Source organism: Humulus lupulus, chromosome 6, assembly GCF_963169125.1.
Source record: "Humulus lupulus chromosome 6, drHumLupu1.1, whole genome shotgun sequence".
Classification (NCBI taxonomy): Eukaryota; Viridiplantae; Streptophyta; class Magnoliopsida; order Rosales; family Cannabaceae; genus Humulus; species Humulus lupulus.
The window spans coordinates 56,006,258-56,078,346 of record NC_084798.1 but is presented as its reverse complement, the minus strand read 5'-3'; the positions used below and the strand labels follow the sequence as shown (position 1 = coordinate 56,078,346).

At 35.4% G+C, this 72,089-nt stretch overlaps 1 protein-coding gene across 1 annotated transcript; it reads right to left on the bottom strand.

The window, feature by feature from the left end:
* Positions 1-16,781: 16,781 nt before the first annotated feature.
* Positions 16,782-63,093, bottom strand: LOC133785121 (uncharacterized). Its single transcript, XM_062224376.1, has 5 exons — positions 62,424-63,093; positions 62,143-62,339; positions 18,279-18,365; positions 17,742-17,834; positions 16,782-16,931 (listed from the first exon to the last, which is right to left on the bottom strand). The coding sequence occupies exons 1-5, from the start codon at positions 63,091-63,093 to the stop codon at positions 16,782-16,784; spliced, it is 1,197 nt and encodes a 398-aa protein (XP_062080360.1).
* Between the last annotated feature and the right edge of the window lie 8,996 nt (positions 63,094-72,089).

Genomic DNA, 72,089 nt, shown 5'->3' with positions numbered 1-72,089 from the left:
GAAGTCAAAAGATAAGTTTAATCACTGGTTTTCTGATAGTTTTAGATTCTCTCTAAACACAAGTCATTTTCTAAGCCTCTTTGTTATTTTCTCTTCTTCTCTCTATATCTATATCATGTGTTGAGAATTGCCCACACTAGTCTAGGTGATTCTAAGGATACATTGGAAGACTATGAAGAAAATAGAAGATCGGTTGAGTTTCTTGATAATACTCTGCGACAGAGGGATACAAGAGTTAGAGAAACTGAAGGAAGGACTCTTTCATTTCGTTGCATATACTGTATGTATTCTATTCATTGTTTCTCTTTGAATTCAATTTTAGAAACATCTTTTAGGCTATCTCGAATTAATTTGTTTAATGTTAGATATACATGAAAATAAATAAAGATCATGTATAAGTTTCCCAACAACTGGCCTCAGAGCCTTTGGTAATGTTTATTTTCATGCATGAACATATTAAAAATTAGATTATTTGATGTGTTTGAATAATTGGATGATTTTTATGTTTTTATGAAGCATAATGATTTTATGTGAATTATAGCAATTTTTAGGTTATTTTGTTGTGTTTTCTATTATATTAATTTTTATATAAGCTTTATTTTGTATAAAACATGTTAAAAATTAATTAGAAAATGGTTTTAGTTTGAAAAATTGCACAAAAAAAATTTCAAAAAAATTTGCACTGGCTTCCGCGCGCGCGCACCCATGCGCACACGCGCGCCACCCACGCGCGCCCACGTGCACCAGCCACGATGAACAATACCCACGGGTACTATTCATCCATTTTTTTTTAAAATTAAAGAAAAATAAAATTTGTGAAAATAAATTATTTATAATCAAAATCAAAAATATTTTTTTGTTTTATCATTTTTTTTTTTTAAAATAAGATATTTTTGTTAGTTGAGATTTAAATAATAAGATATTTTCTACAAAGATTCAAGTTCAAATTTAAAAATAGACTAACAACTTTATTTTAAATCTTTTAATATATTAAAATATTAGAATTATGATATCACATATTTTCATTTAAATTCTTGATTTTTTTTTATTAAATCTCTATTTGAAAATATAAATATCATTTTATTCTATAGTTTTTAATATTTAAATTATTTGAAATTTGAATATTGTAAGTTAGATATTTTTATGGATATTTGAATTTGATTAACTATTTTGAGATATTTTAGGGTTGTTATAACTATTTATATATATAAATATAAATATATTTTAAATTGTTAAAATATTAGCTAATAGTTGTAACACCACAAGATATTTTGGAAAATAGTTAAGATATTGATTTTAAAATTTAAAATTGGTTAAATTTTGAAAAATATCAATTTTTTTTCAACCAATTAATAAAATATTTTTTTAATAAATGGGATTTAAATAAGCTTTGGTTCATTGTTGATAAATCATATTTAAATTAAATTAATAATTTTTTTCTTCAAATTAACCTAAAACCAAGTTGATTGTTGATAAATGAAATTTAAATTAACTACTGTGAATTGTTGATAAATTTTATGTAAATTGACTTATTTTTGTACAAATTTAATTAATTTGAATTTTTTGATATATTCTAGATAATTAATTGTGGTATTTTTGCAAATGAAATAAATTGTGGTATTTTTGCATAAATTCATAGAATTGCTCATATAGTAACATTATTAGGCCCATCAAATTATAACATGTTTGTTTGCACTATATGTGGTATTTTTGCAATTGGGCTTAGATGCATATAGTGGCCCATATGTTTGTTAGATATATGGTATTTTGCCAAATAAAATATTCATAAAATGATAGGTTTTATTTGGGCCCATTATAAAATGTAAAGTTTAAATTCCTCTCTTGTGGGTGATTCCACTTATGAAAGTCCATTTGTTTTGCATGACTATAGTGGGCCTAATCAATTAATAATAATTAATAAAATGAAGGTTTAAATTCATGTCTTTTGGACCTTGTATGGAAGATTGGGGGACTTTGTAGTGGGAACGACATACTGGACCCAGCCCTCCTCCATACAAGCCCAATTGTTAAGGCCCATTTACCTGAGTTGGACTTAATTGTATAGGTTCATTATATAAGTTAAACCTAAATATGGATTAGTGGCAAATTAATTCTAAATTAATTGAATTTTTTTCAATGTGACACTTTAGAATTAATAGGAAATTATAGGACTTTGGTTTTAAAAATTTAATCTTTCAATCTTTTGGAGAACAAGAGTCATTAATTTTCTAAAAATAAATAATAAAAAGACTATTTTTAATTTTTTAATGAGCTTATTTTAAGAATTGTATTCAATCTCCACCGTTCGTTTAACATAGTCAATAGCTTAATGGGGCCTTGAGGCGCTTTGATTCGTCCCCCTACGGAAGGTGTTCATTAATTATTTTGACAAGGTTAGATTTCGAAAGATAGATAATTATAGGTCAAATTCTACTAGACTCACCCCTACGGTGACTACTAGGACTAAATCTATGATTATTGAAACCGTGGGTCTAGCTCATAAAATAAGAGATTTTGTTTTCTTATTTTGATCGAATAGTAGGTTGTTAATAGTGATGTCCATTATTAAATGAGTTTACAACTCTATTTAACTAGTGTTATTTTTTGAATCTCGCCAACCGGGACAAGGATATCATAGATTAGTTAAAAACCTAAAGAAATAGAGATATGAATGATTTTGGTATTTTTTCTCATATCTTACATATTTTTGGTATATGTTGTGTTATTTCTTGAAATATGTGTGAATAGAAGTTTTATTGAGAAAATGTGATTTATATTATATTTTATTGGTAATTTGTAGTTTTAAGTTAAGAAGTGTCTGTGTCTACTCCCATCCTTTCTCAACTTTCGATGGAGAAACTCACTGGAGAAAACTTCTATAATTGGAAGCAGAATATCAACATAGAGTTGATAGGTGACAACTCCGAGTTCGTCATGATCGAGGAATCCCCAGAACGAGCATTGTGTCTGCACGTTTGTGATGGCACCGTCAATGCTCGTGATAGCACCGTAAATTCTTGGATAACACCGTCTCCACACGTACGTGATGGCACCGTGAATTATCGGATGGCACCGTGTCTGCACGTTCGTGATCAACTCAACTATGGTTTGATACAGCTCATGATCGAGCTTCAGACTTTTGAGCCTATCATGGGTGGACCTAGTAAAGGAGGAGAAAATAAGACTACTGATGTTGCTGCTGATCCAGCTAAGGCTGAAGCTAACCCAACTTCGTCTTAGAAAGCGGGAAACAAGAGGAAATGTGGACAAAACAACAACCCCAAGCCTGCAGAGGCTGCAAAGATGAGTGCAGAACCATATGCACAGATTCCAAAGGGGAAGAATAAGAAAAGCAAGAAAGGTAAAGATAAGTGTTTTCACTGCAAAGAGAAGGGGCATTGGAAACGAGATTGCCCCAAGTTTCTAGCAGCTAAAAACAAAGGTAATGATTATAGTTCATTTATCTTGGAAACATGTGTTTTAGAGAATGATAAATCTGTTTGGATTATTGATTCTGGATCTACTAACCATGTTTGTAATTCTTTACAAGTTCTTGAATCGTGGGAGGAAGTGAACGAAGGTGGCTTAAAGCTTAGAGTTGGGAACAGAGCATTCGTTGTGGTCCAAGCTAGAGGAATAGCTCGTTTGAAGTTCATAAATAATTTTTTAATTTTAAATGATGTATTTTTTATTCCGGATTTTAGTAGAAATTTAATTTCGGTTTCCATGTTGCAATTAGAAAGATTTGTTATGACTTTCACAAGTTTGAATATATCTATTTCTTTCATAAATCACAATTGTGTATTGCATGTTTGGAAAACAAGCTTTATATTCTGCGACCTAACGAACCCCTCACTCTTAACAATGATTTATTCAAAGTAGCTAAACCTAGGACCAATAAACGTCAAAAGACTGATAACGATAATATGACGTATTTATGGCACTTGAGACTAGGTCACATTGTCTATGATAAGATTCAAAGACTTACAAAGGACGGACCTTTGAGGGAACTCACCTTAGGTGAATTACCTGTCTGTGAACCTTGTCTAGAAGGCAAACTGACCAAGCGTCCATTCTCTACAAAGGGTGATAGGGCCAAAGAACCACTTGGTCTTGTGCATTCAGATGTTTGTAGACCTTTGAATGTACAAGCTAGGGGTGGTTTTGAGTATTTTGTTACTTTCATTGACGAGTACTCTAGATACTCATGTCTTTACCTAATGCATAGGAAATCAGAAACATTTTCAAAGTTTCAGGAATTCCTAGCAATGCCTCAAAACCAATTAGGTAAAACGTTAAAGATCTTGCGATCTGATAGAGGTGGAGAATATTTGAATATGTAGTTCCAAGATCAATTAACTGAACTTGGTATTTTATAACAACTCACTGCCCCAGGTACTCCGCAACAAAATGGTGTAGCGGACGCTGGAACAGAACTTTATTGGAAATGGTTAGATGCATGCTTAGTTACTCAACTCTACCAACTTCATTCTAGGGACATGCAGTTGAAACCGCGAATGACATTCTCAATGTCGCACTGTCTAAATTTATCCTCAAAATACCTTTAGAACGTTGGAATGGTCGTGAACCTAGTTTACACTACTATAGAATCTGGGGGTGTCCCGCTCACGTCCTGAGGAAAAATGAGGGAAAGCTAGAACCGCGAACTGAAGTTTGCATGTTTGTTGGCTATCCTAAAGGTGCTCGGGGTGGACTTTTCTATAGTCATTCAGAAAAGAAAGTGTTTACTTCTAAAAATGCTACTTTTCAAGAAAATGACTGTCTAGAACTTTAAACCTCGCAGCAAAGTAGTTTTAGAGGAGATGGTTAAAGAATTGACTCCAACCAATTTTCCATCGTCATCAACGCGAGTTGATGATGAAATTCCCACTCTTCATGTCCAATCAATGCAAGTCGATTTAAATGAAGATAGTACCACTGTTCCTGCGCAAAATGTCACAGAGACTTGTCGTAGTGGGAGGGTTTCTAGGAACCCAGTTCGCAATGGTTTGGATGGTGAAACCAATATGGTTGTTGGTGACACTAGTGATGATGATCCGTTGTCTTTCAAATAGAAAATGGCTAGCCCTGAAAAGGAACTATGGCTCGAAGCCATGAAACAGGAAATAGAGTCCATGTACTCAAATTCCGTCTGGGATCTTGTGGAAGCACCTAGTGACTTTAGGGCCATTGGGTGCAAGTGGATCTACAAGAAGAAACAAGGTGTTGATGGAAATATCGACACTTATAAAGCTCGATTAGTGGCAAAGGGTTATACCCAAAGAGAAGGCGTGGACTATGAGGAAACTTTTAGTCCGGTAGCCATGCTCAAATCCATTCGCGTCCTCCTATCCACAGTAGCCACTCTCGACTATGAGATCTGGAAAATGGACATCAAGACATCTTTTCTTAATGAAAAGCTTGACGAAGTCATTGATATGGATCAGCCAGAAGAATTTAAAGTAGCTGGACAAGAAGGAAAAGTTTGCAAGTTGAATAGGTCCACTACAAGAAAAAATGCTTATAATAACACCAAAAATGTGTTATCAAAACATACGATAACACTTTCTGATGTGTTAAGACCGACTATGTTATCGTAGGTTAGGGTACTTTACATAACACTTTATCAGTGTTATACAGATGTGTTATTGTACTGTCAACGATAACACAATTTCTGTGTTATTTTAATATATAGATAAGTGTTGAATTATGTTATTTATAGTCGATTATATAACACTTTTTTTGTGTTATACTACACTTTAGTATAACACTTTTTTTGTGTTATACTACACTTTAGTATAACACTTTTTTTGTGTTATACTATACTTTAGTATAACATTTTTTTTTGTTATACTACACTTTAGTATAACACATTATTTGTGTTATATAATGAAGTTTGCATAACATAATTCTTTGCATAAAAAGTGTTATTGTAATATATATTATAACTCAATTTTCGTATTATTGTTATATTTAGATATATTTAAATTCTCATTATATATTTTATTTATATAACACTAGTTTATTCTATTACATTTTAATTTTTTTATATAATTAAAATTATCTTTATAATGTATACTAGCATCATCAAATGAACTTGATTTTCAAATAACAAAAAGTAAGAACATTCTACATTGAATTAACAATCCACAATTTAGTTTAAAACATTCAACACTGTCATCAACAACAAAATATTCTTTAAGTATTTAAGGACTCTAAAAGTTACTACTTTCAACACAAAGAAATAAACAAAGTTACTACTTCCAAGGAGTCTTAAGTATCCTTTTATACTTCGCTTGTCATATCTGCAAAATAAATAAAGAAATATTTTATTGTTATTATCTAGCATCACAAATTGCTTCAAGAAAAATGCTATGGAAATTATATCCAAGAAAGGACACCACATACAAAATAATGGATTCACAACTACACCAAAGCAAACAAAGAAACCAAACACTAAATTATAAGACATTAGTTATTTTTTGAGTATGGAAATGTACCTCTTGGAATAACTTTTTTAGAAGGCCATGCAACTGTGGAACCAACTGATTCTTGTATTGTAAGCATCGCATGATTAGGACGAAATAAGTAAGATTCTGGTACAATAGCAACATCAACCCATACTCGCATAAAGTCTGGTCCAAGAGGCTTTCCATGTACAGTTATCTTTGGATCACTAGAATCCCAACGACCTTCAGTAACAATTGCATCTGCCCAGTCAAGCAAGTAGCAAGCATTCTTCCCTTATGTAAAGTTATGTCTTTTTTCTAGTGCATTACTCTACCAAATTTATTTTAAAGACAATATATTATTTTTTGTAATTGTTCTTCTAAAATGAAAATTTAAAACAATAACAACTTTTATAATTTACCTTAGGGGACTAAATATTGTTTGACTGCGGTACATTGTGAGACTGTCCTTCGCTTGGTGTCACTTTACCACCAACCTAAATATAAAACCAAGATAAGTTTCATTGGAAGAAAAGTAAACTAAGATTTATAACTGCAAGATAGAAATACCACCAAGTGTTCTTTAAGTAGATTCATCATTTCAGTCATTTGAGCTTCATATTATGTTGCTCTTCTTCTAACTTGGAGATCTTGCTATTACACATATTAACAACAGTTAGCTTTGACCTTGTTACGCCTCTTCCTTGTCCGATTAAACGACCAGATTTTGGGTTACCAAACAATTTTGTCAAGGCATCATCATCAGCGTTGTCTGTAGTTCCAGATTTTGGGTCTTCAAGGAGAATCTCATTCAATGAACCCTGCATATAAATTAGTATAACTAATGTATGCATTATGGAAAATAAGTAAAAATTCACAAAAATTAAATGACTAATACTCACAAAAATATCAGATGTCGTAGGGTTTACAGGTTCACCATTCTTCTTGGTATGGGCTCTCCGAAAAGCATCGATTCTAGATATTTTACCATCCTCATTTTCTTTCTTCTACACAATACATCAATAGAGATTATAAAATAGAGACTACAATAATGGAAGAAAAAATACAAACAGTATAAAACTTAATTATTACCATATCATCGATTGTTCGAGCATATCCTCTTCGACTTAAGGTGTGTGGAAGAGCTTTCTTTCTTCTCTCTTGGTATTTGGCCCTTATATCCTATTTAATAAATAAGTAAAAGAGGCATAACTATATTTAATTTAACACCAACATAGATAAAAGAGGCAGCAACATCACTTCTTACATCATATTCCTTACCAAATGTTCTTTACTAATTTTTTTGGCAACAAATGCTCTCCATTCTACATCACTTTTTATGCAATCCGGCTTTAAGGCTAATCGTTCACTCTCTTTTTTTGCATTGATAATATCCTTTACAAGTCTAGATTTCCCAGCTCTCCATAGTTGTGCCATCATTTCAAAGCACATCTTTTTTTTCCAATCATCATGTAAGTCATATTGTGCCTACAATAGAATATAGAATAACATATTATATGTTTAAGTGTAGAGCTGAATATATATATAAAAATACACTCATAAAACTTGTAATTCTACCTGAATAGATGCCCAAAGAACATCTCTCATCATTGGTGAAACTTTCCTCCAATCTGAAATAGTGTAAGGAACAACCTCTCGCACAAGAGCGCCCACAAAAGAAGAAAATTGCACTGAGTTAGTACCAACTGGTTGCCCTTTTTCATTCCAATTTATTATCCTTAAGTCATTGTTCCTCTTGGTAAGATTTGCCAATAGAGTTTTTCCCCTTGTCTTCTTGGCTAAGTTCATTACATTCACATCTACATCTTGAGGTATTTCTTCAATCTCAGTTTGATTTGCCTCATCAGTTGTTTTTTGTAATCTAACAGATTTTCTAAGAGGTTGTTCAAGTTCTATCTCAGCCACTTCTTCACATTCTGCATCAGGCACTTCTTCACATTGTGCAACAGCCCCTTCAAACTCTACACCAACCCTTTCCTCATCAGCTATCTCTTCATGTTCCTCCCTTACTCCCTTTTCACAAACACTATCAACTACCTTATCTACTTCATAATTAAGAGATCGTTTACTTTTTGAACTTCCAAGTGACATCTCCATGTCTTCTACATCATCATTTGGATCTAGCTCTATATCATAGACCATACGATGAGTTCCTGCTCTAGTACTAAGAGCAGGTGGTGAATCAATTACAACTCTAACAGGTGCAGAAAACCTACGAAGAGCACTCTTTTTCTTTAAAACAGGGCTTCCAAGCAACATATTGTCACAATCAGCTTGAGTCTTCAATGATGCTTTTCTCTTTTTGGCCACAAGATTGCATAAAGCACCTGGACGGAGGTGTTTTTTTGGAGATCTTCGTAATGTACTCATTTTTCAAGTTGAAATTGGTGCAATATAAAAAGAAAGATAACATAGTATATAAATCAGAAATGCGGATCACCAAAGAGTAATAAACATACACCAAAACCATAAAACCAGAATTATTTCATTCAAACTAAAATAAAATCATAAAGTTCACCGTATAGAGTAATAAAACCACATTTGTTTCATTCAACAAAAGAGTAATAATACACCAAAATTACATACAAAAAGTGTAAGCAGATTTGTTTCATTCAAAGTACATAAGAGACAACAAGAAACTCAATTTTCTTCATTAGATTCAAGTCCAAAACACCCTCTATTTGAATCCTTTAAAGCTATATACCAATTACTTGACTCATTCACCCTTTCATAAAAAGCTTTTTTCACTTGTGAAGCTAATACAAATGGATCCCTAATGGATTGAGCTTGTCCTATATTAAAATTTACAAGCGTATAGAACTCCGACTTCTTAACACCCATTCGAATATTTGCCCAATCGCACCAAAACAATGGCACCTTAAAAGTCTGATAATCAAGCATAATTATATCCTTGATTACACCAAAATACTCTTCTTTATCATTCAATTGCCCACTGTCATGTGCTTCCAAGTATACACCGCTGTTTTGAGTTGTTTTTTCAGCTCCTTTTTTATGGAATCGAATTCCATTAATCATGTACCCTTTGTAGGAAGTGACACCACGACTTAGACCTTTAGCCAATTGAGCTAACATGTCATCTACTTTGTTCATGATAGAAATCTGAAAATAAAAATATACTTGTAAGAAATTTGTACACTAAAACAAAACGTAAACTTTTATCTTGGCAATAGAATACAACCTTTTCATAAAACCATAACGGGAACCCTTCAGAATGTCGATTCCACAACAAAGTTTGATTGTTATTCAGATTTGAGTGTCTTTCTTTTAGCTCATCCATATGGACATTGAGAAATGGTTCTACAATATCCGAGTTAAACAACACATACTGATGCGCTACTGCCAAGTTTAATCGGTCAAGCTCAAAGCACTCTGCTGCTGATAGTGGATTTTCTTCTAGTAATGTACTATCTTGATTATCATTTTGCTTTAAAAATGTTTCACAAAAGCGTACACATTCAACAGCAAGATAGCGATTTGCAATACATCCTTATGGTCGTGCATAGTTTGCTACAAATCCTTTCAAATTAGATCATGCATATATGTATATCACTACAGTTCCTTCCACTTTGAGTGAACTATCTTAAACTTGTCCATGATTATCACCCAAAAGTTTTCATCCCTCATTGGGTGGTTGGTATAATTAATTTTAAAGCTTATGCAAATGACAAATATCAACAAAGGATACAACAAAACTTTATGCTAGATAAAACTATAAACAAAGTTTCTTACATCAAATAAATGTTAGACTATATACTACTCTGTTTATTGTGAATTAGTTTTGAGTTGAAACTCCTCTATAAATCTTAATCGAGTACATTTAACTTAGTCCTATATATAAAAATAAAAATGTGTAATATATTCAAGAAAAATTATAGCAAATAAATAAAGTCAAGTTAGCTAATACTGTATGCTAAATACTGATTGCTAAAAGAATCAGAAAACTCATCATGTCAGCACTGATTGCAAGCTATACGTGGCTCATTTAGTAGCTGGCTTCCATGCCATTATATGAGATTAAAATTATAATTTTTTTGGAGTTATCCTCTCTATTTTATTAGTTCTTTAAATAAGAACCACGAAAATACAACTGTTTGTTATGTGCCTTGTCTTGCATTTTTTACCAATCAATTTACAGTACTTCTCAATTGCAATTGCTTCTTAATGGAATTTTCTCTTGATGTAATTGTTTCTCAATGATCAAGACAAATGGAATAATTGGAAAAGTAGATTCCTAGTTGGATGGGGATGTGGGAAAAGTAGCAAAATGTTGAGTGTTTGTGCTGAGTGTTGTGTTTTGGGATTCGTGTACAAGTCTGGAAAGACAGGTTGCTAGTTTATGGTGCTATTGAGACTAGGTACTATCTGTGGTATATTATGACTAACCTTTCTTCTGTTTCTTCTTAGTGCTGGTTTAGGCATCTAGGGTTTGTTTAAAATTTGTCAAGTGGCATTGCCTCTATTGTAGTGTTTGAAGGAAATGTTGTAGAATGTAAAAGAAGTGAATGCATTAAAAAACATATACAATCGGTAATGTGTTTATAAAAAAGAAGTGAGGCTTGTGCCTCTTGTTTCTGTACTCGTCTTTGAATTTGATTCATCTAGTTAGTGGTTTTATTTGTTACCTCTAACTTAGTTATAAACATCCTAAATTTATTTGGTTTCAGTCTAACTTTGAAACCTATCCAAATAAGAGAGTTACATTTGCTATGTTTTGATTATTGATAAGGCGGCCTCTCTTGATAAATACAACCTAGAATAAAAGGAAATATATATAAGAAGGGAAAATATACTGAAGTTATTAAGATGCGGATTCCTTGATTACCCCTAAGAAATTTTAAGCAAGTTTACCCTCTTTTGAGCTCGTTTAAATGCCTTATGGTGCTCTTAGTTTGTTATGTGTATTGATTCATTAAGTCTGTTTCTGAGAATATTTTGGCTTACTGAGCTGTAAAACAGAACGATCAATTTTTTATTTTTATAAAATTCTTGGATTTTAATGGTCATAGGATCATAAGTTCAACATCTAGCCACCCAAATTGGAAGGGATAACTCTTCAATAGCAAGATTGAAGCTTAATATGATAATTAGTTTCATCTAGCTGCATTTTGAATTTGGCCAGTGAAACCAATAGATAACTCGTTTAACTGCATTTTATTTTATTTTCTTTCAGAATCCCTACACTGTGAACATTCTTATGGCTAGTTAAGATAAGGAGACAGGCCCATCTTTGTACTACATCGATTACATTGCAACACTTCATAAACTTGAGAAGGGAGTAGATATTTCTCATCATTATTTATGGTTTGCAGTAGGATAGATGGGAACAGAATATCAGGAAGCATACCTAGACTTATTGGGAACTGGACCAAACTTGAAAGACTGTAAGTACTGAATTTTTATTTTATTTATCTTGTTTTTGCTATCTTATTTAAAATTGGTCTAAATAGTTAACAATTGTTGAAGTTTAGTTTATTAGGAGTCAGCCAAAGAGGTGCACTTGACCACAGACAGTGTTCTGACACCTAGTGGCTATATGGATCGTGTTGTTGATTCCATACGAGCAACAAATTAGATGTCTCATGACGCTGCCTAACATGGGAGAATGTGCAACTACTACCTTGACAGTGTCTGGAGCACTTTTTGTTAGGGTTATCCCTAAAGGCATGTAAAAAGACATTTCATTGATTTAAATAAAAGTACAATTTAATTATATTTGAATGTTATAATTATTATTTGAATAATTTATATAAATATCAAGAAAATTCCATATACATTTATGAGGATATGATCTTGTATTAGTACAAGGGAATTAAGATTATATACAATGGATAAAATAGTTAGTAACATATTAAAGTATGAAATCTCTAATGAATGATTACTAGCACATTTTACTAAGCATACAGATTGCAAGTAGTCTATATTCGAATTACATATGTGGATTTAGAAATCCGACAATAGAGAGACTAGACTTTTAATAAACCGAATAAAAAGAAATAACAAAAAGCAAGAACATAAAATACTCACCCAATTTTACGTGGTTTAGTGGTTAAAATCCACCTAGTCCACGAGTCACTCTTATTGATCAGTTTAGGACTCTTGATGAAATTATTTATGACAATTTCAGCAGAGTTTTGGCATATAGAAAGTCGATCCCTTTTTCTGTTCGTTCCCCTTGTATTTATAGGAGATTATCATGAATAATTTTGGGCAACAGTACATTAATATCGTAACTTAAAAATTTGGGTAACTTCCCATTTACATAAATACAACAATGCATATTAATTTTATGCACTTTCTATTGGGTAATAAATACATAATAAAATCTAGGCATTTATTAGGCGTATAAGGAATCTTCGAGTCTTTTGGGATCCTTCACTATGTGCCATAGTTAGGCGTTCGCAAGCTAAACACACTCCCCGAGCTGGGTGTTGGAGGACCAATACAAACCGACTTGGGTCATGTTCAGAATTTCATGAGGGCGATTTGGGCGGTGTGTTCTTTGAACTAAGTCGTTGGCGTAAGAAGCGATCTGGACACTCTTTAGTTGTTTTAGGATGTCAAGTAAGCTCAAGCTGGTTACCTCAGAGTTAATAAGATACTCTTTATTTGTACATTTTCTTCATATGCTTGTCTGCCAGTTGTACCCCGTACAGAGTAATTCAGCTCAAATTTTTAGGGTACAACATTTTCCCCCAAAGTCGTTGCTCGTGCATGATGTCATGTCTAACACGCACAGTAGGGGATTTTCTACTTCTGTTATGGGGAATCATGCACACCAACTCACTTGAGTATGGGACATGTGTCTGCTCTTTGCTGGTGCATGTTGGGGTTTCGAGTACTGTGACAGTTGTCTTGTCACTCTTTTTTTGCTATTTGAAATATTTAACTCGGGCCCTTGGATCTCAAACTGATCTAATCATATGGTTTAGATTTGTTTTCAAAGTTTAAGTATAAAGAGGAGAACCAAACCTGAGCCCCCCTTCTCTTTCTTCTTTTCCAAAACACTCAAAACCCTCTGCATTCCTTTGTTTCCCAGAAACTTTTAGACTCTCACTCTCGGATTTTGTTAGCATTTCTTGTTCTTCCCTAAATTTCTTCAGTTCATCAACCAAGAAACCAAACTATAAGTACTTTTATATCTCGTTTAAATTTCATTTTCTTATTTTCAATAAGTTTTATGAAATTTTCCAGTATTTTTGACTTGTTTTGGTCTTGAACGAGTTTAGTTTAGGTTTTATATGTGGGAAAAACTGACAACATTAGGAACAGCAAGGAATAATGCACAAAAAATGGGGCAGTTTCTGGGTTTTATGGGTTTGAGAGATGAATGTTTGAATATCTAGGTTTGAAGATTTGAGGGCTTTTAGGTTCAGTTCTAGGTAGCTTAATGGTCACGTTTTTAGAGTGCTTTTGCATTAAACCACTTTCCAAAAAGGTACTAGGTCTAACGCATGAATCTCAAAGTATCAGGGTTTCATGAGGTTGTGGCGCGTGAGTCCTAATCACAAGTGAACCCACACAATAGTATCAGGTAAGGATTTAGCTTGTCGGTAACTTGGGGGGAGTAGACTGAATGTAAACTCTAGGTTGCCCTTACTTCTACTATCGAAGGTAGGTCATATCCTAGGTCACCTCTAAAAGGTCGCTTTGTCACCAGGCAAACTAAATTATGGCCAGTCATAAGAAGAAGCCATTAGCAAGCTCCTCCTCCCAGAAAAAAAATACAGACAAGCAGGTCACCTACGAGACCCTCATACCCCACTTTGGTCCAACGGTTGTTGAGGAGGTCGAGGAAGAAGAAGAAGAAGAGGAGGTTGCACCCTTGGTGCACAAGAGGCTTGCTGTGGTGGCCCCGAGAATTGAGGGAAGACAAGGGCGAGCAAAGTTGGGGGCAGCACCTGGCACCTCCAGCCAAGGTAATAACGATAAGGACATAAACTGAGCTACTGCCAAATTTATTTTGGCTAGACATGACTCGAGACGGGTCGTAAGCCACAATTATGTAGACCCAGACCTAGATGTCACGCTTCAATAGTGCGTGGATCATCTAGTAGTCTGCCACAACCTAGTTCTCCTTTAATACACTATAATAGTAGACAATAACATTAGGTTTAGGCCAAACATTTTTAACAAGTATGGGACCAACCTATTAACCTGGGACTCCATTCACCAGGGTAGTCTTGCCTTTGGCATCTCCCAACCCGAGTATGAACCTAGTCCAGTAGAGGTGCCTGGACCTAGTGAGCCTTGCGAGATAGTCCTTTTAGATTCACCCCACCTCTGCCCTTTTGTGATATAGAGGTTGAGTCCAACCCGGATAAGAATCTAGAGCTAGTTATAGTCCTCTCCTCCTCTAGCTTGGAGGGTATGAGTTTCCCCTTTATGCTTTTATTATCGTGACTTAATCCATGGATGATCTTTACTTATTTCTTTTTGCTTGTTTTCTTGCAGACAAAAACATGGACCTAAAGAGTGCCTTCAAGCATTCTGAGGTAGGAGCTAGACCTGTCATCAAGAAGCAAAGAGTATCAAAGAAAACAACCTTTGGAGCCGGAGCTGCCATAGAGTCCCCTACAAAAGATAAAGGTGCCAACTCCACCTAGAACAGCAGCAACCAAAGCAGCACCAATCTTGAGTAACAACAATTACAACTCAATAAAACCTTCTACCTCTTCCTTCAAAACCTACTCTGATTCCTCAAGTTGTGCAAGGCAAGGCTCCACCTGTACAGCTTCGAGTTATGCCGCTCGAGGTCGGGAGGATTCTGGAGGCACTTCATGGGCCCCTCCATGAGATGGTAAATCACCTGATGGGCCATGCCAATCAGGTGAGCATCAAAAACCTGAGAGCCATAGAGGAGCCTTGGGAATGACCCTGACAGTAAGTTATTCTTTTTACATACATTATTTTTTTGTTTAGTTTCCCTCCTTTCTGCGAGCTAACCCTGCTATTTTTGTTCATTACAGTCTTGTTTAGAACAAATTCGCAGCATCGCCCAAATCTAACCTAAAAGGGACGAGGCTTGGGCCACCCTGGAGGAGGCTATGAGCATCCTAAAGGCATTTCGAGAAAATGAACGAATTTCCATGGCACGTGTCAGAGGTGAGCCAGCATCGAGACCAACTACAGTTTGAGATCGATGAACTCAACAAGAAGCTCGAGGAAGTCGACGTGCTTAAAAAGAGGTTGTCTGAGGTTGATGAGAAAGCAAAACATGATTCTGAGATGGCCAAGCAGGAGGTTGTTGAGGCAACATGATCTCTGGAGGAAATGTTTTATTGGTGCTTGGTGTACAACTAGGCAGGAGACTTCTCATTCTTGGATGCAAAACTTTGGGGGTGATACCACGCCAAGTTCGAAGACCGATTATAGAAAGAGCCTGCCGAGACCGTGGAGGCTTGTAGGCCTGGTGGTGGGGGTGATGAAGAGGTGACATCAAATGAGAAATTTGCTGGAGCCCAGTGATGTCTAGAGCATCCTCTTCTTTTTTCTTATTTTTATGTTTCAGTCTAGGTTCTTTGAACCCTTTGTAACCAGGCTTTAAAAGCTGAGGCATTCGCCTTCGGGCTTAGTTCGAGGTTATTTTTCCTTGAGTTATACACATACTTATATTGGTACATGTTTTATTTATTTCTAATATATTTTTTGTTCCCCTTTATCTATTATTTAGCCATGTTCATGAACCTTAAAAAGTCCTTGTACATTTGCATAGTCATAGGGGTTAACTTTAGAACGAGATAAATGCCTGATGGCTCAAACAGTTAATTCTGGCCAATGACTTGGTTATATCCAAAAGTTTTGTTTCCTACTAGCATTATAACTCTTAAGAATTAGGCCTTGGACCTATTTATATCCATGATTCATGTACCTAGTTGAATTCTAGATTTTGTTTTACTTTGAATTTTCTTAACTGAGTTCGTATTCGGAATTTCTTCGAAAACTCGAGCTTTAAAAAGTTGTAGAGTAAAAAATTTTCCAAATTCTAAGTTGGGCAAATTTGATCTAAATTTTCTGAATATTTCAAAGACTCTTCGAGGGTTATATGCCCCCCCCCCCCAAGCGATCAAAATTTATGTATATTCTAGATCACTTTTACAAAATAAGCTCATGATAAATTACAAGAATATTGGTGCCATGTTTCAAATATGTAGCAACCCTTTATAATCCCAATTTGATCAAAATAAAACTGCATTTATAAACAAGCCTTACAAGGAATAAAATATGCTAAAAATATTAAAATCTAGCAAAAGTGTCCTATTACAGATAGTATTTTTCAAGATCTAGAGAATTTCAGGTCTGTGGAACCAATTCTCCACCTAACCGAGCTAGTTTGAAGGTTCCTACATGCAAAATTTCCACAATTTGGTAGAGTGCTTCCAAGTTCATTCCCAATACACCATCTTTAGGATCTTCGTTAGCCAAAAAACACCCTTCAGAGTACTAAATCACCCAGTTAAAGTCTACATCCTTTGAATTTCGAATTAAAGTAGTGAGTAACTCTCTGCTGGTAATGGGTGAGCTGAAATTGAGACTGTTGTTGCTCTTCGATTAGGTCAAGGGATGCATTAAGCAGGTCATGATTCTGATCCTGGTCGAAAGTTTTCTGCCTATGCGACGTCACTAAGGCCTTGATTAGGAGCATAACCTCACTCCCAAAAGTTAAAGATAAGGGAGTGTGCCCAGTGGAGGAACGATGTGAGGTCTGGTAGGCTCAGAGTACTTGTGGGAGCTGCTCGGGCCATAGCCCCTTAGCTTCTTCTAGTCAATTTTTTAAGCTCACCTTTAGGGTTTTGTTCATTCCCTTGACCTATCCATTAGCTTGAGGGCATGCTGCTGAAGAGAAACTCTTATTTATATCATACTTCTCGCAAAAATTTGTGAAAAGGTCACTATCGAATTTAGTTCCATTGCCAGACAAGATCTTTTTTGGGAGTCCAAAACAAAATATTATGTTCTTCCTGACAAAATCTAGGACTCTCTTCGAGGTTATAGTCGCTAGGGGATCGACCTCAACCCACTCTGTAAAGTAGTCGATGGCAATAACCGCATAGCAAACTCCTCCCTTTCCAGCTGGAAATGAGCCGATTAAATTGATCCCCATAGAACAAATGGCCAAGGCGATGAAATCACGGTTAATTCCATGGGTGCTGCTCGAGCAATAGTGGTCAAACACTAGCACTTATCACACTTTAGGACAAACGTGGCTGAGTCCTTCTTGAGTGTAGGCCAGAAATAGCCTTGCCTGAATACCTTTAGAGCTATGTTTTGCCACCCAGCGTGGTCTCCACAAAACCCTTCGTGTATTTCTTGGAGGATGGTCTGTGCTTCCTCTAGCAGAACACACTGCATGAAGAGTAATTAATGGCATTGACTATAGAGAATTCCCTCGACCATAATATACTGTGGGACCTGGTACAATAATTTTTTTGCATTCTTTCGATCTTCTGGTAGTTTACCGATCGTAAGGTACTCGACAATAAGAGTCATCTAGGTCGGTTCTGTGCAAATATCTTCGACCTCTACTAATTCTTCCTTGATACTTGGTTATTCCAAGAATTCTATGGGGACCATATTTAATGTGTCTGCTTATTTAGTGGTTGTGGGTCGAGCTAGAGCGTCAGCACTTATGTTTTGTTTTCAGGGGACCTGCTCGATGGAATAGAACTCAAATTAAGACAATTCATATTTAACCTTAACTAGATAAGCCAACATTTTGATTCCTCGAGATTAATATTCCCCTAATATTTGATTAACAATGAGTTAAGAATCCTTGAAGCACTATATTGCCTTTGCTTTCACCTCTTTTGCTACTCGAACTCCAACCAAAAATTCCTCGTACTCTGCTTCATTGTTGGATGCATCAAAACTGAACCTCTGAGTTGTATGGAATCAGTACTCTTCAGGTGAGATTAGAATTATCCCAGCTTCATATTCATTCTTGTTGGACGATCCGTCAATAAAGAGTTTCCACAGTTCCTGCACTGGTTTCTTCATTGGGTGGTCACGGTAACCCGTGCCTTCTCCCACAAAATCAGCGAGCACTTGGCCCTTGATCGCTATGCATAACTTGTATAATATCTCAAACTGACTAAGTTTGATGGCCCACTTCAAAAAACTGTTGGGTTTTAAGCCCTTATAAAACGATGTCGGACATGTAAACACGATTTCATATTGTTAATAAACTTAGTAAAAGTCATTTAGTTTGATAATTGTGTTGCGTGCTTGTTTTATTACATGATTATTTAAATAATACAGACATTTATAAAATCCTGAACATATGAATAGTTACAATTATAGTGGCTAGGTCACAGTGGATTTTAATTGTAATTATATGTTCAAAAGAACAAGTCCTAAGTTTAGATCAGTGCATTGGATTTTCACTGATTAGGTAATGTACGATATGATCTACTTACACATTCGGGGTGTGATGTCTTGTCCAAGGCATTTATCAAGTAGATAAGATCAGATGTATTTGGTTTCATCAGACTAGGATAGATATTGATTATTGATTGATAAATAAGTATCATTGTTATCGAATCTAATTAATGTCACAACGTTGACCATAGGTTAAGTCGATCTTAATTATGAGTGCTAATATTTTGCTAATTATATTATTTAAATTTTTTGACTTGTTCGTTACTAGCTTACCCTACAGTCCAGCCCATACTTACATCTTGGAGATTTAGTAGTGTAATTGAGTGGGAGTATTATTCATAGATATGAAATCTATAACTTCTATATGAGAAGTGAAAAGATGATATCTTTGATTGCTTTGTTCAAAAGGTTAAATGATTGAGATCTCATTTATGTGATTAAGTTCATGGAAATATCATTTATAAGGAACTCAGTGAGAGTTAAGGATAAAATACTGATATGGATAAAACGGTAATTTACACCCAGCTTGTTAGAAAGTCATCGATAGAGGATTGACTAACTATAATGGTTATAACAATGTATAACATATTTATGGTTTGAAAAATACGTTCTATGAATTCAAGAGTTCAATTCCGAGTCTATAATGGAGTTGTGATGAATTAATAAGGTAGTAAAATTATTCGTAAATAAATTCACGGTAACTTATTGAAGCATGATTTGATGGATCCATGGTCCCCGCATCACCTTTGAGTAATCATCTAGAATGTCTCAATTAATTGATTTAATTATCAATTAGGATTTTTAAAGTTGACTAGGTCAATTTTGCAAAATTTACAAAGATATGAGATTTAGAGAATAAAAGAGAATCTTTGGGTAAATTTATTAATATTGATAAATTGGCGTCAATATAAATAAATAATATTAAATCAAGTTTCAAATTATAATTAGTTAATTTGAATAAGGATTTAATTAATTAATTAAAAAAATAAAAGGTTTTGAATTTAGGCCCAATTAGGATTTAAATTCAAAACAAAGAGATTGGGCCCAAGTTCATTTGTGGGAGCTAAAGGCTTTTATTTTTGTAATTAATTTAAATTTAAATAAGCCCATTAAGTTGCCTATATAAGGAATATGATATCTAGGGTTTTTATAAGTCAGTCTCAGTTGATTCATTGGGTAAGTGAAAACCTAGACAGTCTAATCCTTTCTTAGCCACTATCTCTTCTAGATCTCTATTTCATGTGTTGAGAACCAGCCCACACTAGTTCTAGGTTGATCAAAGGCTTGGTGAGGAAGATTGTGTTGGTGATCTAGTTCAATCTCTTGATAATACTCTGCTATAGAAAGTAATCAAGGGTTAGAGAGATTGAAGGAAGGAGTTGTTCCAGTTCCGCTGCGTATATGTAAGTTTCTATACTTAATTCTATTTTGCGTCAATTTCATAGTAGCCTGTTCTAGGAATTCTCATGTTTGTTTGATAATATGTAAATTACATGAAAATAAATAAAGAACATGCAATATGTATATCCTACAATTCGCCTCAGAGCCATAGAGTGCTAGTTTATTTTCATAAATCAACATATATGAAATTGATTGATATGTTAGGGTGTCAATTGGATGGTACATACTATTGGTGTATGTTTATGTTTTGTTATATAAATTTTGCAATAATTTTGTTGTTTTTGGGTTGTTTTGAGATTGAAAAACTGCACATATTTTTTTTAATTTTTTTTTGGACTGATTGGGTAGTATGCGTGCCGGGACCCCAGGGTTGTATGGGGGACCCACGTGCCTAATAGGACACATGGGTTCATTGTAGCGTCTTAGAATTTTACTTAGCTAGATAGTAGTAGTAGTAGTAGCTTGTAGTATGTTAGTTTTTCTTGGATATTGGTTCAAGCCGGGACTTAGTTGGAAACTCATGGAAACAGTTATAGATTTTATAAGTTTAACCTATAGTTTAGAAATATTAATTATAACATAAGGTTTGATTAATATAGCTAGTCCCAGAAATATTATTTATTATAACCTAAGGTTTAGATAGAATTAATAAGAACGTGACACTTGCCACAAGCACGTTTATTAAGGATTTAAGCATTTTGGATGAATAATTAAATAAAGGATAAATCTAGAAGCTCTAGAACCTTCCAGCAACTGTAGGATCACATTTTACTCAATGAAAGTTGTTTAAACAAATTCAAAATAAGCTGAAAGAGTGCAAAAACGTGTTTGATATATCAATGTATGTCGATATATCGCAGCTATAGGGGTCGATATATCATCTACAAAAGATACGGAAAACACGTTAACTTCACACGAGTGAAAGCACAAAAGCTCGAGGCATAGGAAGGGGCGATATATTGCCTAGGGCATGACGACACATTAGTAACACGTGTGGCTGCAGTCAAAGAAGGCAAGGCCAGAGATTTCTCTATATCAGGATAGGGGTTCTTGAGATATAAGGGCCAGGTATGCGTGCCGAATGACCATGGAATTAAGATGAAGATTTTAGAAGAGGCACACAATACCCCATACTCAATTCACCTGGGGTTGAGCAAGATGACTCACGACCTTAAGGCACTATATTGGTGGCAAGGAATAAAGAAAGACATAGTAGAATATGTATCCAAATGCTTAGTATGCCAACAAGTGAAAGCAAAACATCAGCGACCTGCAGGCTTATTGAAATCATTTAGTATTCTGGAATGGAAGTGGGAGGATATAGCCATGGACTTTGTGACAGGATTACCACGAACAAATAAGCGGCACGACTCGGCTTGGGTAGTGGTAGATAGACTAACCAAGTCAGCTCACTTCCTGCCTGTGAAAACTACGTACACTGCGGACCAGTACGCTGACATTTATGTTCGAGAAATAGTATAACTGCATGGAATACCTAAGACCATAGTATCAGATAGAGGGTCAGTGTTTACATCAAGATTTTGGGGAAGCTTGCAGCAACCCATAGGTACCAAGTTAAGCCTTAGTACGATATTTCATCCTCAAATCGACAGTCAGTCCAAGCGTACCATATAGATTTTAGAAGATATGTTGCGCGTTTGTGTACTAGACTTTGGAGGATCGTGGAGTAAGTATTTTCCACTTATAGAGTTCTCCTGTAACAATAGCTACCAAGAAACGATTGGTATGGCACCCTATGAGTTAATTTATGGAAGGAAGTATCGATCGCCGTTACTTTGGGATGAGGTAGGAGAAAGACAACTTCTTGGACCCGAAGCTGTTAGAGAGGCTCAGGATGCAGTGGCGCTGATGCCAAGCGGCGAGATGTGGAATTCAAAGTTGGAGATCAAGTCTTCTTAAAGATATCTCCTATGAAAGAAGTGGAGTGGTTTGGAAAGAAAGGCAAACTTAGTCCCCGGTTTATAGTTCCTTTTCAGATATTAGACAAGGTGGGAATAGTTGCATATAGATTAGCCCTACCACCAGCTCTAGCAGATAGCCACAATGTATTTCACATCTCGATGCTGCGTAGATATGTGTTAGAACCATCTCACATCCTCAAGTATGATACGATAGCACTCCAGAAAGACTTGAGTTAATAGGAACGACAGGTTAGCATCCTAGAGAAGGGGATGAAGGAATTATGGTCTAAGAGTATTCCAATAGTCAAGGTCCTGTGGAGTAATAGTTAAATACAGAAGGCACTGTGGGAGTTAGAGGAAGTCATCTTAGCATGGTATCCGAAATTTTTTGGTAAGTAAATTTCGCGGACAAAATTCTTTTAAGTAAGGGAGAATTGTAGCATCTTGGAATTTTACTTAGCTAGATAGTAGTAGTAGTAGCTAGTAGTAAGTTATTTTTTTGTGGATATTGGTTCAAGCTGGGACTTAGTTGGAAACTCATAGAAAGAGTTATAGAATTTATAAGCTTAACCTATAGTTTAGAAATATTAATTATAACATAATTTTTGATTAATATAGCTAGTCCTAGATATATTTGTTATTATAACCTAAGGTTTAGATAGAATTAATAAGAACGTGACACTTGTCACAAGCACGTTTATTAAGGATTTAAGCAATTTGGACGAATAATTTAATAAAGGATGAATCTAGAAGTTATAGAACCTTCTAGCAGCTGTTAGGATCACATTTTACTCAGTCAAAGATATTTAAATAAATTCAAAATAAGTTGAAGGAGTACAAAAATGTGTTTGATATATCAACGTATGCTGATATATCGCTGCTATAGGGGCCAATATATTGCCTACGGAAGATACAGAAAACACATCGACTTCGCACGACCGAAAGCACGAAAGCTCGGGGCATAGGGAGGGGCGATATATCGCCTAGGGTAGGCGATATATCGATTCCTGGAGCAATTTTTGAAATCATTTTGAATGTAAATTAGAAACAACCCTCAACCACTTGGACTTGCTTTTGAACGTTTTTGACCGAGTTCTGGGCATCTATTGAAACGAAAATTCAAATATTTTCAATTTATATTCATTTTAAAGGGTTTATAAATAGGACCTAGTACTAAGCCATTTCACTCATCATTCAAGCATTCTTCAGAGCCTCCAAGCTGCTAAGATTACTCTAGAGAGAAAACACTTGGGTTTTGGGATAAAAGCTTTTCCAAACTAAGCTTTTCTAAACACTTAGGAAGTAAGATAAAGTGAATTTTCTGTATTGAGGTGTAGATCGGAGTTCTAGATCATCAATGGTATTCTTATCCTCAGGTTTAATCTATCATAGTTCTTTTATTTTGTTCTAGATCCTATCTCATTGTTATGACTTTTGGTTAGGTGTTTAAGTTCCTTGAAACATTAAGGTTTTCGGTAAGTTTCTGCCTTGATGATTTAGTTCTCTTTTTCATCCCTTTTCTTTAGAAACTCATGGTTTTTACTGTTGATTTTAGGAGTTTTCCAATCATGTTCTTGTCTCCAATATCCCGGCTTTTGGTATGGAAAATAGGTTAGATTATATGTGTTTACATGATATGTTATGATATGTTTATATGCTATAATATGTGCTATTTATATATGTATAAATACGTTTTGTAGTCACTTGGGGCTTATAGTTGCTTAGATATCAAACCCCAAGATTTTTATCATTTTCGTGGATTAGAGTTATAATTTACCCTACCTCGATTAGAAGATAGAGGACCTAGATGGGTTATCATATACTACTTTGTGTTCTAACCTACCTCAATTAGTAGACTAAGGACCTAGATAGTTTTATCACATACCATAGTAATGAGTTAATGGCCATTAATATTGTAGTCCTATATGATATACGTTTCTACATCATATGTTTTATGATATGATATTATGATTTATGATATATGTTTTAAGTAGATTTTCCTTGTTGGGCATTAGGCTCATCCCTTTTATTTTAGATGGTGCAGGAAAATGAACTTGGAAGGCGAGACAGATTCGTGGCAGCTTGGCATGTGCATTAGAGATGGATGGATTGAATGGACTAATGGAAGATCAAGGATGACGTTGTTTTCAAGTCTTTTAATTTATGTTTTTATGTATTTTCGCACTTAGGATTAAACAATTGATTAAAGTTTATGTTTTATGTTTTATGTACTAAACAGTGGGTACCCAAATATTATTTTGTATTTCGTACCTTATTTTGGATTTTAAATAAAGTTCTATTATTTCTTGATGTATGTATTCAAAATAGTGGCTATGTCTTAGTAGTTTTAATGGTCCAAGGTCTTAGAAATAGTCGGGGCATTATATTCATGGCTAGTTAAAGTACCTAAGAAATAGAAGATAAATGATTTAGTGTTTTTCTTATCTCAAAACGTTTTGTATGTTATGCTATTTCTAAAAATTTAATGAATAAATGTTTGTCAAGCAATGCGTTGATTTCTAGTTAGTTGATAATCGTAGCTCTAGGCTTCCCATCCCAAACTCTCTCTAATCTCTAAAAGGTTTCTCTATGGTGAGAACCTCACGAAATGTTTGTCCAACATCAACATGGTGTTGATTATGGAGAACATCAAGTTCGTGATGATCAAAGATATTCATATTTTTCTTATGCAACGATTACCAAATCCTTCAAAGAGGATTGTTGACGGTGGTTCGAGCAAAGGAAAGAAGGAAAATACTACCAAACAAGTTCAAGGAGAAGTTTCTTTAAGCTTCTTCTTCGAAGAGAAAATGATAAAGAAATTCAAACAAAAAGAATAAGAAGTCTACTGGAAAGGATCCACATGTTGCAAAGCATCTTGGAGCAAGACTTGATTATAAGTACACTAAAGGGGAGTGTTTCCAACTAGAAGGAGATTGGGAATTGGAGCAAGATTACCCGGAACTCAAGGCATATAGAACCCAAGATAACAAAATTTGTCTTGGATTCATGTGATTTTAGAGGATGATACTTTGGTATTGGAACGCTGAATCAAAATCTACTAAATATGCATGTACCTTTTTACAACTTTTTAGCACTTGGAAAGCCATGAAGGATAAAAAGACACAACTTGTAATCCATCAAGGGTTGTTCATATCAAACAAGGCAAAAGGATAAGCTTGAATGAATTTTGGAAATAAATATATTGTTTTAAGACAATGTTTCTTTTATTCCGATTTTCAATGGAAATTTTTAATTTTAGTTTTTCTTAATACATCAACAACAATTTGTAGTTACTTTCACAAGTAATAAAATCCTATTTCTATCAATGGATGTGAATTGTGGGGTGGATGTACGAAAAAAAGGCTATACCTATTGCAACTAAACGAACCCTATGTTCTAAATAACGTTAACGTTAATGTAAACGAACCCAATGTTTTAATGAGTTGTTTAAGATAGCTAAATCTAGGACCATTAAATGACAAAAGGTCAATAATTTTAGAAATGACATACCTTTGGCATCTTCGCTTTGGTTATATTTGCTAGATCGGATTCAAAAACTAACAAAGGCTGGGGTTTTGAGGGAACTCACCTAGGGTGACCTACCTGTTTGTGAATCTAGTCTCGAGGGCAGAATAATAAAGCGTTCATTCTCTGTGATAGGAGAAAGGGCCAAAGAATCACTAGGGCTAGTATTTTCAAATGTCTGGGGACAAATGAATGTTCAAGCGAGGGGTGGTTATAAGTATTTTGTCCCCTTCATCGACGATTGCTCTAGAGACTCATGTAAATACGTAAAGCATAGGAATTCTGAGAATTTGTTAAGAAGTTCAATGAATTCATTGCTATGGCTTTAAAAGAACTAGGTAAAACTTTAAAGGTCTTGCGATCTGATAGGGGTGGAGGATATTTGGATAAATAGAATGAAGATCATTTAAGTGAACTTGGAGAATCGTCTAAAGCAACTATTCCAAGGACTACGCAACAGAACATTGTTGCTAAGCGGCGTGAATCGAGCGTTTTTGAAAATATGTGTTCTATGATAAGTTATTTAACTCTACCGACTTCTTACCCGGCTATTTTCTGGAGACATACTACCTAGATCGGATGTGACATTTTTTAAAGTTGTGCCGTCTTAAAAGCTGTCTCCAAGACACCACTAGAATTATGAAATGGTCATGAACCTGGTTAACGTAATGATGGAATTTGAGGGTGTCCTATTTATAGCCTAAGGAAAAAGGTAGAAAATCTAGAACAACGAACTGAGGTTTGCTTGTTTGCGGGCTATACTAAATGTACTCAGGGTGGTCTATTCTATAGTCCAGTAGACAAGAAAGTGTTTGACTCTATAAATGCTACTTTTCTAAATAACAACTACATAATGAATTTCAAGCTCCATAGCAAAATAGTATTAGATGGAAAAACGATAAACCATTGTTCCATCCTCTCCGACATAAGTCGATGAAAACAAGGTAGATTTAGAAACCACTAATCCAAGTCATAAAGTTACGGTGCCTCGTCATAGTGGGAGGGTTTCTCGTAACCCGGTACCTATGAAATGGATAGTGAAACCCACAAGCTGATCGGGGACACAAGTAACAATGATGTATTAGCCTTTAAACAGGAAATGGGTATGTCTGAAAAGGATCTTTGACTCGAAGCCAAGTACTAGGAAATAGAGTCTAAGTACTTTAAATTTGTCTAAGATCTTGTAGATGTGCCATTGGACTTTAGGCCCATGGGGTGCAAGTAGATCTATAAGTAGAAGAGCGGAGCTGATGGAAATGTTGAGACATTTATGGATCGACTCGTGGCAAAGAGAGAAAGTTGACTTAGAGAAAACTTTTTCACCGGTAGCCATGTTAAAATTCATTTATTATACTCTTATCCATAGCCACAACTCTTGATTAAGAGATAAGGCAAATGGACATCAAAGAAACATTTTTAATGGCTATCTTGATGAGACCATTTATAAGGATCAATTAGAAGGATTTAAAGTAGTTGGACAAGAAACTTGGCAAGCTGAGTAGGTCGCTCTATGGACTTAAACAAGATTCCCGCCCTGGAATTAAGGTTAAATGGAAACATAAGACCAGTAGTTTTGAACAAAATGTAGTTGACCCTTGTGTTTAACAACTTACGAAAAAGGACATTGTGGTGTTCTTAATCCTTCATGTAGATGATATCTTACTCATTGGAAACAATGCAAAGAAATTATCAGTGTAACGACCCAAAATTACTAATAAGGCTTAAGGGCCTTGATTAGTGTGCTAGGAGGGCATACCTAGATTATGTATGATTTAAATGATCAAATGCATGATTATGTGATAAGCATGCTTATGATTATCTGGATATATGAGATGCATGATTATGAGTATTAGTATGCATGTAGGCCCTGATTAGGTTATAACGGCATATTCGTAATCTTGGCCTGTTGAGGGCATAAATGTAAATATTTGTGATAAATTTTTGAGACCACATAATTATGTGGATATATATGCAGCTTGTGACTCGAGGCGATCCTAGTGAGCGGTTTAGTGGAAAAGTCACGGTGGGGATTTATACCCGACTCGAGGGAGTCCGGGGGTATTTCTGGGAACCTGGGTAATATATTGGAGATTATTTGACATTGAGGAAAATAATTGGTGATTAGTTACGTGTCAGGGTTTAAGTGATAATTATTAGGGACACTCGAGGAATTGACGGGAATTGGGAGCAAATGACCAAAATTCCATTGGTATGTTTAAAGGCTTAGGTTTTAATTTGGGGGGGGGGGGGGGGGGGAGGTCATTTGGTTTAAAAAGAGATAAGTATTAATCTGCCTTTTTGCACTTAGTGGGATTTGTAGAACATAGTGGAAGCTGAAGGAAATAGGAAGAAAAAAGAAAAACAGAGCACATAAGCTAACCTCCTTCTCTCTCTCGGTTTGGCCATTCTTCACCATCTCTTGGGGATTTTTAGAGATGCAATTGAGAGGAGGCTTAGGCTAAGGCTTAGAACTTGGGTCCTTGGTGAAGCTAGGAAGTTCTGTTGGAATTGAGCTTAATTAAGGTAAGGTTTAAAACTTTCTGATGAGTTTTTCTAAACATTGTTGAGATGATTTCTAAACTTGAACTTTGGATGGAATTAAGAGAATTGAGCCTTGGGAGTTGAGGAGCTAAAGGACTGGAAGGATATTAAGGGCAACCTAGGGTCGATTTCCCATAAAAGGTAAGAAATTCTAGACTTGGTCACTTAAGTTTCTGGGTTGTTTTGGTTTTTCTATTTGAGTTCTAAAGTTCTGAGTTCAATGCTTGCTTTCTTTGTTTTATATTGCATGTGGTTAGAATTGAGGTTGTTGGGCCATGTGGGGTTTGATGTAGTGATTGGTAGGCTTTTTTTGAAGTGTATTTGAGGTTTGGAGGGCTTCTAGGAGGTTTTCGTTCGAGAAAATTCGAAGGAGAAAACTCTGGAAAGTTTGGTGCTGTAACTAGCACTGTAGCGCTAGCCTTTGGGCGCTGCAGCGCTAGGCCTGGCTTTTTCTGGGCATTTTGCTTCTGGTTGTAGCGCTACCTTGTTTCCAGAAGTGGATTTTTGGGTTATTTCTTAAGGTTTTTGCCTGGGGGCTCGAGTTTTGATTCCACCACCCCGTTTGGTGGAATTAGGGCTTGCCGAGGGATTGGGATTAGTCCCGAGGTTAGGTTTTGGAATTGATGTTTAATGATGGTTCTAATTTATGGCTGTGGCTAGGTGTACGCTACGGCTTGGATGGAATCGTGCTTGAAGGTCGATTTCAATAATCAAAGTTATCGGAATCAAAGGTAAGAAACTGCACCCAGGTATGTTTTTGTGTTAGGACTAAGAATTCCCTATATTCATATGTGATGTCATGAGATGGTATTATGCCATGGGACATGTGATAAATGACCTAAGAGTGCCAGAATCAATATTTGCACACAAGGCGCGGCTCGACCACTGGTAGCTGAGGTTAAGTATATAATCACTGTGCTCGGCCTAAGCGAGCCGAAGTCAGTGGGATAATTAGAGGGGTGCGGCTTAAGGGCACCGACCCTGTATTTTGGTGCGATATGTTTAATGTTGTTTAATTGATGATTGTGACGAGCGTGCTATCTGAACAACTGATTATTGGTTTGTAGATTGATATCACTATTTATGTGAGTTGTATGACTAGTTATATATATGAGTGTCGCTTATTGCTTATATTCTATATTATGGCTTTCTTGTTAGGCCTCGGCTCACGGGTGCTACGTGGTGCAGGTAAAGGCAAGAGCAAGGTGGACCAGTCCTGAATTGGAGAGCTTTGAGACTGAATGTATATAGTCAGCTGATCGGCCACCACGATCGAGTAGTGATACAGAACAGAAGAAGCCTAAATGTCTGTTTTGCCTTTAGAGTGGCCAGTACATGCTTATAATCTGGAATTTTGTAAACTTTCTTTTAAACTGTATTTTAAACTGTATTTCTTTTGGGATCACATGTACAAAATGTTAAATTATATGAAATGTAACTTTTGTAACGAAAATCTTTTAACCCTAGTTCAATTTTAGTTTCAATAACACATTTCTAAATAAATGACTTGATTAGCTAGTCTTGCACCTTTATAAACACATAGTGTAACGGTCTTGGCTATCCCAGGCATTACAACTTGGTATCAGAGCGTCCTAGGTTTAAGGGTTCCTGAAGACTAGCTGGACATGTACATTCGCCGCTAAAGACAGGCTCGACTCAGGGTGTGGTAATTGTGTATACATGTTTATATGATTAAATGATTAGAAAGGGATATGAATAATGATATCTATGTGATTAATAGGAAGCATGAGATACTAATAGGGCCTAGCCCTTGACTGTTGTGTGATGATATTGAGGCGTGCTTATTAGCATTGTTGTGTATGTGAATGAATATTTGAATAAACTGTCATAGTTTGTTTATTTGTGATTGATTGTGTTCCATTGGTGGATTTTGGAAAGGCTATTACCCTATCATCATAGTCTGATTTCTGAGTTGTTGATTGCAGATTAACTTGGATAACTATGCGTCCAAGGAAGTCTACGCAACTAGCCGGCACTAGGTCTGAGACTAGAGATGATGACCAGGGCCAGACCCCTCCACCAGTCACTGAGAACTGGAAGAACCTTATGGCAGACATGCAAGCACAGCTACAGAGCCAGGATGAACAGATCCGACTTCTGCGATAGCAGGCTCCGTCAGGGAGAGCTGTCCCTATTGTGCCAGCTGCAGCGGTACTAGTTGTACAGCCGGCAGAGGTTGGGAATAGGTGGGAGTCATTGTATGAGCGGTTTAGGAAACATCATCCTCCAACTTTTGAGGGAAGACTAGATCCACTAAAGGCTGAATAATGGATGAGTATGGTCACTGCTATTCTGGATTTTATGAGGATGGAGGGTCACAACCGAGTGGCTTGTGCTGCATATATGTTGAGAGATGATGCCCGCATCTGGTGGGAAGTGGCATCACAGACCAGGGATGTTACTACATTGAGTTGGGAAGGATTTAAGGATTTATTCAGCCAGAATTGTTACAATGTTGCCATCAGGGCAGCAAAGGTTAATGAATTTGTGGGGTTGGTTTAGGGCAGCATGACAGTTACAAAATATGCCCTGAAGTTCGATAGAGTAGCAAAGTTCGCACCAAATCTTGTTCCTACTGATGTAGCTAGGGAAGACAAATTTATCAAAGGGCTTAATGCTATGATAGCCCGAGATGTGAGGATTACAACAGTTCCTGGGGGGACAACTTATGCTCAGGCTGTTGAGAAGGCTCTTACCGCTGAGGAAGAAGAGAACAAGATCTGGAGGGAGAGTGCGGTAAGGCAAGAGGGTTGCAGGGCGGTGCCTCCCTATTCTGGGACTAGTAGGGGCGGAGGTCCTAGTGATCGGAAGAGGAAGACTTTTTATGCTTCGATCGCTCCTGATCCTGATAGAAGAGGTTGGGGTACTCAGGGTGGCCGTCAGGGAGGCAGATATTCATGGAGGAGTTATCCTGAGTGCACGAGGTGTAGAAGACGCCATCGGGGCGAATGTCGGGCTAAGGCCTGTTATGTGTGCAGAGTGGTAGGACACCTCAAGAAAGACTGCCCGACAATGAGGAAAGAGGAAGCAGGGAAGGTGGACATCTTGACTCCAGCTCGAGTGTTCACCCTGACGCAGGCAGAGGCCCATCTTGACTCCAGCTCGAGTGTTCACCCTGACGCAGGCAGAGGCCGAGGCTAGTCCCTCGGTAATGATAGGTCAACTTTCTAGACTTGGATCTCCTTTTACTGTATTGATTGACTCTGGTGCTATGCATTCATTTATTTCTAGTAAGGTGATTGATAGACTTTGTAGACTTAGTGAGTATTATACTGCAGGGTTCGGGACTATATTGCCCACAAGAGATCTGGTAGTTTCTAGGAGGTGGATTAGAGCACTACCAGTGATGGTTGATGGTAGGGAATTGTCAGTAGACTTGATTGAGTTGGGTATGGAGGACTTCGACATGATTCTAGTGATGGATTGGTTGGTTAGATACAGAGCTACTATTGATTACAGGAAGAAGATGGTGACCTTTGATCCGAAGGGTGAGGATCCATTTGTCTTTGTGGGAGCGGTATATGGACCCCGTGTACCCATGATATCAGCACTGAGAGCCAGAGATTTATTACATGGAGGATGCATAGGCTTTCTGGCTAGTGTGGTGGATACCACCTGGGTTTTGCAAGTAGGGCCGGATGAGACCAGATTGGTTTGTGAGTTCTTGGATGTGTTCCCCGAGGACCTACCAAGGTTGCCGCCGCGTAGGGAGATTCAGTTTGTTATCGAGTTAGCACCAGGGACAGAGCAAGTGTCAAGGGCCCCATATAGAATGGCACCGGCAGAATTGAAGGAGTTGAAGAGACAGCTGTAGGAACTTTTGGATTTGGGGTTCATCAGGTCGAGCTACTCGCCACGGGGTGCTCCAGTCTTGTTTGTGAAGAAGAAAGACGGGACTCTGAGAATGTGTATAGACTACAGGGAATTGAACAAGTTGACTATCAAGAATAAGTATCCTCTACCAAGGATTGACGACTTGTTCGATCAACTACAGGGTAAGATGGTGTTATCAAAGATTGATCTTCAATCTGGTTATCACTAGCTAAGGATCAAGGACGAGGATATACCGAAGACAGCCTTCTGAACGAGGTATGGGCTCTATAAGTTTCTGGTCATGTCGTTTGGTTTGACCAATGCCCCAGTAGCCTTCATGGATTTAATGAACAGGGTGTTCAAGGACTTTCTGGATTAGTTTGTCATTGTTTTCATCAACGACGTTTTAGTATACTCCAATTCAGAGGCAGAGCACAAGTTTCATCTTCGACAGGTTCTGCAGAGGTTGAGAGAGCATCAGTTGTACGCCAAGTTTAAGAAGTATGAGTTTTGGCTACCAGAAGTGACATTCCTTGGACATATTGTTGGGACAAATGGGATTAAGGTGGATCCTTCTAAGGTGGAGGTAGTTCGGGATTGGCCGAGGCCAAGGAACACCTGGAGGTTCAGAGTTTTCTCGGTTTAGCGGGTTACTACAGATGATTTGTAGAAGGCTTCTCAAAGATAGCAAAACCGATGACAGAACTGACACGGAAGAATTTGAAGTTCGTCTGGTCAGACAAGTGTGAGAACAGTTTCCAAGAATTGAAGCGACGACTTATTACTGCACTTGTGTTGAGTCTTCCTTTGGAGGGAGGAAAGTTTGTAGTTTATTGCGATGCGTCAAGGTTGGGTTTGGGCTATGTGTTAATGAAGAACGAGAAGGTTATAGCTTATATGTCACGACAGCTGAAGGAGTATCAACAGTGGTATCCTACCCATGATTTGGAGTTAGCAGCAATGATATTTTCACTGAAGGTTTGGTGGCACTATCTGTATGGGGAGAAGTGCGAGATATACACCGATCACAAGAGTTTGAAGTACTTCTTCACACATAAAGACCTGAACATGAGGCAGAGATGTTGGCTAGAATTGGTAAAAGATTATGACTGTGATATTGTTTGTCACCCGGGGAAAGCCAACGTAGTAGCAGATGCATTGAGCTGGAGGGGCCCGTGTCAATTGTATAGCTCCACCCAGATTTCAAGAGAGTTACCAGATGAGATGGTCAGAGCAGGGATAGAATTGGTGGTGGGCCGGTTGGGCAACATTACTTTGCAGTCGACCCTGCTATAACGGGTTAAGGAAGGTGAGTTGATTGACACTCAATTACAGGAGGTCAGAGAGAATTTCTTAGCGAGGGTAGCTAAGGACTATTCTACTTCAGAGGTTGGTTTGCTATAGTATCAGGGGCAGATTTGTGTCACAGCTGATGTGGGGAACAAACGAGAGATATTAGATGAGTCGCATACTACACCGTACTCACTTCATCCAGGTACCACGAAGATGTATCATGATCTACGGATGTTATATTGGTGGCCCGGGATGAAGAGGACGTGGTGGAGTACGTGGCCAGATGTTTAACTTATCAGCAGGTGAAGGCTGAGCATCAGCGACCAGTAGGGTTGCTTTTGCCTTTGGGTATTCCCGAATGGAAATGGGAGGATATTATGATGGATATTGTGGGAGGTTTACCCAGGACTGTCGGGCTTCATGACTTGGTGTGGGTGATAGTGGAAAGATACACCAAGTCAGCCCATTTTCTTCCAGTGAGGATGATGTATACAGTGGATCAGTATGCAGAGTTAGGGTTCCCAAGTCCATAGTATTAGACTGGGGTCCTATCTTTACCTCCAATTTTTGGGGTAGTTTGTAGAAGGCTATGGGGACTCAGTTAAAGTTCAGCACAACCTTTCATGCTCAGACTGATGGACAGTCTGAGAGGACGATTCAGGTGTTGGAGGACATGCTTCGAGCGTGCGTGATTTATTTTGAGGGATCGTGGGGCAAGTATCTCCCGTTGATTGAGTTTTCATACAATGATAGTTAACAATTGACGATTGGAGTGGCTCCCTATGAGATGTTATATGAGAGGAGATGTAGATCACCCATTCATTGGGATGAGATGGGCGAGAGGAGGCCAGACATGAATCAGAAGACAAATGAAGCTATTGAGAAGATCCGAGCTAGGATGCCCACCTCACAGAGAAGATAGAAAAGCTACGCTGACCCTAAGCGTAGAGACGTGGAGTTCCAAGTTGGGGACCACGTGCTTTTGCGGGTTTCACCACTGCGAGGGGTGAGGAGATTTGGGAAGAAGGGCAAGCTGAGCCATAGATTCATCGGACCTTTTGAGATCGTAGAGAGGATCGGGCAGGTGGCTTACAGGTTAGCTTTGCCACCGTCAGTGTCGAGGGTTCATAACGTATTCCATGTTTCTATGCTCCGGAAGTACGTCTCAGATACGAAACATGCGTTGAAGTATGAAGACCTAGAATTGCAGATAGATCTATCATATGAGGAGCAACTAGTTGAGATTTTGGATCGGAAGGATACAGTACTATGGAATAAGACGATTCCTCTGGTTAAAGTGTTATGGAGGAATAGTAGGGTCGAGAAGTCGACTAGGGAGCTTGAGTCAGCAATGCGAAACTAGTATCGCAAGTTATTCAAGTAATTTTGAGGACAAAATTCTCATTAGGAGGGGATAGTTGTAACGACCCAAAATTACTAATAAGGCTTAAGGGCCTTGATTAGTATGGCCGGAGGGCATAACTGTATTATGTATGATTTAAATGATTAAATGCATGATTATATGATAATCATGCTTATATGATTATCTATATATATGAGATGCATGATTATGAGTATTAGTATGCATGTAGGCCCTGATTAGGTTATAACGGCATATTCGTAATTTTGGCCCATTGAGGGCATAAATGTAAATATTTGTGATAAATTTTTGAGACCACATTATTTTCTGGATATATATGCAGCTTGTGACTCGAGACCATCCTAGTGAGCGGTTTAGTGGAAAAGTCACGGTGGGGATTTATACCCGACTCAAGGGAGTCCAGGGGTATTTTTGGGAACCTGGGTAATATATTGGAGATTATTTGACATTGAGGAAAATAATTGGTGATTAGTTGGGTGTCGCAATTTAAACGGTAATTATTAGGGACACTCGAGGAATTGGCTGGAATTGGAAGCAAAAGACCAAAATGCCCTTGGTATGTTTAAAGAAGTAGGTTTTAATGGGAGGGCAAAAAGGTCATTTGGTTTAAAAATAGATAAGTACTAATTTTCCTTTTTGCACATAGTGGGATTTGTAGAACATAGTGGAAGCTGAAGGAAAAAGGAAGAAAAAGGAAAACAGAGCACATAAGCTAACCTCTTTCTCTCTCTCGGTTTGGCCATTCTTCCCATCTCTTGGGGAATTTTTGGAGCTGCAATTCAGAGGAGGCTTAGTCTAAGGCTTAGAACTTGGGTCCTTGGTGAAGCTAGGAAGTTCTGTCGGAATTGAGCTCAATTAAGGTGAAGTTTAAAAATTTCTGATGAGTTTTTCTGAACTTTGTTGAGATGATTTCTAAACTTGAACTTTGGATGGAATTAAGAGAATTGAGCCTTGGGAGTTGAGGAGCTAAAGGATTGGAAAGATATTAAGGGCAACCTAGGGTCAATTTCCCATAAAAGGGAAGAAATTCTTGACTTGGTCACTTAAGTTTCTGGGCTGTTTTTGTTTTTCTGGTTGAGTTCAATGCTTGTTTTCTTTGTTTGATGATGCATGTGGTTAGAATTGAGGTTGTTGGGCCATGTGGGGGTGAGATGTAGTGATTGGTAGGCTTGATTTGAAATGTAGTTGAGGTTTGGAGGGGTTCTAGGGGGTTTTGGTTCGAGGAAATTCGAAGGAGAAAACTCTGGGAAGTTTGGTGCTATAACTAGCGCTATAGCGCTAGCCTTTGGGCGCTACAGCGCTAGGTCTGGCTATTTGTGGGCATTTTTCTTTTGGTTGTAGCGCTGTAGTTCCCACTTTATGGCGCTGTAGCACTACCCTGTTTCCAGAAGTTGGTTTTTGGGTTATTTCGTAAGGTTTTTGCCTAGGGGCTCGGGGTTTGATTCCACCACTCCGTTTGGTGGAATCAGGGCTTCCTAAGGGCTCGGGATTGGTCCCGAGGTTAGGTTTTGGAATTGAAGTTTAGTGATGGTTCTAATTTATGGCTGTGACTAGGTGTATGCTAGGGCTCGGACGTGATCGTTCTTGAAGGTCGATTTCACTAATCAAAGCTATCGGAATCAAAGGTAAGAAACTGCACCCGGTTATGTGTTTGTGTTGGGACTAAGAGTTCCCTATATTCATATGTGATGTTATGTGATGGTATTATGCCATGGGACATGTGATAAACGACCTAAGAGTGCCGGAATCAATATTTGCGAACAGGGCGCGGCTCAGCCACTGGTAGCTGAGGATAAGTATATAATCACTAAGCTCGGCCTAAGCGAGCCCGAGTCAGTGGGATAATTAGAGGGTGCAGCCTAAGGGCATTGACCCTGTATTTTGGTGCGATATGTTTAATGTTGTTTAATTGATGATTGTGACGAGCGTGTTATCTAAACAACTGATTATTTGTTTGTAGATTGATATCACTGTTTATGTGAGCTGTATGACTAGTTATATATCTAACTGTTGCTTATTGCTTATATTCGGTATTATGGCTTTCTTGTTGGGCCTCGGCTCACAGATGCTATGTGGTGCAGGTAAAGGCAAGAGCAAGGTGGACCAGTCCTGAATTGGAGAGCTTTAAGGCTGAATGTACATAGTAAACTGATCGGCCACCACGGCTGAGGAGTGATACAGGACGGAAGAAGCCTAAATGTCTATTTTTCCCTTAGAGTGGCCAGTACATGCTTATAACATGGAATTTTGTAAACTGCCTTTTAGACTCTATTTCTTTTGGGATCCCATGTACAAAATGTTAAATTATATGAAATGTAACTTTTGTAACCAAAATCTTATAATCCTACTTCAATTATAGTTTCAATAACACGTTTCTAAATAAATGACTTGATTAGCAAGTTTTGCACCTTTATAAACACGTAGTGTAACGGTCTTGGCTATCCAGGGCGTTACAATCAGACATAAAGAACTGGTTGGAAACGAAATTCCAGATTTTGTTGTTGCAAGTCGTATTCTTGGTATCTAGAAAATCAGGGATAAAAATAACTGAATTTTGGCTCTAACTCAAGCGACCTACTGAGGTGAGGTTGTTGGGAATTATGCCCTAAAAACATATGTAGTAGACATTGTTTTAAGAAATAAATAAATAAATTGAATTTATTATGCATATATTTTATGGACTATATTATTATCTGATAATATTAAATAAATATTAGAAAAATTCCTACGTTTATATATGTGATCCCAACCACGTATTGGTACGGGAGGATTGTGTTTGAGAAAAATGAACTTGAATAGTTCGCAGTAATATAAAGTTACGAAATCTTTAAATTAATTACTGAAAGTTCGGTCCACTAGTATTATGAATACATGTGATCTAGATCCGGATCACTAGTGTAGTAGGTTACTGTAGTGGAGGTACTTTATAAATAAGAGAATATATAGAACTTGACCAGATATATTTATTAATACTTAGTTAAATACTGTTTCGAAGTATTAATTAAATATATCAATTGATGATCATATACAAATAGATCTTAATCCTGAAGTTACTGTGAACTATTGTTTATGTTATATGAGTTCTTTGATTCACTCGTTAAGGTCTGTTAGAATGATCAGGCTAGAAACTTTTGTTTTGGGAACTCATTAGAGTAAATGGCTAGGGACATAGTATACAGATATGGAATCTATACCTTCTCGTAAGAGATTGAATAATGGCTCTCTTAAGGGTTGACTTTTGGGACTGAAAGGTTATTGACCTTGAATTCATAATTTAGTTATGATTTAACCTTCACTAGTAAAGTCAATGATACGTAAGGAGACGAGATATAATTAAAAGGGCAAAACGGTAATTTTATTCCCGGTTAATTATGAACCATTATTAGAGGGTTAATTTGTATGTAATGATTATATCAATGGACGCTTTATTGATATAAAGTACTCAGTAAATGAAATGTCTATAATTACAAGAGTGCAGTGTCATATTTATAGTGGAGTAATCATGAGATTAATAAATTAAGACTATTTCATTAAATAGTTTAATTAATAATCTCAAATTTATTGGAGCTTGGAATTATAGGTCCATAGGTCCCATAGTGGCTCTATCAACACTATTCAAGACAAGAGTTGATATAAAGGAAAAAATGGTTAAAAGACATATTTAAAAAGAAATTTGTTTTTCAGGCCAATATATGCAATTATGTGATAATAGTGATTGATTAATTAATTATAAATTAGTTGTAATTGACAAAATTAATTAATATATAATTTTCGAAATTATATCAAATAATTAATTAATTATAATTTTAAAAATTATAATAAAATTAATATTTAATATTTTAAATTATCATTAATTAAAATTAGTTTTAATTAATTGGTAGAATTAATTAAATATCTTTATTTGAGTGGGAGATGATAATCTAATAAGTTCAAATTGGATTTGAATTTAAAAGTTTGATTTTTATTCAAATAATTAATTATATTTGATAATTAGTTAAAAAGATAGTGAATTCAAATTTGAATTAATTATCAGGTTGTTGGTTTTTATCTGATAAGATAGTTTGAATAAATAATTAAATAATTGTAGAAAAATCGAATATCCCTATAAAATAGGGTGCTACAGGACACACACAGTCCCTGGACTGTGTGTGGCGTGAGCCACATATTTTTCAAGGATACATTTTTCACTTTTATTTATTTAATTAATTAATAGAAAATTCAAAAGTTAGTTTTTTGATATTTTTATTAATGACATAATTAATTAATTAAAAGATAAATTGTAAATTGGTTACAGATTTATTAATTTGAATTTGAATATTTTTATTTAAGTTAGACTTATTAGAAAATAAACAATATACCTAATAGAAACTCTTTTATTCGCTCTAAGAAAAGAACGATACTTTTCTATCTCTCACTGAAAAAGATAAAGAACCAATCTCAGGCCTATTCTCTTGATCTTATGTGTTGAGTACATCAAGTTGAATTAGAAATTTACCATCCTTTATTCTCTAAGTACCCACACACTTCTTGAGGTGTAGAGAACGTTGTGGAAGATCTTGGTGTGAGTACCTGGGAGTAGCTTGGATAGGAAGTTTGTTCAAATTACGAAAAGATAGCAAAGACACTTGATAGGCATCAAGAGGTATGTTTAATAGATTCTTGCTTATGATTAATGTATGTAGATTAATGGATCCTCATATTTAAAGGTAGTTTAAATATGTTACAAAAATTTTGTTGTACACTAGGCCAACCCACCACCATTCCGCTGCGTATTAGGCAATATCAAATTCGAAAGAACCTCGAAGCCACAAAAGAGCAAAGCATATAGAGAGAAAGTACCACATAATCGAGTATGTGTGGCGAATGCGTGATGTGAAGGTGATGAAGATAGCATTGGAAGATAGTCTTTCATATCCCTTTACAAAGATATAAGCAGAGAGCCTAATTGTGAAGCATGTAGAATGCATGGTTTTGAGAAACATGTCCCATTTGTTTTAAAAGGGAAAGTTGAGTTTGTTGGGTTTTATGCCCTTATAAAATCATGTCGGACATGTAACACGATATCATATTGTCAATAAAAGTAGTAGAAATTATTTAGTTTGACAACTGTGTTGCTTGCTTGGTTTATTACGTGATTATTGAAATAATACAAACTTTTATGAAATCTTGAATATATGGATAGTTACAAAAGTACTGGGTCACAGTGGATTTTAATTGTAATTATATGTTCAAAAGAACAAGTCCTAAGATTAGATCAGTGCATTGGATTTTCACTGATTAGGCAATCTACGATATAATCTACTTACACATTCGGGGTGTGATGTCTTGTCTAAGGCATTGGTCAATTAGATAAGATCAGATGTATTTGATTACATCGGACTAGGGCCGATATTGATTATTGATTGATAAATAATTATCGTTGTTATCGAATCTAATCAATGTCACAACGATGACCATATGTTAAGTCGATATTAATTCTAAGTGATAATATTCTACTAATTATATTATTTAAATCTTTTGACTTGTTCATTACCAGCTTACCCTACGGTTTAACACATACTTACATCTTGCAGATTTAGTAGTGTAATTGAGTGGGAGTATTATTCATAGATATGAAATCTATAACTTCTACATGAGAAGTGAAAAGATGATTTCCTTGATTGGTTTGTTAAAAAGGTTAAATGATTGAGATCTCATTTCTGTGATTAAGTTCACGAAAATATCATTTCTAAGGAACTTAGTAAGAGTTAAGGATAAAATAATGAGAGTTAAAACGGTAATTTTCACCCAGCTCATTACTAAGTCATCGATAGAGGATTAACTGGCTTTAATGGTTACTAGGAATTGTTCTTAAATTTGTAGATGAAAAATGTAAGCCATTTTGGGGCATAGGGATTTTTTGTAATTTAATTTTTTGCATTAGATAATTTGAAAAAATTATGTAAGGCCCGAGCCCTTGGTTCTGTGCTCCGAAGCCCAAGCCTAAGGCTATCGCATGCACCCTCCTGGCCCGCGCTCCTGCGCTGCAAGCCCCGCGTGCACCCGTGCCCCTGCCCTGCTAGCCCCACACCTATGCGCCTCCCAGCCCCATGTCCCCATGCCGAGCCACTAGCTGTAGCCACTTGCCTCCATCCCCATGCCAAGCCTCATGCAGCCAACCCTAGGGTTTCTAAACCCTAGGGCTTGCATCTAAGTTATCCATTTAAATTATGGGCCTAATTTATTTTAGCCCATAATTAAAAATTGTTTTATTTTGAATTAATTGGTTGAGCCTAAATTCAAAATCGGGCCTAATGACTTATTGGGCATTAAAGCTCAAGTTAATTATTCTTAAAATTTGTTTAAGATAATTAAAAGTTATTTTAATTCAAAATTAAATTGATAAATGGCTTAATGGATCAAGACTGCTTGTGAAGGCCCAACGTTTAAGATTGTGTTCTGTTTAGGTCTTATTTAGTTTCTTACATTTTTGTGTATTTTCTTGCAAGTGTTGTAATTTTTCTAGAAATACCCAAGACACTCGGCCATCATTTATTTATTTATTTAATTAGTATTTATTTATTTAAATGTTTGAATGTGATTAAATTGTATGATACTTTATCATGCATTTTTTACATACCATACATATTACCACACAATATTTAAAATTAGCATGCATCACATATGAGTAGAAACAAGCCTTAGAATTGTCCTTTGTGATTAAATGATTTATGTGATGGACCATATAATAATAAATCTAGATTTAACTAGTTCAATAGCGGAAATAGATTTTAAAAGTTGTTTAATTTCTAGTATTTAATAAAATTATTTTATTAAATAATAAATCATATTCCTAGTAATTGTAGAAAATTAAAATTGAATTAATTAGAGAATGGTTCTATAATTTTAATTTTGCTTAATTTGATTAGTAATTATTAGAATATCATTTGGTAAAAATAGATCACTTTATTTTTACAAACCAGTTAAAAAGCATAGGTTGTTTTGAGAAAACACATATTTTAAAATAGTGAGTGGGGGAGGGATTTATGACAATAAGTCCCATGGTCTCCATTATTAGTTAGTACCGAGGTAGCATGGAGAGGGCCTCGTGGCACCATTACTTGTGTCCCCCTAAGGAAGGCTTCCGACTGTGTTATTCTCAAGGCAAACTTCTTTTTCAAGAATAGGATTTAAGGATGTATTTCAAGTTCGACTGACCCTAAGGCACACTCTTGAGTTAAGTCATTGATCTAAAATAATTGGTTACACTCACAAGGTACATTAGGCTTTCGAGTGGACTAGTGTATTCTTGACCAAACAAGTAGTTGCTTATAAGTCAAAAGATAAATGTTGATTGAAGTTTTCACTTATACATTTGAGAACTTGTCTCAAAATTAATTTGGAATTAGTCTGACCTACCCTAAGACTGGTCCATTAATGTTCAAATTAATTAATTGTGGTATTAGTAATTATTTTTTATGTGTTCCTTAATTGTTGCATTCATGCATCACGTTTACTACTCCGAAAATTACAGATATTTATTATATGCATAAATTCATTTTTTCTTCATTTATTTATTTTCAGCAATCATGTCTAGCTCAAATCTTATATCTTCTTTACTTGCAAATAAAAATTTGACTAGTGAAAACTACATGAAATGGAAATCAAACTTGAACATTGGATTAATATGTGAGAACCACAAATTTGTCTTGACTGAGGAATGTCCTGAAGTCCCTCTCGCTACTGCAGTCAAAATTGCAAGGGAAAAGTTTGATAATTGGATATTATCAAACAACAAAGCAAAGTGTTATATTCTTGCAAGTATGAGCGATGTGCTCCGGAAGAAGTTTGAGAACACTGAGAATGCTTATGAGATCTAGGATACCCTTCAATATATGTTTGGGAAGCAGTCAGATCAGTGTAGGCATGAGGCCAGCAAATCCTACATGACCAAGAAAATGAAGAAAAGAGTTTCTGTCAGAGAACATGTATTAGACATGATCAATATAATGCACGATGCCATTATCCATGGGGCAATCATTGATGAAAGGACTCAAGTAAGCATTATACTTGAATCGCTTTCTCCAGCTTTTAAAGGTTTCACAACCAACTATGTCATGAACAAATTATCATATAACATGACACAGTTGTTGAATGAGTTGCAAACTTATGAGTCTCTTAACAAAGGTTCTGAGAAAGAAGGAGAATGAAATGTAGTTGATTCTAACCCATCCTCCTCAAAGGCTAAAATGAAAAAGAGGAAAAACAGAAATGGAAAGGAGAAGGATAAAGAAAAAGACAAGAATTCAAAGAAGCCTAACAAGTCATTCAAAGGCAAAGAGAACAAGAACACCAAGAGCTCCAAAAAGAAGACCCCTAAAGGGACTTGTTTTCACTGTGGAGTAGATGGTAAGTGGAAGAGAAACTGTCCAAAGTATCTCGCTGACATGAAAGAGAAAAAGAAAGGAAAATTTGATTTACTTGTGTTAAAAGCTTGTTTAGTGGAAGACAATTCCTCATCTTGGATAGTATATTTAGGAGCCACTAATCATGTTTGTTTTTCTCTACATATTCTTAGTTTGATGAGGAAGCTTGTTGATGGTGAGGTGACTATGAGGGTAGGCAGTGGTCAGATTTTCTCTGTAGCAACAGTAGAAACAACCCGTCTGGAATTTGAAAACCATAAATTTCTTATTTTAGAGAACGTTTATTATACTCCTGGATTTCGTAGAAACTTAATTTCTGTTTCTATGTTGCATGAACAAGGTTTTAAAATTTCTTTCAATAATAATTTAATTGTTATTTCAAGATATGGTTTTAAGATATGTTCTGCAAAATCTATTGATGGGATTTATAAACTACAAGCTAAAGAGAAATCTGTTTATAATTCTGAATTATTTAAAACAGTTAATCCTAGATCTATTAAACGACAAAAGACTGATTCCGATAGTCAAACATATCTGTGGAACTTGAGATTGGGCCATATTAGTCTAGATAGAATTAATAGGCTTGTAAAGGATGGTCCTTTAAGAGAACTATCTATTGGATCTCTCCGTATTTGTGAATCCTGTCTAGAAGGCAAGATGACCAAGAGACCTTTCTCTGCTAAAGGTTCAAGAGCTACAGAACCACTTCAGCTGGTACATACGGATGTGTGCAGTCCACTTGATGTACAAGCAAGAGGTGGTTATGGATACTTCATCACTTTCATTGACGATTATTCAATAATGGTTACCTATACTTAATGCAAAGAAAATCTGAAACTTTTGGAAAATTCAAAGAATTTCAAGTAGAGGCTGAAAAGAAATTAGGTAAATCACTAATAGTTCTTCGATCTGATCGAGAAGGAGAGTACTTGGATTTTGAATTCAAGGACCATTTGCGTGAGCATGGTATTCAATCCCAACTCACAGCACCTGTAACGCCACAACAAAATGGTGTTTCAGAAAGATGAAACAAAATGTTACTAAATATGGTTAGATCAATGATGATCTTCTAATCATTACTACTGCCATTCTGGGGCTATGTAATTCAATGTGCTCTATACATATTGAATGTTGTTCCATCTAAGTCTATCCAGAAGACACCCATGGAGTTATTGAATGGTTGTAAACCTAGTTTACACCATTTTCGAATTTGGGGATGTCCTGCACATGTGCTTAAAGGAAAGACCGGGAAGTTGGGATCACGCTCTGAAGTATGCATGTTTGTGGGATATTCCAAAGAGACTATAGGTGGAATTTTCTATAGTCCAAAAGAAAATAAAACATTTGTATTGAAAAATGCAACTTTTCTTGAACATGACTATGTTAATAACCACAAACCTCGTAGTAAGGTTGTACTGGAGGAGATGGTCTCGAATGAAGTTGCAAAGTCACCAGCAACAACCAATGAAAAATGACAAAAGGAAATTGCTAGTCCTAGTTAGAATAGTAGAGAGCCTCGTCATAGTGGGAGGGTTATTAAGCAACCCATACGCTATGAACATGAAGTCAAAAAGCTTGTGTCTGACACAAACAAAGATGATCCATTGACATTTAAAGATGCAATGTATGATTTTGACAAGGACAAATGGCAAGATGCCATTAACCTAGAAATGGAATAAATGTATTCCAATTCTGTCTGGGTTCTTGAAGATCCACCTGAGAATATCAAACCCATTGGTTGCAAGTGGATATTCAAGAAGAAAAGAGAAACATATGGGAAAGTAGAGATTTTCAAAGTAAGGCTTGTAGCCAAAGGCTACACACAGAAAGAACGGGTTGATTATGAAGAAACCTTTTCTCCTGTAGCCATGCTAAAATTCATTTGTATACTCTTGTCCATTGTTGCATGCATGGATTATGAGATTTGGCAAATGGATGTCAAGACAGCTTTTCTGAATGGCTACCTTGACGAAACCATTTACATGTCTCAACCAGAAGGGTTTGAAGTAAAAGGTCAAGAGCAAAAAGTTTGCAAGCTTCTCAAGTCCATCTATGGATTCAAACAAGCTTCTAGATCCTAGAATCTTAGATTTGATGACACAATTAAAACATTTGGTTTTGAACAAAACATTGACGAACCTTGTGTCTATAAACAATTCAAAGATGGTGTAGTAGTATTCCTCATTCTTTATGTTGATGATATATTACTGATTGGCAATGACATAACATCATTATCGAAGGTAAAGAACTGGTTAGCTGAACAATGCCAAATGAAAGATTTGGGAGAAGCCAAGTATGTTCTGAGCATTAAAATTCTTAGATATAGACAGAACAAGACAATGGCACTATCTCAAGCAACTTATATTTATAAGGTGCTAGAACACTTTAATATGCAAAACTCCAAAGAGGGTGATATGCCAACCCGTTCTGGAGTATTCCTTTCCAAGGAGTAGTGTCCCAAAACACCTCAGGAAGAGGAAGATATGATACATTATCCCTATGCCTCAGTGGTAGGCAGTCTAATGTATGCCATGTTGTGTACAAGACCTAACATTTGTTATGCAGTAGGGATAGTCAACCGTTATCAATCCAATCCTAGATTGAGTCATTGGATTGCAGTGAAGAATATTCTCAAGTATCTTAGAAATACTAGAGATTATATGCTTGTATATTAAGCTGGAGACCTAAACCCCACTGGTTATACTGATTCTGATTTTCAACCAGATAGAGATAGTCAGAAATGGATTTCTGGATCAGTGTTTACTCTTGGAGGAGGAGCAATAGTCTGGCGAAATATTAAACAAACTAGCATTACAGCCATGGAAGCCGAGTATATAGCAGCTTGTGAAGCAGCTAAAGAGGCTCCGTGACTAAAGAAGTTATATTCCGATTTGGAAGTAGTGATAGCTGTGGATAAGCCACTAATCATATACTGTGACAACAGTGGGGCAGTAGCTAACTCAAAGGATCCACAGAGGCAAAAGAGGGGAAAGCACATCGAGAGGAAATATCACTTGGTAAGAGAGATAGTTCATCGAGGCGATGTTGCAGTTATGAAGATAGCTTCAGAGCATAATCTTGCAGATTCTTTCACAAAGACTTTATCCATAAAATCTTTTAAGGAGCATGTAAGAAACATGGGAATTAGAGGGATGCCTCATTTGCTTTAGAGCAAGTAGGAGATTGCTGGGAATTGTGCCCTGAAAGAATATGTAGTAGACATTGTTTTAAGAAATAAATAAATAAATTGAATTTGTTATGCATATATTTTATGGGTTATATTATTCTGTGATAATATTAAGTAATTATCTAGAAAAATTCCTAAGTTCATCTATGTGATCTCAACCACGTATTGGTACGGGAGATTGTGTTTGAGATAAATGAACTTGAATAGTTCGCAGTAAAATAATGTTACGAAATCCTTAGATTAATTACTGCAAGTACGATCCACTAGTATTATGAATACATGTGATCTAGATCTAGATCACTAGTGTAGTAGGTCACTATAGTGGAGGTACTTTATATATTAGAGAGATATATTTATTAATACTTAGTTAAATACCGTTTTGAAGTATTAATTAAATATATCAATTGAATATCATATACAAATAGATCTTAATCTGTAGTTACTATGAACTCTTGTTTATGTTATATGAGTTCTTTGATTCACTCGTTAGGGTCTGTCAGAATGATCAGGCTAGAAACTTTTGTTTTGGGAACTCATTAATGTAAATGGCTGGGGACATAGTATACAAATATGGAATCTATACCTTCTGGTAAGAGATTGAATAATGGTTCTCTTAAGGGTTGACTTTTGGGAATGAAAGGTTATTGAGCTCAAATTCATAATTTAGTTATGAATTAACCTTAACTAGTAAAGTCAATGGTACTTAAAGAAACAAGATACAATTAAAATGGTAAAACGATAATTTTATTCCCGGTTACTTATGAACCATTATAAGAGGGTTAATTTGTATGTAATGATTATATCAATGGACACTTTATTGATATAAAGTACTCAATAAATGAAATGTCTACAATTACAAGAGTGCAGTCTCATATTTATAGTGGAGTAATCATGGGATTAATAAATTAATATTATTTAATTAAAGAGTTTAATTAATAATCTCAAATTTATTGGAGCTTGGAATTATAGGTGCATAGGTCCCCATAGCGGCTCTATCAACATTATTCAAGGCAAGAGTTGATATAAAGAGAAAAATGGTTAAATGACATATTTAAGAAGAAATTTGTTCTCGGGCCAAATATGCAATTATGTGATAGTAGTGATTAATTAATTAATTATAAATTAGTAGTAATTGACAAAATTAATTAATATATAATTTTTGAAATCATATTAAATAAATAATTAATTATAATTAATAAAATTAATATTTAATTTTTGAAATTAGAATTAATTAAGATTAGTTTTAATTAATTGGGAGAATTAATTTAATATCTTTATTTGAGTGGGAGATAATAATCTAATAAGTTCAAATTGGATTTGAGTTTAGAAGACTGGTATTTATTCAAGTAATTAATTATATTTGATAAATAGTTAAAAAGATAATTAATTCCGATGTGAATTAATTATCAAGTTGTTGGATTTTATCTGATAAGATAGTTTGAATAAATAATTAAATAAATGTGGAAAAATCGAATATCCCTAAAATATAGGGTGCTACAGGACACACAGTCCCTGGACTGTGTGTGGCGTGAGCCACATATTTTTCAGGGATAGATTTTTCACTTTTATTTATTTAATTAATTAATTAATAGAAAATTCAAAAGTTAATTTTTTGATATTTTCATTAATGGCATAATTAATTAATTAAAAGATAAATTGTAAATTGGTTACAATTTTTTTTTTAAATGTGAACATTTTCTATTTAAGTTAGACTTATCAGAAAATAAACAATATACCCAATAAACACTCTTTTATTCGCTCTAAGAAAAAAACGATATTTTTTTTCTCTCCCTGAAAAAGATAAAGAACCAATCTCAGGCCTATTCTCTTGTTCTCATGTGTTGAGTACATCAAGTTGAATTAGAAATTTACCATCCTTTATTCTCTAAGTGCCTACACACTTCTTGAGGTGTAGAGAACGTTGTGGAAGATCTTGGTGTGAGTGCCTGGGAGTAGCTTGGATATGAAGTTCATTCTAATTACGAAAAGATAGCAAGGACACTTGATGGGCATCAAGAGATGTTTAATATATTCTTGCTTATGATTAATGTATATATATTAATGGATCCGCATATTTAAAGATAGTTTAAATTCAAAACAAAGAGATCGGGTCCAAGTCCATTTGTGGGAGCCCAAGACTTTTTTTATTTATTTTTTAATTAATTTAAATGTAAATAAAGCCCATTAAGTTGTCTATATAAGGAATATGATTTCTAGGATTTTTATAAGTCAGTCTTAGTTGCTTCATTGGGTAAGTGAAAACCTAGACAGTCTAATCATTTCTTAGCCATTATCTCTTCTTCTCTTCTAGATCTCTATCTAATGTGTTGAGAATCAGCCCACACTAGTTATAGGTTGATCAAAGGCTTGGTGAAGACAGTGTTGGTTATCTAGGTCAATTTCTTGATAATACTCTTCTACAGAAAGGAATCAAGGGTTAGAGAGATTGAAGGAAGGAGTTGTTTCAGTTCTGCTGCGTATATGTAAGTTTTTGTACTTAACTCAGTTTTGTATCTATTTCATAGGAGCATGTTCTAGGAATTTACATGTTTATTTGATAATATGTAAATTACATGAAAATAAATAAAGACCTGCAATATGTATTTCCTACACAAATGTCCCGATGCTTCAGGATTTTACAAAACCTGCCCTAAAGGTTAATCGGTTAAGACATGGATGTTGTGGGACTGGAAATATGGTTTGAGTTTTCTCGAAGCCAAGATCAAATAGAGCGCACGCTTTTAAATTAGATGGTATCTGCATTCAGCTCCAAGAAGTCTCTTGCTGACGTAATATACCGGTTTCTGTGCTCAATTTTCTTTCCGAACTAAAACGATGCCGACCGTGTTTTTTTGTTACTGCTAGGTATAAGATTAAACATTTCTCAGCAACTGCTTTTGATAGTATAGGGGGTTTGACCAAGTGAGTCTTGAGGTTCTGAAATGCCTGCTCGGATTCTTCGATCCACTCAAACCTTTTATTTCCCCTAAGTTAATTGTAGAAGGAGAGACACTTGTCCGTGGATTTTGCAACGAAGTCGTTTAGGGCCGCGACTGTTCCGGTTAGACTCTATACTTCTTTTCGCCATCTAGGTGTAGGCATTTCCAACAGTGACCTGATCTTTATTTGGTTTTCCATGATCCCCCTTGCATTGACTATGAAGCGTAAAAACTTCCCAGATGAGACCCCAAAGGTGCATTTTTGGCTTCATATCGTATTTTCTCAGTATGCCAAAACATTCTTCCAGGTTGGATAAATGGTTATTGGCAGTCTTTAACTTGACGAGCATATCATCAACATACACCTCCATGTTCTTTCCAATCTAGTTTGCGAACATCTTGTTGACCAGCCTTTTGTAAGTTGCATCAACATTCTTCAACCTGAATGACAAAACTTTTAGTTCCAAGATTTCTTCCAATCGTTACTACCCTCGAAGGTATTTCTTGGTTGATAATCATTTCCTCAAGCTCCTCTAATGCTTGGAGCTCATATTTGTCTTCGCCTAATCTTGGATTGAAGTCTTTGGGTTGGGAAACCTCATTTCCTTCTTCCTGAGGTTCTTCCACCTCTCCAAAAATTACCGTTACTCAAGGTTCCTCACTCACCCCAGTTATTACCATGGCTTGCTGCCTGGGTTGTAATTTTCCCTTCATGGAAATGCTATAGCATTCCCTGGCAGCGAGTGTTGGGGTTTTATGCCCTAACTAAAACCCAAATTCTTTGTAATCTCATTTTATTATCAATAAAAGAATAGAAATCATTTTTTGACTTGGTTAATCACTTTGCTCACATGTTTTATTTTCATGATTATTTGTTTAATATAAACTTCTATTAAATCCCGAGCATATAGCTAATCTTATTTATAGTGACGTAATCACAGTGGAATATAAATATGATTATATGTTCAAAATAAGTTAGTCCTAAGATTAGTCAGTGCACTGGATTTACACTGACTTGCCAATCTACGATATGATCTACTTACACATTACAGTGTTATGTTCTTTCCAGAACATTAGCAGAGTAGATAAGATCGGATGTATATGTTACATCGGACAGGACCGATATTGACAGTTGATAAGATAAGTAAACATACTGTTATTATCTATTCTAGTCATGTCATATAGTTGACCATAGGTCAATTCAATCTCAATTCTGAGTGGTTAGTATTCTAGCTGATTGTATTATTTGAGTTCTTTGACTTGTTCGTTACCAGCTTACCCTACGGACTAGCCCATACTTACATCTTGGGAACTCGGTAGTATAATTGAGTGGGAGTGTTAATAATAGATATGAACATCTATAGCTTCTGATGAAGAAGTGAAACGATGGTTTCCTTTTAGTTTGGTTCAAGGTGTTAAATAATAGAGATCTCATTTCAGTAATTAAATTAGTTTACTGAAATATCATTTACAAGGAACTAAGTGTTTTAAGGATAAAATACAATGAGGAGTAAAGCGGTATTTTAGTCCTATCTCATTGTAGATTGTCTATAGAGGATTGAGTGACAATTATGGTTGTAACAATGGATAATTAATAGTGTATCTATATTTGTTATAGAGCGTTCTATGAATTCAAGAGTGCAATTCCAAGTCTATAGTGGAGTCACGAGGAATTAATAAGTTAGTAAATTTATTTGTTAGATTTATGATAACTTATTGGAGTTTGATTTCATAGGCCCATGGTCCCCATTGTACCTTGGATAAAATCATCTAGATAGTCTCAAATAATTGATTTAATTATCAATTAGAATTATCAAAGTTGACCAGGTCAATTTTGGATAGTTTCACAGAGTTGTGTAATTTTGAGAAAAAAAGAGAAATTATGGCAGATTCATTAATTAAGATAAATTGGTATCTAAATTAATAAATAAATTTAAATCAAGATTCAAATTATAAATAATTAATTTGATAAAGGATTTAAATAATTATTTAATTAAATATATCAATAGAAAATAATACAGGCTTTGATTTTAAGTCCAATAGGCTTATAATCAAATGGGAAATTTCACGGGCCTATAGCCCATGATAATTTCGACCTAGGGCTTCAAAATGGCAGTTATTTTATTGATTCTTTTAATTAAATGGCCTAATTGAGTCTATAAAAGGAGTGCTTAGAGAGAAGTCAAAACACAAGTTTGATAAGTCACAAGTAAGATTTTCTGATAGTTTTAGATTCTCTCTAAACAACTGGCCTCAGAGCCTTTGGTAATCTTTATTTTCATGCATGAACATGTTTAAAATTGAATTATTTGATATGTTTGAATAATTGGATGGTTTTCATGAGCATATTGATTTTATGTGAATTTTAGCAATTTTTAGATTATTTTGTTGTGTTTTCTATGCTATTAATTTTTATATATGCTTTATTTTGTGTAAAACATGTTAAAAATAGTTTTGGTTTGAAAAATTATTTGAAATTTGAACATTGTTAGTTAATTAGGCCAGCGCGCCACCACCCAGCCCCGCGCGCGCGCTTCATGCGCGCACCCCAGCCCCGCGCGCGTGCCACCAACAGCCAGAGCACACCACTGTGCACAGTACCCAATACGGGTACTCTTCATCCAGAATTATTTTTTTTTTTTTTAAAATAATGAAAATTAAAATTGTGGAAATTTATTATTTAAAACCAAAAATATCTTTTTTTTGTTTTATCATTTATTTTTTTTAAAATAAAGATATTTTTGTTAGTTGGGATTTAAATAATTAGATATTTTCTACAAACATTCAAATTCAAATTTAAAAATAGACTAACAACTTAATTTTAAATCTTTTAATATATTAAATATTAGAATTATGATATCAGATATTTAAGATGTTTTCATTTAAATTCTTGATTTTGTTTTATTAAATCTTTATTTGAAAATATAAATATCTTTTTATTCTATAGGTTTTAATATTTAAATTATTTTAAATTTGAACATTGTTAGTTAGATATTTTTATGGATATTTGAATTTGTTTAACTATTTGAGATATTTTAGGGTTGTTATAACTATTTGTATTTTATTATTTTTAAATGGTTAAAATATTAGATAATAGTTGTAACAATACAAGATATTTTTGGAAGATAGTTTAGATATTGATTTTAAAATTTAAATTGGTTAAATTTTGAAAAATATCATTTTTTTTCAGCCAATTAATAAAATAATTTTTTTAATAAATGGGATTTAAATTAAATTTGGTTAATTGTTGATAAATCCTATTTAAATTAAATTAATATTTTTATCAAATTAACCTAAAACCAAGTTGATTGTTGATAAATGAAATTTAAATTAACTATTGTTAATTGTTGATAAATTTCATTTAAATTGACTTATTTTTTGTAAAAATTTAATTAATTTGATTTTTTGATAAATTCTATATAATTAATTGTGGTATTTATGCAAATGAAATAAATTGTGGTATTTTTGCATAAATTCATAGAATTGCTCATATAGTAACATGATTAGGCCCATCCAATTATAAGATGTTTGTGCTGCACTATATGTTGTATTTTTGCAATTGGGCTTAGATGCATATAGTGGCCCATATGTTTGTTAGATATATGGTATTTTTCCAAATAAAATATTCATAAAATGATAGGTTTTATTTGGGCCCATTAGAAAATGTAAAGTTTAAATTCCTCTCTTGTGGGTGATTCCACTTGTGAAGGCCCATTTGCTTTGCATGACTATAATGGGCCTAGTCAATTAATAACAATTAATAAAACGAAGGTTTAAATTCCTGTCTTTTGGACCTTGTATGGATGATAGGGGGCATTTGTAGTGGGAACGACATACTGGACCCAGCCCTCCTCCATACAAGCCCAATTGTTAAGGTCCATTTACCTGAGTTGGACTTAATTGTATAGGTTCATTATATTAGTTAAACCTAAATATTGATTAGCAACAAATTAATTCTAAATTAATTGAATTTGTTTCAATGTGACACTTTAGAATTAATAAGAAATTATAGGACTTTGGTTTTCAAAATTTTAATCTGTTTAATTTTTTTGAAAAACCATAGTCATTAATTTTTTAAAAATAAATAATAAAAATACTAATTTTAATTTTATAATGAGCTTATTTTAAGAAATTTATTCGATCTCCACCGTTGGTTTAACATAGTCAATAGCTTAATGGGGCCTCAAGACGCTTTGATTCGTCCCCCTACGGAATGTGTTCATTAGTCATTTTGACAAGGTTAGATTTCGAAAGATAGATAATTATAGGTCAAATTCTACTAGACTCACCCCTACGGTGACTACTAGGACTAAATCTATGATTATTGAAACCGTGGGTCTAGCTCATAAAATAAGAGATTTTGTTTTCTTATTTTGATCGAATAGTAGGTTGTTAATAATGGTGTCCATTATTAAATGAGTTTACAACTCTATTTAACTAGTGGTATTTTTGACTCTCGCCAACCGGGACAAGGATATCATAGATTAGTTAAAAACCTAAAGAAATAGAGATATGATTGTTTTTGGTATTTTTTCTCATATCTTACATATTTTTGGTATATGTTGTGCTATTTCTTGAAATTTGTGTGAATAGAAGTTTTATTGAGCAAATGTGATTGATTTCTATTTTATTGGTACTACATGTTGACTAGTATTGTCGACACTCTCAAGACAAAGATGGAGAATGTCGAGACAGCCTACAAAATCATGGATCAGCTCCAAGACATGTTTGGTGCCAAGTCAGCACAAACTCATTTTGAGGCCACCAAGAAATATGCCAATGCTCGAATGGCACCTTCTCAACATGTTCGTGATCACCTGATCAAGATGACAAACTACTTTCAGGAAGCTGAACTGCACGGAGCCATAATAGATGAGGAAACTCAAGTTGGCTTAATCCTCAACAGTCTTTCTCCAGCTTTCCTTCCATTCACCACCAACTATGTGTTGAATAAACTCAACTATGGTCTGACGCAGCTCATGAATGAGCTTCAGACTTTTGAGTCTATTATGGGTGGACCTAGTAAGGGAGGAGAAAAGAAGACAACTACTACTATTGCTGCTGATCCAGCTAAGGCTGAAGTTAACCAAGCTTCATCTTCAAAAGCTGGAAACAAGAGGAAAGGTGGGCAAAACAATAACCCCAAGCCTGCAAAAGATACAAAGGTGAGTGCACAACCAAGTGCACAGACGCCTAAAGGGAAAAACAAGAAAGGTAAAGGTAAATGTTTTCACTGCAAAGAAAAGGGGCATTGGAAACAAGATTGCCCCAAGTTTCTAGCAGATAAAAACAAAGGTAATGATTATAGTTCATTTATCTTAGAAACATGTGTTTTAGAGAATGATAACTCTGTTTGGATTATTAATTCTGAATCTACTAACCATGTTTGTAACTCTTTACAGCTTCTTGAATCGTGGGAGGAAGTGAACGAAGGCGGCTTAAAGCTTAGAGTTGGGAACGAAGTGTTCGTTGCGGTCCAAGCTAGAGGAAGAGCTTGTCTGAAGTTCGGAAATAAATTTTTAATTTTAAAAGATGTATTTTTTATTCCGGATTTTAGTAGAAATTTAATTTCAGTTTCCATGTTGCAATTAGAATGATTTGTTATGACTTTCACAAGTTTTAATATATCTATTTCTTTCAATGGATCACAATTGTGTATTGCATGTTTGGAAAATGGGCTTTATATTCTGCGACCTAACGAACCCCTCGCTCTTAACAATGATTTATTCAAAGTAGCTAAACCTAGGACCAATAAACGTCAAAAGACCGATAACAATAATATGACGTATTTATGGCACTTGAGACTAGGTCACACTGGCTATGATAGGATTCAAAGACGTACAAAGGACGAACCTTTGAGGTAACTCACCTTAGGTGAATTACCTGTCTGTGAATCTTGTCTAGAAGGCAAACTGACCAAGCGTCCATCCTCTGCAAAGGGTGATAGGGCCAAAGAAACACTTGGTCTTGTGCATTCAGATGTTTGTGGACATTTGAATGTACAAGCCAAGGGTGGTTTTGAGTATTTCGTTACTTTCATTGACGATTACTCTAGATACTCATGTCTTTACCTAATGCATAGGAAATCATAAACATTTTCAAAGTTTCAGGAATTCCTAGCAATGGCTCAGAACCAATTAGGTAAAACGTTAAAGATCTTGCGATCTGATAGGGGTGGAGAATATTTGGATATGCAGTTCCAAGATTATTTAACTGAACTTGGGATTTTATCACAACTTACTACCTTAGGTACTTTGCAACAAAATGGTGTAGCGGAACGCCTGAACAGAACTTTATTGGAAATGGTTAGATGCATGCTTAGTTTCTCAACTCTACCAACTTTGTTCTAGGGACATGCAATTGAAACCGCGAATGACATTCTCAATGTCGTGCTGTCAAAATCAATCCCCAAAACACCTTTAGAACGCTGGAATGGTTGTGAACCTAGTTTACGCCATTATAGAATCGGGGGGTGTCCTGCTCACGTCCCGAGGAAAAAGGAGGGAAAGCTAGAACCGTGAACTGAAGTTTGCATGTTTGTTGGCTATGCTAAAGGTACTCGGGGTGGAATTTTCTATAGTCATTCAGAAAAGAAAGTGTTTACTTCTACAAATGCTACTTTTCTGGAAAATGACGATGTCCAAAACTTTAAACCTCGCAGCAAAGTAGTTTTAGAGGAGATGGTTAAAGAATTGACTCCAACCAATGTTCCATCGTCATCAACGCGAGTTGATGATGAAATTCCCACTCTTCATGTACAATCGACGCAAGTCGATTTAAATGAAGAAAGTACCACTGTTCCTGAGCAAACAGTCACGGAGCCTCGTCGTAGTGGGAGGGTTTCTAGAAACCCAATTCGCTATGGTTTGGATGGTGAAACCAATATGGTTGTTGGTGACACTAGTGATGATGATCCATTGTCTTTCAAACAGGCAATGGCTAGCCCTGAAAAGGAACTATGGCTCGAAGCCATGAAATAGGAAATGGAGTCCATGTACTCAAATTCTGTCTGGGATCTTGTGGTAGCACCTAGTGACTTTAGGGCCATTGGGTGCAAGTGGATCTACAAGAAGAAACGAGGTGTTGATGGAAATATTGAGACTTATAAAGATCGATTAGTGGCAAAGGGTTATACCCAAAGAGAAGGTGTGGACTATGAGGAAACTTTTAGTCTGGTAGCCATGCTCAAATCCATTTGCATCCTCCTATCCATAGCAGCCGCTCTCGACTATGAGATTTGGCAAATGGACGTCAAGACAGCTTTTCTTAATGGAAAGCTTGACGAAGTAATTTATATGGATCAGCCAGAAGGATTTAGAGTATCTGGAAAAGAAGGAAAAGTTTGCAAGTTGAATAGGTCCATCTATGGACTTAAGCAAGCTTCTCGTTCCTGAAATCTTAGGTTTGATGAAATAATCAAAACCTATGGCTTTGAACAAAATATTGATGAGCCCTGTGTTTACCAACTGAAGGCAAATCAAATAGTGGTATTCCTGGTTCTTTATGTAGATGATATCTTACTCATTGGAAACAATGTTAAGAAATTATCAGATGTGAAGAATTGGCTGAGCACTCAATTCTAGATGAAGGATTTGGGTGAAGCAAGTTATGTTCTAGGTATCCACATCATCAGGGATAGAAAGAACAAACATTTAGCTTTATCTCAAGCAGCTTACATTGATAAAGTGCTTGAACGTTTCTCAATGACAAATTCCAAGAAAGGGCGTCTACCGTCCCGCCATGGAATTCATCTTTCAAAGAAGCAGTCTCCCCAGACTCCTGAAGAGGAAGATGCAATGAGAAAAGTTCCTTACGCATCTGCAGTTGGAAGTCTGATGTATGCCGTGTTGTGTACTAGACCAGATATCTGCTATGCCGTGGGAGTAGTGAGCAGGTATCAGTCAAACCCAGGACCGGAACATTGGATAGTAGTTAAGCATATCCTGAAGTATTTGAGACGGACTAGGGATTATATGTTAGTCTACAAGGGTGGTGTTCTGAACCCTGTAGGCTACACCGATTCAGATTTTCAGAATGATGTCGATGACAGAAAGTCTACTTCTGGATGGTGTTTACTCTTGGGGGTGGAGCTGTGATTTGGAGAAGCGTAAAGCAGTCTGCAATCTCAGATTCCACCATGGAGGCTGAGTACATAGCTGCATCAGAAGCAGCTAAGGAAATAGTCTGGCTAAAGAAGTTCTATTCGGATCTTGGTGTTATTCCAGAAATGGATAAACCGCTTGTGTTGTTTTGTGACAATACAGGAGCGATAGCCAACTCGAAAGAATCTCGAAGTCTTAAGAGGAGTAAGCATATAGAAAGGAAGTATCACATTATTCGAGAATATGTGGCCAGGGGAGATGTGAAGGTTATGAAGATTGCAACTAAAGACAATCTTGCAGATCTGTTTACAAAGACACTACCAGAAGCTACATTTGATAAGCATATCAAGGAGGTGGGATTAGTAGAATTAAGGCATTAGTTTCAATTAGTGCAAGTGGGAGTTTGTTGGGGTTTTATGCCCTAATTAAAACCCAAATTCTTTGTAATCTCATTTTATTATCAATAAAAGAATAGAAATCATTTTTTGACTTGGTCAATCACTTTGCTCACATGTTTTATTTTCATGATTATTTGTTTAATATAAACTTCTATTAAATGCCAAGCATATAGCTAATCTTATTTATAGTGACGTAATCACAGTGGAATATAAATATGATTATATGTTTAAAATAAGTTAGTCCTAAGATTAGTCAGTGCACTGGATTTACACTGACTTGCCAATCTACGATATGATCTACTTACACATTACAGTTTTATGTTCTTTCCAGAACATTAGCAAAGTAGATAAGATCGGATGTATATGTTACATCGGACAGGACCGATATTGACAGTTGATAAGAGAAGTAAACATACCGTTATTATCTATTCTAGTCATATCATATAGTTGACCATAGGTCAATTCAATCTCAATTCTGAGTGGTTAGTATTCTAACTGATTGTATTATTTGAGTTCTTTGACTTGTTCGTTACCAGCTTACCCTACGGACTAGCCCATACTTACATCTTGGGAACTCGGTAGTATAATTGAGTGGGAGTGTTAATAATAGATATGAACATCTATAGCTTCTGATGAAGAAGTGAAATGATGGTTTCCTTTTAGTTTGGTTCAAGGTGTTAAATAATAGAGATCTCATTTCAGTAATTAAATTAGTTTACTGAAATATCATTTACAAGGAACTAAGTGTTTTAAGGATAAAATACAATGAAGGGTAAAGCGATATTTTAGTCCTATCTCATTGTAGACCGTCTATAGAGGATTGAGTGACAATTATGGTTGTAACAATGGATAATTAATAGCGCATCTATATTTGTTATAGAGCGTTCTATGAATTCAAGAGTGCAATTCCAAGTCTATAGTGGAGTCACGAGGAATTAATAAGTTAGTAAATTTATTTGTTAGATTTATGATAACTTATTGGAGTTTGATTTCATAGGCCCATGGTCCCCATTTTACCTTGGATAAAATCATCTAGATAGTCTCAAATAATTGATTTAATTATCAATTAGAATTATCAAAGTTGACCAGGTCAATTTTGGATAGTTTCACAGAGTTGTGTAATTTTGAGAAGAAAAGAGAAATTATGGCAGATTCATTAATTAAGATAAATTGGTATCTAAATTAATAAATAAATTTAAATCAAGATTCAAATTATAAATAATTAATTTGATAAAGGATTTAAATAATTATTTAATTAATTATATCAATAGAAAATAATATAGGCCTTGATTTTAAGTCCAATAGGCTTATAATCAAATGGGAAATTTCACGGGCCTATAGCCCATGATAATTTCGACCTAGGGCTTCAAAATGGCTGTTATTTTATTGATTTTTTTAATTAAATTAAATGGCCTAATTGAGTCTATAAAAGGAGTGCTTAGAGAGAAGTCAAACACAAGTTTGATAAGTCACAAGTGAGATTTTCTGATAGTTTTAGATTCTCTCTAAACACAAGTCCTTTTCTAAACCTCTTTGTTATTTTCTCTTCTTCTCTCTATATCTATCTCATGTGTTGAGAATTTCCCACACAAGTCTAGGTGGTTCTAAGGATACATTGGAAGATTGTGAAGAAAATAGAAGATCGGTTCAGTTTCTTGATAATACTCTGCGACAGAGAGGATACAAGAGTTAGAGAAACTGAAGGAAGGACTCTTAATTCCGCTGCGTATACTGTAAGTATTATATTATTTGTTTCTCTTTGAATTCAATTTTAGAAACATGTTTTAGGCTATCTTATATTAATTTTTTTAATATTAGATATACATGAAAATAAATAAAGATCCTATATAAGCTAATCCAACAGCGAGTTGATCTCTTTTCCAGGTACATAGTGCTTAAGATGATGGAAATTTTATTGCTAAATGACAAATTGAAGTTATGGCTTTGAATGTCATTAGCGTGGGTCTTCCCAATATTGCATTGTAAGCAGGCGAGTAATCGATTGCTACAAATTCAAGCATTTTGGCTACAACTCATGCTTCCTTCCCTACTGTCACCACGAGCTTAATCTTTCCTATGGCTGCCATTGCCTCTCTCGAAAATCCATAGATGGTCCATGAGGTTGCCTTAAGGTCAATTACAGATAGCACCAACATTTCAAGGATGGAACTAAATAACACGTTTATAGAGCTTCCATTATCGATCAGTATCCTTTGCACTCTTAAATTGGCGAGATGAATGGTTATCACCAACGAGTCATTATGCGGAAATTGGACGTGGTTAGTGTCCTCTTCCGTAAAATAGATTGGTTGTTTATTCAATCACTGTTGTTTTGATAACCTCTGTTTGACATGAATTTGGTGGCATCATGTGTCTTTAGCTCCTGGATATACCTTTTCTAGGCTCCGTTGCTTGTTCTTGTTGAATGAGGTCTGTTGGTTTTGATCATGTGATTGACAATGCAACAGAATAATGGGATAAAATTTCAATGCAATAATAACAATTATTAAAACATGGGATCCAACCACTCTAGGAACCATAACTAGAATGGGATCTTTCTCATGCGCATGAATATGAATAAAATATAAAATTACAAATACCTTCTAGATGTAGAACACGTGTAGATCAAATAGCGTCTTAGCCTCCTAATTCACCATCTTCCATACTATGGCTCGCACAAAGAGAAGGAGACAGGTAGATGTCTATGCTATTTGTTACGATACATAAGAACACACTATTTTATGTCAACACATGAGAGAGTATTCTTCTCAGAATTGAGAGAGAACAAAGCTCTCTATTTTTCTCTCTTGGCAAATATATCGTGTAATTGCATCTGGCGTATTTTTTTTCTCATGATGTTATATTCTATTAATATAACAATCAAAAGAAGACCTAACCCTAATCTCATTGGGCCTTTGTGTGGGCCACAATCCATTTGGACTGTGGTTGGCGCCAACTACTGGGCTTTGGGCCCTATGTTATTTTGTCTCTATAAAATACTATTTGTTGGGCTATTATCATATTATTTTATGTAGTATACAATTATACCACAAAATTAAATAAGATTAAATTAATTTTTAATAGAAATTAATTTTCCGAAATAATATTTATTTGTGAGATTAAAAATAATAATTCTTTATTTTCAATTATTTTAATTTAATTCAAAAATCCTACCTCTGTGTTATCGACCTAGTACAGGGACAATATGAACCCATAGTTCTAAGCTCCAATATTTTAATTAATTTCACTAACTCTTAGTTTCATTAATTAATTTATTAACTCTGAATTATTCCACTAGAAATTCATAGTTGATCTCTCAAAACTATAGTCTTATATTATTAGAAACTACAAGTCATCCATTGATTTAGTCATTCCATGAGTAATGACCCTCTGGTAGTTGTTCATAATTAAAGCTAGGTCTTGATGTTCGTTAACCTCTCTAATTATGTCTTTATCAATTAGTTATATTGATCCTCTAATGAACATTATTCTATAAATTTAATTATAGAATGAAATTTCTATTCTCTAACAGAAATTGAGCACTCTATGTTCAAGCCCCAAATCAACACTGAAAGGAACAACTAATTTGCTTATATTTAAGTAAGGAGCAGATTCAAAATCTATGAAGTATATTCTTAACCACTTGCAATTGTATGACTCGAAGATATTAGGAATTTGGTCTTAGGAATATTGAACCTTACTCGATAAGTCAAAAGTCATAAATGCACAAATAGGAGTTCATTACTCACTTCAGGATTGAGGTCAAGTCTCAAACGACCATCGATTGATGAATGTTGAACTTCTATATTTTAACACAGATTATCATAAGTTCTTTCTTTCATCGTGTCCCAGTACAATACAATCTATATTGTATACGTTACCTCTATCTTTTTGTGTCGCTACACTTTACAATCTTGATAAACTGCTCTGTCTTAAATAGAAGATAGACTGTTCTCATAATCTTTATTAAAGAAAGCTCTCGCTTTATTTACCGATTACAGACAATTTGTATATTATTATCTTGAATTAAATCCTCTAGTATACATATCATTATACATATACTTCATTCAAGACCACATCAATAATATTGGATCTTCATGAAAAATGGCATGTATAATTAAATAGAAATATGAGTGCAAAATTTTAATTTTATTTAATTAACAGTAATCGTTCATATAAAAATATGCTAAGGGCACAAATCCCAACAGGGCCCTCCAGCCATAGTGGCTATTTCTCCTCCTTCAACAGGAGGAGGGATGATCTAATTTCCTTGAGCTGGTTGAGGGTTGGCCTGGTTTGCTTGAGATAGTTGAGGGTTTTGTCCCTCCAATTGATTAGGACCTACCCTGTTTTGAGCGTATTGTGCTAACGGTCTAGCCCGGATGAGAGTCTTGATCTCATCATTCAGTATACAAAAATCGTCAGTGTTGTGGCCGATGTCATTATGATACCGGAAAAGCTTAACCCTTTGATGTCTCAAGGGCTCTAGTTTCTTCCATGGAAGGCGAGTAGAATTTCCCAAGAAGATACGTTCTCGTGTATCTGTTAGGCCAATATAAATAGTGTAGATGGAGTTATACTTCTCCTCGGGCTTATTCTTTTAAGAGCTGCTCTGGTCGCCCTCACTATTCCTTTTCTGTTTATTGCCCCCCGATTGGTTATTCTGAGTAGCAGGCTCAGCCACAGCTACAACTTCCGTTACAACTCCAGTAGGTTGAATGAGGGCTGGCTGGTTTATCCATTCTTGAGCTCGAGCCAAGAATTCATCTACACTCTTTACTCCTTTTCTCTGGCATTCCTTCCGCAAATCTCCTCCCACGGTAATTACCATCCTCATAGCCATGAGCTTAGAGCAATCACGAGCATCTGTAGAGCGGGCCACTACATTTGTGAATTGGTTGAGATAGGCCTTCGGGGATTCACCAAGATGTTGCTTGATGTTAGCCAATGAATTGGCCTCTACTCGAATGCCTTTTGCAGCTCGAAACTGTCTCTTGAACTTGGAGGACAATTTTTTCCAGGAGGTGATTGAATGATTTTTATATTTATTGAACCATAATTTTAATGGTCCAGTCAATCTTACAGGGAATAGAATACACCTTAGGTAGACATTTACATTGTGGGCCATCATCAGTGTGTTCAAGGACCCTAGGTGATTGGACGGATTAGTGGTTCCATTATACGTGGGCATGGTCGGCATCCTGAAGCAAGTAGGATACGGATCATCCGCAATATGTGGAGAAAAAGGCTCGAGCTCCTCATCAAAATCATAGTCATCAATGTTCTTTCCAGACATGAGTCTTTTCATCTATTCTTCCATTAAGGCTGGCTGCTCAAGGGTTGGATCCTTGGTCTTTGGGTAATTTTGGAGCTAGTTAACAACTCCCATCCTATTGTACATGTTAGACGGGTTATTATCCCTCCAAGTGCGAGATCTATTAGGCGGGAGATTCCCATTGTTACATACAATAGACAAATCTCTCATGGTCTAAGTATAAATTAAAGGATCGTAGCGAGTATGATTTCCACTTTGTGTGTTCTGATGATCACGCTGATCGGACTACGGGTTGAAGCGAAGACTTTGTGAAAAGTTTAACTGATCCCTTAGGTCGCTCTCGTGCCTGTGGGAATTCAAAATATTAGCATTCTCGGACCTGCCTCCATGATGAATCTCTATCAAATAGTTCCCATCCGCGAAGCTTACAACTGGTGGGTGCGGTCGAGGAGCTGGATTATTGGCGTGAGATCGTGGGCCATAAGTGTCTTCTTAGGGGCAGGATTTCTTATGCTATTCCATTAAGTTAGAGCATTCCTCTATAGGCAAGGTGGTGTTAGATGTCGAATTGGTGATTGAGGATGCCTTATGGGTGAGGCTATCCCTGTTCCATCGGGGCATACTAGAATAGCTCGCCCTTGATCTACTCCAATTTCACGAGATGTCTCCTCTCCTTGAGACGGTTTCAGCTCGCCCTGTCTGGCTAGACTGATTCTTGGGAGTTTGAGTTGAATTATTATTCCTGAAGGATTAGCAAGATTAGTATTTCATGGAGTTCGTTCAAAAGGTATGGAACTCGGGGTCGCAGTTCAAACAGAACGACACATGTTAGGTCGATTATTCCTGTGGGACCTGTGTGACCCACTTTGCCTCCTTCCGACGTTAGCATCGGTTGCTGGATGGGGTAATAAAGCTAAAATCTCTTCAGTTTTTCTATTAGTTCGGGAGGCCGACAAGGTGATCGTCGGAGCTTGGGAAGACGACTAGCGTGATAGAAAAAGAGAGAAACGGGGGAGAGAGGGAATTCGAGAAAAGAGAGAGAAAAAGAGCTATTATGTTAAAAATAAATGTTTTTCTTTTTATTTAAAATCTTATTTTAATATATAATCTGTTTATTTAATTATTATCTATTTTATTAATGTAACTCTTAATTGCTAAAATAAACACTTTAAAATTGGACTTATATTTATCTTGATTATTTTTTAATCCCAAAATATAATTAGATGACATTTTATATCAATTTATCACAATTAGTTAATAAAATTATCTTTGTATTGAAATAAAAACATCTTACATCATTTCCATAAAATACCATAATAATTGAGTAATCACAATTTGTCTTATTTTAAATCTCATAATTTAAAATGTAAATCTTCAAACATTGATAAATCTCATTTATAAATTTAAAGATTTCTTATTATCTATTTCCCAGTAAATAATAATTCAAATTAAAAGACAACCTTTTAAATTCAAATTATTTTCCATTTCTAAATTTTAATATCATTTATTAACCATTCCAAAGAATAAAACATAATTTGGGACATAAATATCTGTTTATTATCCCAATATTTATTTAAATCAATAGTGATTTAATTTTTCATAATATTCCAATTATATCCCTTTTTAATTAAGTATTATTTTTTCCTTTAATTTATCAGGGTAGAATTTGGGGAAAGTTACAATATACTCCTCTTACAGGAATTTCGTCCTTGAAATTAAAATACGACGTGAAGGTACAGAAATTACTATCTAGCACTTAGCTCATCATATACGACAAAATATTCCACACAATAATTCATTAGGTACGAATCTAGAAAAGTCTGTCTCTCACTTGTTCTCAAAAATAAATTTCAAAATCCGCTTTTAACATTTAATATACCCCAATACAAAATCATGGCATAGGAATATTATGTTTAAGCATAATTAGCCCTGGCCATTAGGTTTCTCATGCTCATCATTTTAATATCCCTAACAATCAGAACATAATACATGCTCTAATAGGCATAGTGCCTAAATCGTAACAACCCAACATACATATGTCTATCACAACGTAAATTGAGTTCACTACTCAATAGCATATATCATGCAACATTTCTCAGTCAAATCAAACAATCATGACATTAAATAGTCAGAAAATTCAATATTTTCGTTCGAGCAAGTAATTTCTCAAAATCACACACATTCACAATCACTTACAGAACCAATCACGCAAATCTTTTCAAGGGAGTCATCCTAAATCCCTACCCTTTAATGCAATATATAAACAACGATGGGAGACTTAATGTCTCCACACTCAAACATAGCCATAACCACATCAAAATGTTTATTTTTAACTCCCTTTGTGGTCTTTCGTCATGAAGACGATTAAATCAACTTTGAATTTCATGTGTGAGAATAACTCAATTTAAAAAAATTACCAATAATGCATACTTCTAAAAGTTCGTTAATTACATAGAAAGGTACAACTCCTACTATTTACCCTCTTTACTCTATGATAAGTTCATCAAGCTTTAGTTTTTGTAAACTCTACACAGTAATTCATGCAACCAAATATTCATATTGGGTTTATTTCCAACTATGGAAAGGAATGTCATTCCTATTTTACTTCATAACTCGATTTCGATATGGTCTTACTATGGTTAAAAATTACCACTTGCCAAACTCTTGCCACATTTTCCTATGTACCATTTTACAAAACATTCGAGAACAGGTAGTCTAAGTCTATAGAATTCAATGTTTTAAGTTTTGTTCTACTATCGACCTAATCACTACGAGTAATTTCGTATCGGGTAGTAATCTCATTACTAATACTATAACCCACAAAGTCTTAACATATCGGGATTACACACTTGACTATGAGATCTAATCATTAGAGTATAAATAACTCTCTAGTTATTAATATGTCAGTTGTAACCTCATTCGTTGAACTAAGTCAACATTTCCCTTACTAAAGCACTAGAAGGTTAATCCTTTAATTACACAGCTCATCATGTTGTGAATCGTGATTTAGGATTTACGCAAGGTAATAAGATTTACCCAGGAGGACTAGGTTTTACTCCACTAATAGCTAACTTTTTCAACAACCATAAATGGAAGCACCCTTATTCTTTAAATGACCAAAGATGACCACATGGAAGTCAACTACTATGACGGGCCATGCTAAAGACCCAAACTTTAATGCACATTTTCTACACCTCTCTTGAGTATGTACATCTAAAGTGCTTATTCTATCTTTCATTTTCCTTCCTAATTGCTCTCTTATGCTCTCATATTGCTGCCTATGCACTATTATTCTCAAAAGTATATAGAGCTTATTTTAGTAAAAGGAACTTCAGGCTTAATTTCTCACATTTCCTTTTTCCATCACAAAGTCTCATGAATACTCTTGTTTTACTTACGGCTGACTTTCGATAGAAAACCTTGTCCAAAGGAAACATAATAACAATGATTCCATATAAGTAGCTAATCATCACAATGATGACAAATTTAGAACACGTTCAAATAATCTTCTCAATTAACTTCCAAAATCTCATTTAAAAATAAAAGTCAGAACACATAATCGCATCATGAAGGTTTATGCTCATGTAGAGTTCTATGGCTCATAACACCATCATAAGCATACACTTAAATTAAAAGGAACTCTTACATACTAACCATTCATGTGTGGCTTGTCTTGTGGCAGAAATTAGTAGCGTATCTTGTCACTAAAACCTATTCTTCTAGAGTTTATATATCCGACTAAACTCTAGCTCTGATACCACTTGTAACAACCACTATGTCGAGCACATCTATCGCACACTCATAGGAACAATCCTACATATATGCTTGGCATCTAAAACTAAAACCATAAATCAAAGTCTATAAAAAAGCGAAAAATTTAAAAATTTTTAACTTTAATAACGCTTGGTTATTTACAAAGTTGAATTAAACTAAACTAATACGATAATACAAGACTTCTAAAAATACTATTCATAAAAGTCATTGCTACTGAGTTCGGAGTCCATAAGAGGTCCAAGTATCAAGCCACACCTGAAAAGGGGAAAACAACAAAATAATGAGCTAACACCCAGTAAGTAAATCTCATGTAATTCATGTATGCCTATATACATATGCCATGGCCTGATAATGTATGACAGGATAACATAGCCATGAACGTAACATACATAGGACAATCATATAAGTCCACATTCAGTCATCATTAATTAAAACACTATGAAGTCAAGCTCCAATAATCAATTATACATCTCTCAAAGTAGTGGCCACAAGAATTACCTACTAAAAGAAAATAGCATAGGCTTATGTTCATCTGATATCACAGTACTATGCAAAATAAAATCCTTCAACTAGGGTTCAACTATAACCTTTCACTAAGAGGTGGCGATAAGTTTAGTAATTACAGTGATATCACACCCTCAAGACCGCAATGGTGAAAATGTTATTTCGTGCCAACGCTATGGTCTATGATAATCTTAGGAGCACCTATTTACATAAAACCTAACTGAGAACTTTTGCCTTCCTACCCCACTAATAATAATTTCGTGACTATCACATGACTGTAATCTCCCTTAACAATCCTTTAGCTATTATATATAACATATTCTGTACAAAGGCTCCAGAATCAACACTTTAACCAACATACAAAATTAGATTTATCTAATCACACCCCTTAACTGATCACCTCTACTGAACATAATTCGATCATTTAATTCAAAGTGTTCATCACTTGCACCAAATCTAATAATACAATGGCAATTCAACTCATGGAGATCATAGCCAATAATACTATCAACCTGCAAGGTAGCAGAAAATACACCAAAGTTAACCCTAGAAGTCAACTTGGGAGTCACCAAAATCATTTGGAACTAACAGGTACCCCTAAACATGCATACCAATAAAAATGAGAATCGAGCATCAACATTATCCTTTCCAAACATACAATCGAACAAGGGTAAGCATTAGTCCCCAGGGCGCAAATGTTGTCACTAGTGTAAATATGCTCACACCGATTTACAAAGACTCATAGTTAATATTAGGTTACTCATCTAAGTCGAATTGTCGCAGAATTGAACATGACCTAATAGTAATTGTCACGGACTTAAACTCTACTAGATAATGGCCAAATGTCTTGGAATTGAATTGAACCGATATTAATTGTCATGGACTTAAACCAAACCTAATAGTAATTGTCACGGACTTGAATAGAACCAATAATATTTGTCAAGGACTTGAACTGGACCAAATAATAGCCAAATGTCACAGACTTCAACTGGACTTAATGTAATTGTCATGGACATGAACTAGACCGAATATAATCGCCATGAACTTGAACCAGGCCAAATATAATTGTCACAGACTTGAATTGAACCGATAATAATTCTCACGGACTTGACCCAAAATGAATATAATTGTCACAGACTTGAACAAGACCAATAGTAAATCTCACGAACTTTAACCAGACTGATAATATTTGTGAAAGACTTGAACTAGACCGAATATAATTGTCATGGATTTGAACTGGACCGATAGTAATTGTCACGGACTTGAACCGGACTAACAATAATTATGAGCGAGTCAGACTGCATCATGATGAGCCCCACTAGGTTACAGTCTCTATGTACATCTTCTACAATAAGTGTATGCATGTGCATGCGTTCCGTTACTAACGTATATAACACAACTATTTTATTCTAATGACCCACTAATCTAGACTATTTGGACCATTAACGAATCTATACATAAAACTTACATTTTTGCGGAAATACCATAATTTTATTGAAACTTGTGGAAACAAAGGTTACTTTCATAAAATAAGTAGGATATGGGTACCCATCGTCTTTAAAACAAAAAACAACTTAAAGTAAAAAGGGTTACATAGAAAATGCGGAAAATACATTTGAAACCATAAAAACATAAAGAAGACTACATCCTCGAATCGAATAACGCTCAGCCCCTTGACTCCATTCACCATCGATACACATCCTCTAAGCGTCACGAATCTTTCCGCCTCTAAAGCTTATTTCCTGCACATAAACAGAAAGGAATGAGCCTAATGCCCAGCAAGGAAAATCTAACACATAGTCATAAACATAAACATAATTTCATAATAACGTAAAGACATATCATAACACATAATTCACTTATTATAATGGCCATTATTACTTGGGGTCCCATAGACTAAACAAGCATATGCCCATGGGATTAGTGGGGTCCTACTAGCTAAGTAGGTCATATGCCCATAACCCATTTGGGGTCTTGTTAGTCATATGGGTCATATGCCCAAGCCTACAAACATACATGCATACATATCATAACACATTTAACAACATAAAACATAAGATAACATAAGCATATAACATATTGATTCTAGCCTATTTTCCTTACCAAAGTTACCAGGATATTGTAGAGTCCAAGAACTTTACTTAGCTAATTGTTTAGTAGTATTATAGTATGTTTAGTGTTATCATTGTTACTTTGGATTTTTGGTTCAGACCGGGAGTTATTTGGACACTCATAGTAGTACTTATAGATTTTCTAAGTTTAACCTATAGTTTAAGAATATTAAGTATAACCTAAGGTTTGATTAATGTGACTGATATTAAGGATTATATTATTATATTATAAGGTTTAGACATCAACCAATAGGATTTTAAGCACATGTTTTGAATGGTAATTAAGGATTAAGTATTTTTGAGGATTAAATTAAATAAGGGTAAAGTTTGAATGTTATAGGGTCAGTCAGCAGCTTTGAGTACGTTGAGGGCTTAGTCAAGGCTGTTTACTCCATTCAAACTCAGCTAAAAATGTGCAAATTCGTGTTTAAATATTCAGCGTATGCCGATATATCGCAGCTATAGGGGGTGATATATCGCAGCACGTAGATACGGAAAACACGAATCGATGCACGGTCACCTCGGGAACAAAGGTCCAGGCGATATATCGCCTATAGGGGGCGATATATCGCCTCCACCAGCATGTTTTCAAATACTTTTGAATTCTTTTCCTTTCAGCCATTCAAACTCCTTCAACAGTCCAGCATCTTCTGAACGAGTCTTCAGCCTCTGCTGAACGATTATTCAAATGATTTTCACCTAAAAAGCCATTATTTTTATTCAAGTAAAATCAAGATATTTTCATTCCCAAACTCTATAAATAGGACCTAGTACCCAGCCATTATTCACCATTTGCTCTAAGTTCAGAAGCTGCTAGTGTTAAGTGAGTGTGAGAGTGTAAACACTTGGTTTGGGGAAAAACTATAAGCTTAAACATCATAAGCTTATCAAACACTTTGGGAAGTGAGTGCTATAGTATTTCGGTGGATGTTAGATTGATCTTGCAATCTTTGAGGTAAACCCAAAACTCTAGTTCCTTTCTGTATTTTATGTTATTTCCTTTCTCAAAACCTTCTACTCAGTCCCCTAACCTTATTCTTATTTTGGTTAGGGAATCCAAGCTTTTAAGCATATAAGTCGGTAAGTATGTTTTCTATGGTTTAGTCTTTCCATCCCTTTCATTTCATCTCCTTTCTTTAGACTTACTCTTTCTTATGGTTTTAGGAGTGTTCCAACAATCCTAACTCAGTCCATAATCTCGGTAACTTTGGTAAGGAAAATAGGCTAGAATCTATATGTTTATGTTTATGCTATTTTATGTGTTATGTTTTCATATGTTGTGAATATGTTATTGATGTGTATGTTGTAGGCTTGGGCATATGCCCTATTTGACTAACAAGACCCCAAAAAGATTGTGGGCATATGCCTATTTAGCTGGTAGGACCCCACTAATCTCATGGGCATAAGCTTGTTTAGTCTATGGGACCCCAAGTAATAATGGCCATTATAATAAGTGAATTATGTGTTATGATATGTCTTTACGTTATTATGAAATTATGTTTATGTTTATGACTTTGTGTTAGATTTTCCTTGCTGGGCATTAGGCTCACTCCTTTCTGTTTATGTGCAGGAAAATAAGCTTAGAGGCGGTAAGATTCGTGGCGCTTGGAGGATGTGTATCGATGATGAATGGAGTCAAGGGGCCGAGCGTTATTCGATTCAAGGATGTAGTCTCACTTCTTATGTTTTTAATGGTTTTATATGTATTTTCCGCATTATTATGTAATGTCTTTTATTTTAAATCATCTTTTGTTTTTAAAGACAATGGGATCCCATAATCCTCCTTAGTATTCTGTTTATTTGTAAATAACTCTTATTTTGCAAGTTACTCAATAAATTATGGTATTTTCGTAAAAATGTAAGTTTTATGTATAGTTTCGATAATGGTCCAATTAGTCTAGATTAGTGGGTCGTTACAGATATAATGGACTGAGTTGGGACTTTTGGAACACTCCTAAAACCATAATGAACATGACTGAGTTGAAAGAAGGAAAGAGATGAAAATGAAATGGGAAGACTAAACCATTTGAGAAACATGCTTACCACAATTTATGTGCTTAAGAACTTGGATTCCCTAACCAAAATAAAGATTAAGGTTAGAGATTGAGTAGAAGACTATGAGGAAGAAAATAACATAATACAGAAAGGAACTAGAGTTTTGGTTACCTCAAAGACTTGAAAGACCAATCTACACCTCAACCGAAATACTATAGAACCTCACTTCCCAAAGTGTTTGATAAGCTTATGATGTTTAAGCTTATGATTTTCCCAAACCAGGTGTTTACACTCTCACACTCACTTAACACTAGCAGCTTCTGAACTTAGAGTAAAAGGTGAAGAAATGGCTGGGTACTAGGTCCTATTTATAGAGTTTGGGAATGAAAATATCTTGATTTTACTTGAATAAAAATAATGGCTTTTTAGGTGAAAATCATTTGAATAATCGTTCAGCAGAGGCTGAAGACTCGTTCAAAAGATGCTGGACTGTTGAAGAAGTTTGAATGGCTGAAAGGAAAAGAATTCAAAAACAATTGAACATATGCTGAAGGAGGCGATATATCGCCCCCTGTAGGCGATATATCGCCTGGGCCAGTATGCCCGAGGCGACCGTGCATCGTTTCGTGTTTT

Bases quoted from the DNA above. Each gene is read 5' to 3' on its own strand.
- LOC133785121 (XM_062224376.1), bottom strand. From the start codon at position 63,093: ATGTCTGGAAAGAACATTGATGACTATGATTTTGATGAGGAGCTCGAG. The intron at 18,366-62,142 runs GTAGGTCCTAAT...CATACAACTCAG, and splicing joins CACAATACGCTCAAAACAGG to AGGTTCAGTTTTGATGCATC. The intron at 17,835-18,278 runs GCAATATAGTGC...CTCTTCATGCAG, and splicing joins CAAAAGAGGTGAAAGCAAAG to TGTGTTCTGCTAGAGGAAGC.